Source organism: Myotis yumanensis, unplaced genomic scaffold, assembly GCF_028538775.1.
Source record: "Myotis yumanensis isolate MYYU_CA2020_CCGP unplaced genomic scaffold, mMyoYum1.0.hap1 SCAF_2, whole genome shotgun sequence".
Classification (NCBI taxonomy): Eukaryota; Metazoa; Chordata; class Mammalia; order Chiroptera; family Vespertilionidae; genus Myotis; species Myotis yumanensis.
The window spans coordinates 54,891,300-54,963,388 of NW_027223753.1; the positions used below are offsets into that span (position 1 = coordinate 54,891,300).

The following is a 72,089-nucleotide window of genomic DNA, read 5'->3' on the forward strand; positions in this document are numbered from 1 at the left end:
TCTCTTAGGAAGTCTTTTTAGATCTCATATTATATGCTCTTTAGAAAGTCCCAAGCAGTTCTAAATCCCTAGGTTGTGCACTATGTACCAAAGTCAAGTCACTTGAATTAAGACATGAATTACGACAGAAACCACTATGAGACTTCCTCATTATGGTCCCTAAGTGCTAATAAGCCCTTATCACTGTGACTGTTTGTTTGTTTGTTTTATTTGTTTGTTTAAATTTTTGTTTATTTGCACTTAGAATGTTTCCTACAATTTATGCTTTAGAAATTCATCAGGTTACCTAAGATTTGTTTATTGCATTATGTTTTAAAAACATCTCCGATACATTATCTCATTTGATCATCACAACGACACTCTGAATCAATCAAAGAAGGTATTATCTTCGTTTTCTTTATTTAAAAAAACACTGGCAAAGAACGGTCAGTAAGTAGCAGAGCTGAGTCTTTTAAGTTTAAGTTCAGAGTCTTTGTTTAAATATATTTTTAATGATTTCAGAGAGGAAGGGAGAGGGAGAGAGATATAAACATCAATGAGAGAAAATTATTGATCAGGTGCCTCCTGCATGGCCCCTACTGGGGATCAAGCCCACAACCCAGGCATGTGCCCTAACCAAGAATCGAACTGTGACCTCCTGGTTCATAGGTCAATGCTCAATCACTGAGCTACACCATTCGAGCCAAGCTCAGATTTAAAGAGAGAGAGAGAGAGAGAGAGAGAGAGAGAGAGAGAGAGAGAGACAGAATGCAGGGATCTCAAGCTAACATTCTTCATAAGTGTCTTAACACTGAAGTTTTTAAAACCAAATTAATTTGAATGTGCATAACTGAGGTATGTCACAGGCCTACCACTCTCTATTATATTTTATTGGGCCACTTCCCACATTTATATTACCACCTGGAAAGTTATTTTCATTGAGATCCCATCAAAAAGAACAGCAATTTATTTCTTCATTATTCCATTCATTTGTTCATTAAACACAATACACCCATTATTTGAGGCACTGGGAATCTCAAGCTCCATAAGATATGGTCACTGCCCTCAGAGCATTTTGGAGCTAGTGAGGAAGTCAGATAAACCTATCGGGACAACAGGGTAGCAGAGAGAAGAATGTACAAGTGTCAGCCAAATACTAAGGTCAAGTATTTAAATCAGAATGAGGGATCAAATCCTGGACGTATTTATTGTATGGCTATTATGTCTCCATTACCTTTCTCACTTTGGTTTTCAAATGACATCCCAGAGTGCAGCTTTGAAAGTTTACATTCTGACTTCTTATTGACATTCTGTAATATGGAATAACAACTATAGACTTAGCTTCAGGTCAACTTCAAATCATTACAAATTTGTGTTAAGAAAAAATTGGTAACTATGTTTTGTAGAAGAGCCTAAGGTCACAATTCTACCATAGATTAAAAATATTTTCAAATAGATCTTCAATACACAATGAAAAGATAGATAAGAAAGATACCTTATTTCTGATCAATAAAGATAATTATATCCTATATTAGAACTATATTAAAGCCACTTCAAACATTTTATTTAACACTATGTATACCATGAGTTATAAATAAACATGCTGTTTTTATATCAAATTCAGGAAAGGTCAAAAGCTACATAACCAAAATTTACCTAAAAGGAACATATCCAGTTTTTTATGTATCACCTAATACTCATTAAGCCTCTGGATCTAGAAAAATGGAATTATATATACATGTATTTTAATATATTTTTATTGATTTCTGAGAGGAAGGGAGAGGGAAAAGATAGAAACATCAATGATGAGAAAGAATCATTGATCGGCTGCTTCCTGCACACCCCCTACTGGGGATCAAGCCTGCAACCCAATGCTCAACCACTGAGCCACACAGGCCGGGTGGAATCATATTTTTTTTTACTATTTGTTGATTTGTTAAAAGGGTTCTTGCTCAACCACAACATGAAAACTGTTTGAATTTCACAAGTCTTGGAGTTTTTACCAAAAACCCTAATTCAGTCAAAGATTGTCATGTGGCATTTTTATATTCAAGTCTTTAAACTCTTACCTTCAATAATCAGTATGTATGGGGAAAAAGCTAATAGATGTGCTAATTGCTCCATGTTATACACCTTGACCCATTCTCAGTACATCATTTAGGATGCTCTGAATGAAGGTTGATGCTCATCATTTAGGTTGAACTGAAAAATCTACTTCAAGATAGTGAAACCATTGAGGTAATGTAGAGAACAGGTTAACACAGAGGCTCTGTTTCTCCCTCATTTTCTCAGCTTTGCTCTCCTCACTGCTCCATGTTCCGGTGTCTTCCTTGGGCATTTCCTTCATGGCCACAAGCTGGATACATTTGCTACATGCTTCCTAGGTTATAACTAGAGAAAATAGGGACTCCCCAACATTCTGAGAATAAATAATTTAAAAAAAACTCCCAAGAATCATTTTGATCAGACAATCTTGCCTCATTCATTCTTTCAGTTAATATTTATTGGTCACCTACATCAGGTACTATTCTTGGTTCTGGAAACACAGCCATAAACAAAACAGATTCCCTATCTTCATGGAGCTTAAGGACCTGTCATCATCCCCTAATCAATCAGAGCAAGGATGGATTTACCTCCTTTAGTTTGCCACTCCTGAAGTGACGGTTAGGATCAATCCTAATCAAAGCACAGTGTAAGGAATAGAATAGATATTGACAAGTGCAATATTTATCACTCTTGCCTATTAAAATTTTGGCATGGACATTGATAATCAATTAGATGAATTCATACATGATTCTATATGAGTTGAAATATATATATATATTAATTATAAGAAAATAATCCATACCTTGCAGAGAGTGAAAGTAATTCCTTGCCATTGTCAAATGGGTTTCAGATACCAGCCGTACATGATGACAAAATTTCTGTTCTGCCCAGCTGCTATTGAGATGTCAACCACCTTAAAAAAACATGCCATGCCAATGTTTTTACCACCATAATTAATACTAGAAAATACATTGGATAATTTTTTTTAAGACATCTTTTGGGAAAGTAAAATATCATCACACTCCAGATGAAGCCACAGTGTCCTTTCACCTCTTCCATGCCCACAGTCTTCACCCTTGACTTCAGTTCACTGCTCTGCCAATACCTAGTAAGGAGAACTGAATAGAGAGAACGACCATTCCAGCCCAAATTCCTTATGATTACCAGGAGGAAAAAAAAGTCATACTCATGATGGTGATAAGTCTTCTTGTAATAAAGTAGAATGTGTTGAGCTTATTAACAAATGACCTACTAGATCATGTTACCAGTTTCTAGCACTGCCTCATCTGCATCATTAGTGTGGTTTATTTAACACCAAACTCTAAGACTGAATTACTAAAAATAAGATGCCAGAGCTATAGCATTAGGAGAATCACATTCAGCTGTGCCTATGATATGACCTAACCTCCAGCTTGAATGAAAATGCTCAAGGCCAAGGCAGCATTTGAGCTTGGCTTTGAAGGTTGAAGTGGAAGAATCAGGAAGCCTATTTGGGAATTTCTCATTCTGTAAGACTTGGATTCATACCGTGGGCTGGAGTCAGAGTTAACTTCTCTTAAGATAATTTTGTCTAGCTTTGGAGAAGGAACTGCTCTGCTGGATAGAGACCAGAGTTAAGCCTCAACTTGTTTCAGCCAATGAACTATGACATGGAGGTACTCTTAAACAGGGAGACAACCTGAAGAATAATTTCCTTCTGAAGGACTGTCATAACTAAGATTTCAAAGCTGGTTTGAGAAAAACTCTTGGAACTCTGTAAACAGCGGTTTACCATTAAAAGCTAGAAAGATTTATTTTATTTATTTTATTCTTTTAAATATACTTTTATTGATTTCAGAAAGGAAGGGAGAGGGAGGGAGAGATAGAAACATCAATGATGAGAGAGGATCATTGATCAGCTGCCTCCTGCATGCTCCTGACTGGGGATCGAGCCCGTAACCTGGGCATATGCCCTTGACTGGAATCAAACCTGGGACCCTTCAGTCCCCAGGCCAGTGCTCTAGCCACTGAGCCAAACCAGCTAGTCCCTAGCTGCTAGGGCATATTTTTTTGAAATTATAACTTACTCTGAAGACCCTTATCTTCCCGCCCCCCCCCCCAAAAAAATGGAGAAACTGCAGGCTCAGAAATGTATGTGATTTCCCCAAAATCATCACACAAGTAAAAATCAAAGGCGCTGAAACTGAAATGTAGGTCAGCAGACTCTAACTGTAAGAGCTTTCACTTCGACATTCTGCCTTGCTACAAAGCAAGGGGTTAAGGAACAGGGGGAGTATCAAAAATGAAATGTGTGACAACAGCCAGTAGGAACCAATTGCATATAAACTGATCTGTGATTATGGTGAGGCAAAACGAGATGCAATATCCTCTAAAGGAACAAATAATACAGACTGACTCCCAAAACCATGATTAAACGAAGAAATTAAAATGCAATGTTTCCTCGAGGGTAAAAGGCATTCAATTAATCCAATCAAATGATTGCTCCTTTCTCTCCTGATAATTTTCATCAATGTATATAAAAGAAGAAAAGTATACTTTAACCTCTGAAAGCATTAGAAATAGTAATTAAATTTAACTTGGTTGTGATTCTGCATAGTGCTAGAGACATTTTACATCTACATTTTTTTAAACTCTAAATTCCCAACAAAACTTTCCATAAACAAAAACATTCAACTTTTTAAAAAGAGTCTGCTAAACAATCCTCAATTTGTTTGTATGAAAAATAAACTCAGCTGTGTCGTTTGGGGATGATTAATTCCCAAAGCTAACAAATATATGTTGGGAAATAGCAGATACTGACTTCAGTCACCCATTGTCTTAAATGATAGCCTTTGTAGAATCCTCCTCTCTTCCAATCACCTATAAAAGTTTTCAGTCATAAAAGTACTAGTATAAATTCAGGAGAGAGGCTGAAAGCCAGAGGAAAACATTAGTTTCAGATTTTAGAATTAAACAAACCTAAAAAAAAAATTTCCAGCTCTATTACAGTACCTCACCACTACTCTTTCAACAGATTCTACAACAGACCAAGGGAGTAATTCTGATTCAAGACTCAACGTAATTGAGGAGATATTTCAAAAACAGCATGTTAATGCTGTCCCCTTCCCACTACTGAAAAAGTACAGAAAGTGTAAGTTGTCTCAGAAGCCATATAGCCTTCTGGGGTAGTTCACTTTTGTTCCATACAAATGACAGCTTTTGAAATTTTAAAAACATATAGAAAGTATTGTGGTGAATTCATCTAGTACTTTATCGATTCAAAGCCCAAGAAGTAGAACAAAATCATTATAGAATTGCAGGGATGAGTTCATTGTATTTTTGCCAGGAATTGGGAATTTTCTGAGAGCAAGGACCACCCATGTCTTTTTCTTTTTTGTATCCTCGGCACCTGGAACATTGTAGGTGCTTGATGAATTGAACTCACAAAGACGCACATAGTCTTCTTTCAGTAATTATTGACACTCATGTTGAGACATTCTCCCTTTTTGACTGACATAACTGCAAAATGTTTTTTTAAGAAAATGCATCTAGTTAAGTAAGTATTCTTCTAATCCCAGATTTTACTTGAGTATAACTAAGAACTAGACATGTGTAGGAAAAGGCATTAGACCTTAAAGAAGCACATAGAAAATTGGTGCAGAACTCCAGATTGACTAAATCAGGTTTGTTATTTTATCCACCAAATAGTCTAAGCAGATTAATTGGAACCAGACCTGTGAAGATTCATCAAGTTTGGTTTCTTATAACATCAGTTATTAAAAGAGAAATTTATAGGTTACATTTCAGCACATCTAAGCTAACAGTGTGAGGAAAATGTAAATCTTGATAAATAATATTTTAGAGGTATATGTAGGCAGAAATGTTATGAGACTGGCTCCCTTTCTATAACCAGATTTATCTCACAGTAACAAGGTACTGAATTCCAACTGTCTTGAAAAAATAATCAGTTACCCACATTACCATGGATATGTTTTATTTAGAAATTAACACCAAAACAAAGATTTGTTTTCCCAAAGAGAAAGAGACTATACACCCCTAAGTAGTTATCTAATGGGAAGCACAGCTTTCGTCACAGCATCTGCAATAAAAGCAGTCTGCCTGTCCATGGAACAACTGAAAGAATGTGACAACCTGCTTTTGGCAGAACTCATTCAAAGGAAACTTCTTTGTCAATTGAAGAATACTGATTTCCAGGAATGAATGTCAGAAGGTTATTAACCCAAGTGTCAAGGTTTATATTTCTGGACTTTTAACTAAAATATTATGCAAAATTATTATTTGAAGGCTTTACACTAGGGCACACACATTGGATATAAACAAAATAGCTCAATAAATCAACAGGAGTGTTGTGTTTTAGAAAAGATATTTGAAAACATAGAGCCAGTACTCACTTTTCAAACCAATTCCAATCTGTAGTCATGCCACTATTAGATATATGCTTAGACATCAAATATAGATACTTGGAATTTTTTTTGAATTGTCGTAAACAGCTCTATTTCTAAAGAACTCAGAAGTAGGAAATATTGCCTGTTAGCTTTTGATAATATAGTGGGAAACCTTTATGAGTGGCCACAGGATTAAAAAAAAAAAAAAACTTCAGTTAGGCTCAATGATTAAATTCATCTGTATGTGTTACATTAAAAATATATTTGCTACAGTCACATCACAATGTTATTCTACTTTATTATTTTTATAACCAGTTTTTACACCCTTGGGAATAATGTCAAAAATATGAATTTCTAAATTTAATATATATAATGAAGAAATACATAAATCATCAGAACTATACATTAGCTCCCAATAGCCACATCCAACTTCTTGTGCTTGTGTGTGTATCTGGGGGGCGAGGGGGACGGGGAAGGTCTGTTTGTAACAGTTGTTTATTTGAGTAGTTATTTGATTTTAATTTAATTGTTTTGTTTCCAAATATTTTTCTTATTTAAACATATTTACTATTTTAATAATGTCCCTTCTATCCAACATTTAGCTAATCTGCTTGACCTGGGCCAATGTGTTTCTGATGTCTGTCAGCAACTATAAAAGTGTAATTTCATTAAAGTATATTCTATATGCTCAGTACTGAGAGAACATTATAAAATGAAAAAGTTTGGCTAAAGTTCAACTGGGCATCAAATAGCACTGGTAAGGATGTTCTTAAACAGATGGTGTAAAATCTTGCTAACACAATAGTGTGTGCTTAACACGGGAACAATATCAGAAGCATATGTGCTACAAATGACCGAAGTACCAAACAGAAACAATAAATTTGGGATCTACATTAAAAATTATGCCCTTACCAATTGAAGAAAAGAAAAAAAATAAACAAATAAACAAATGCACTTCCTTGTCAAATAAGAAATACCACTGATATTTTTCCAAATCAAGGTTGGCATCCAAATATTTTCCTTTTGGCTTTCTCGTACACATTGGTCTTAAAACTTTATAAGGCCAGAATTAAGAATATAATGTTATGCACATTAAAAAGAACTAATCATATAAAAGGAAAATAAGTCTTCGATTTAGACATGTATGCATCATTTGAAACTGAAAATATTCTCATTCAACAGCCCAGAAAAAATCTCTCTCTCTCTCTTTCTCTCTCTCTCTCTCTCTCTCACACACACACACACACTTTTAGAAGAGCTTTTAGAAGGGCTGTATACAAGTACCTGGCCCGTTATAAGGATTTGAACAAGCATTGCACAACAGTGTTCAAAGTACCGAGGCCCAAGGACTATGGCTGGCACAGAAACGAAGGCCAAGTCAAGAAACAGGGGCTCCTGGGGCGGCCCTGGCCGAGGCTGTAACCCAGCCTCCGATGGCAGTGGGGCCGGGTGCCCCTAGCTCCCAGCTCTGCGGGGCTGGCCTGCTGTGCGGACTCTGTGCCCAGGAAGGCGCCCTGGTCTGCAGTCTCCCGCGCCCGCAGCCTTCACCCCCTGCTCTGGCACCCCAGCCCGTCCACCCCACTAACAGCCCAGCCCAATCAGGCCTTGCCCGCGGCATGGTCTGTGGTCTGCCTGGGTGTGGGGGGTGCGCGCTGGGACTTCGGATAAGTTGAGCAAGAATCACCTACCTATGGCTGAGGGGGAGAAGGGCTGGGCCTTGGGTCTCCTTTGGGCGCGCACTTTCCCAGGACAGTAACGTTTTAAACTAAGCTCTGGAAGTAGATCTGATTCAAGAAGCCGAATATTTCGAATTTGAAACCCCAGCCTCCTCCCTCGCGTCGCCCACGGAACAGGGTGCGAGGAGGGTGGTGGTCAAACCCACCTGGGCCACAGCCTGACTCAGAGCCTGGCTGGGGGGCCGAGGGGTGGCGGGTATTGGGGCGCTGGGAGCTCCGGCCACCCTCCTCCCGCCTTCTCCGAGTTTGGGTCAGGGATATGGGGGTTTACACAGGGTCTCCCGCCTGTTTTGGGGCCACAGCACGTTTCCAGGGCGTTCGCCCTCGTCTCCCACTTGGTGCCCACACGTGGGCGCCTCCCAGGAGTGCACCCTGAGCGCCGGGTCTTTCCGGGGCTGCCGCGGGCGGGACCTACACCCACGGGGCTGAGAACCGGCCTGGAAGCCGCCTGGACCTCCAGGGCCGGCGCCCTCCGAGCCCGCCCAGGCCGCCCAGCGGGGAAGGGTCTCAGCCCCCACCTCCCGCCTCCGCCCAGGGCCTGGGGTTACCAAGGAAATGCAACAATATTTATAACCAGCGGGAGATGAGAAAGTGTTCGCCCAGCACGCGATCTACCTCCCTCCCCAGGCAGCTTCCCATCCCTCCAGCTCATCCTCCCCGGGCCTCCGGGAGTGGGTCTGACCCCTCCTTAACCGACAGCGAGGTCAGGTCCCTCAAGCCTTCCCTCCTCCACCCCTCTGCCACCCCCCCTCCACACACACACACACACACACACACACACACACACACACACACACACACTCCCGCCTCCTCCCTGAGCTCCAGAGAGTATTCTCACTTCTGGGACTTTGAGCGGGGAAGAGGAGGGCAGGGAGGAACATAGCCTGCAGCAGGGCTCACAAAATATCCTTTATATATAGCACAATCGTTAAGATCTTGGAATGGGTTTGCATGCAGACTCAGTCGCTACTAGGATGTGAGAACCGGGGCCTTGTCTGTGAGCTTTATGTTGCCCACCAAACAATAAATGGCATTTCTTATTAAAGGGTAGCTACATATATGTACACATTCTTTTGGCGGAATGGCAATGTAAAGAGTCGGGAATTATGACTCCGTTTACCAACTTTTTTTTCCCCACACCTACCTTTAAAAGACAACTTTACAGCCCAACTGGTGTGGCTCCGCTGGTTGAGTGTGGTTCCATGCATCAGGAGGTCTAGGATTGGATTCCTGGTCAGGGCAAATCCCTGGTCAGGGCAAGTGCCCAGGTCCTGGTTGCATGCTGGACCCCCACTGTGAGAGGCAGCCAATGGATGTTTCTCATTGATGTTTCTCTCCCTTCCCCTCTCTCTAAAATCAATAAAAACATATTTTAAAAAAAGAAAGAAAAATTTACATGGACTGATCCAAATAGTTTTTAATGTGAGAGGTTTCCCCCACAATATCACTAAAATTAATTATGGAAGCAGGGTAGAAGTATTCTGATAGGAGAGGGAGGAAGCAACCTTGAAAATACATTGTATGCCTTTAAAGCTTCACAAGAAACTGGTGCCTATGGTCCCTGGTGACTTTGAAACTAAAAACAATAATAAATGCAAACTATAAAATGCTGAGCCCAGTCAAGGGGTTATTCCTGAAAGATGATGCAATACTAAGGCACATTTTTTAAAAACCTTGAGTCACTCCAGAGGAAGGAGTGGCTATTAAAAGGAAATGGGTGGTATTAAACACCTTTAAAACTATTTTTGCCACCTTTGCATGCCTGCAGCAGCTGTGGCTGAGTTTGCAACCCTTCCCAGTGCATCTGCCAAGAGATCCAAGTCTTCAAGATAAAGCCTAGCACTTTCCCCTTTCCTGTCGGAGTAAATTCTACACCACAGGTGTGGTACAGCCATCCCAGATTGGGAGGCCTCTTCCAGCCCCTTTCTTGGACCCTCATCACAGAGTCCCACCGCTACTGTTCTGGATTGAGATCTGTTTCTGCTTGGGATGGACTGGGTCTGGGTAGAGACTGGGTGGATCCACCCAGGCACCCAGGACACAAGATTATGACCTGGTAAAAAGTGAGGATCTGTCAGGCTCCAGACTTGATCTACCACCTGTGAGTCTCCTCCCTATTCTTCTGCCCTTTTACAGACTAAGCAGTCATGAATCCCCTCTTCAGGCCAGTGAGGCCTGAAAGCAGCAACATCTAGCTCCCTGTGGCCTTGGCTCTCATCCTGACTGTCTCTCCTTCTTGCCCTGGGGCAGACCAAAACTTGTCAACTTATGCCTAGACAATAAACAGTATTTCCACGTGTGTAGTCAGAGGCTTACCCAGACTACTGGGGTCCAACACCTGACTACTCCAATTCTGGAAAGCCTCCCCCTTTATAACTGAGGTCTCTTGGACACCCAGAATGGCTTTCCAATTTAATTGCAAACACTGAGGTTGAAGACTCCTCCAGAGGGGAGTGAACCATTGCACCTGAGGATCCACAGGAGGTTACAAGTCCCTTGCCCTAGATGAAAAGTGGAGCCCGGGGGATTTCCACAATTTAACTTGTCACGATCTCTGTGCCCTTCCTTGGCATGCTCTTCTAGGGATTAAAAGATTGGGTTCCTGGCAAGAAGGTGCCAATGTACAAAAGCAGGAGCTAGAACGAACACAGAAAGGCACAAAACTCTCTCACAAAAACCCCGAAAGCACATCCTTCCATTCACAAAGCTATCCTCTATTGCTGGATGCCAGGCACTGAACTGGGTTCCAGGGAGTCAGAACAGCAGGGTGTTCATAAGCTGCAGCTGCGGGAAGATCTGTTGGGGCTGACTTTATTCACTTGATTGTGACAGATAAACTATTCTAAAGATTTTCTGTGGTATTAATAGAGGGGGGCAGGGAGATAACCTGTGCACAACTCCAGCCGGGCACCGTGGCTTCTTGGGACTCTAGGCAGGGACCCAAACTCAGTCGAAGCCAAAAGGGAAGCTCCAGGAATGAGTGCAGACCTTTGCACCCAAAGAGGTACTGGAGAGCAGTGCTCACTTGTTCAATCCAGGCTTTGATTCACTCGCTGATGATTGGTCAATGGATTCTGTAATTTGCAAAGAAAAGGAGAGAGATTTTATCACTGGTTTAAAGCCTTGCCTTCTTTTCCTTCTCCGTGGCTGCTTTATTTGACACGCCAAAGCATTCTACATGCTTTGAACTCCGAATAGCCAGAGTGGAGGTGGGAAGAGGGAGCTCTTTCCCTGGGGATAGCAGATGCCAGCAGCTGGGACTGAAGCCGGCGCGGGCCAGAGGCTGGCAGCTGGACCACCTGCGCCTGAGTGGAAACCCAGGCCAAAGGGGCTATGCAAAGAACCATCTTGAGTTGAGGTAAAGGAATCTCTTCATCGAAAGCATCCGTTTGTTTCTGAACTCACTGCGTGGTTAAAGGGCGGACCTTAAAATAAAGAGTCATATTCTGACCCAGCCTGGTCACATGGCCTTAGGGAAGTTACTGAAGCAGGGTTATGCACGTCAGCGCCAGTAGGATGTTTGACAAGTAATAAGCAAACAGCTGTGATTACTGCCACTTTCACAATATTCAGATGCACAAACTGACAGAAGTCAGGGTACCAAACATTAAAATGTGCCAGATTTACTCCCAAATACACCAGTGATGAGAGACAGTTGCTCATCTTGGGTGCTTGCGCCCAGATGCTAGGGTAGAGGTGGCTCCCCCTTCCACCCCCACCAGCAGCAGCCCTGAGAGCCTATCGTGTGTTAGAAATGGCCAACTGGAACCTCCTGGGCGGTGCTGAGGAGCACCAGCCTGTCCTCTTCAGGGATCCTGACCTCTCTAAGGCAACAGTGGAGGCACAGGAGAAGCTGAAGGAGATGGCATTCATGGAGACCTACTATCTGGATGCATAACACATGTCAACGTCATTAGTGTGAGTAGCTCCATTTTACGGATGAGATCTGAAGTGTTAAGTTGTTAAATACGTTGCTTGAAAATCCACTACAGGTTTGACTAACTTCAAATCCTGTCCTCTTACTGTTATAACACCTTTGACCTTGAGCTTCCCTGAAGGAAAGAAGGCAAGCAGGGAAGGGGGGGGGCGGGGGCGGCAGCTGAGAGGGGGAGGAAAGGAAAGGAAATGTTGCCACCAGGACCAGAACTAGGCTCCTGTAGCACAAATCCGCATAAGGAGTTATGTAACTGTTTTTGTTGATTGATTTTAGAGAGAGAGAGAGGCAGGCAGAGAGATGGAAAGAGAGAAACATGGGTGTGTTGTCCCATTTACTTATGCATTCGTTGGTGGAATCTTCTTGTATGTGTGTGCCCTGACCTGAGATCCAACCACAATCTTGGCCTATCCGGACCAGCGCTCAGCGCCAAAGTTATTTAACTTTTACAAAGTAACGTCTCAAGATGATTCGGCAGACAAAAAGCATCATTTTACGAGATACATCGGATAATCAACAGTTGGACTTGGTTCTACTGCAGGGGAGGAACGTGGACCCCGAGGTTGTGGGCGGGACAACTTGGGCTTCTGTGGGCGCCCTCACACTGGCTGCCAACCTGAGCTGGACGGTCCCTTCCCCAAACCTGGGTGACGCCTGCAGACAGGAGGCCCACACAGCCAGCTCCGTGCCACACCACCCTCCCCACTCCACCCGCGGAACACGGTCTGGCGCCCATGTCTTTGCGCTCAGATCAACCTTGGCTTTCTTGCCTCCCTGGCTGGGTTTTAGTCGACTCTTTGGGATCCCTGTGGAATACGGGGTTGAAGGAGGGGGAGCCTGTGGGGTTTGGGCTAACGCGCTCTTTCTAGATTAGTGAGCTCCAGGCTAAACCCACCCCTAAGGCCTAGGACGCCTAAGAAAACTCCGGGCAGGGGAGAAGGAGGTGAAAGAGCTGTTGGGGTTTTGTTTTCAGCTTTTCGGGTGTGTTCCCCCTCTCCCCCCTCCACCTAGTAGCTTGGTTTTTACAGAGTTGTGTGGGTAAAGATCTGTAGGAAAAGGTTCCAATCAGGCTTCCCCTGGTGCCATCGTGTGCTCACTCTGAAAGATAAAATGCCTATAAAATCAGCAGCTTCAAACCTCACGCGTGCTTAAGGCGAGATTGTCGGCTTGGAAATGTCACGAGTAAAGGGCGCAATGGACTTCCGCGCTTCGCGCAGTAGCATTTAGCCCAAGAGCGTCCCAGACTGCCCCCAGCCTAATTTCTGGCTGCGGAGCCCCCACAGGGCTCCTAATTCTCTATCACCCGTCCTGTCCCGAGAAACCCTTTGCTCTCTCCTTCCTCAAAGGGCCAGCGACTTTACTGCGTCTCTGGGGAGGAAAGGGGAGGAGGGGTGGAGGCGCGGGAAGGACTGCTGGGAGCTCCCGGCTGAAAAGAAACGAGGAGTCCGCTTGTATACCTTCTCCAGTGCAGAACTGGGCTTTCGGTTGTTGGGTTGTTGGGTCCCTGGAACCGCTGGAGACCATTGGCCCCAGTGGCGCGTCTCACTGCAGTTACCAAAACAAACGTCCGGAGGGCCGGGTCGGAGCAGGTACCCAAGTCCAGGTCTACGTGTCTGCGAGCCAGTGCGCTCCCGCTGTCCCTGCCCCGCACGCGGGCCTCGCCGGGAAGCCCGTCCAGCCCAGGCCTCGGTGCGCAGTGGGGGCGAGACAGTGAGTCCCAGACGGAAGCCCTCGCCACCTGTGTCTGGGCAACCTCCACTGGCGTGAATACAGCGCGCTTCCCTTTCCCTGGAAACTGGGGACTCAGGCTGAGAAAGAGCCTGGGACCGGTGAACCCCAAGGTGAGCGAGTGTCCAGCTCCTGGACCATCGAGGGGTGATGCGGCTGCTGAGTTGCGCAAGTTTGTGCAAAAAAAAAAAAAAAAAAACTTTGGAAGCTATCTCCTTCAGTCACTTCCCCGTCAATATTAATAATGGTTAGACGGGGTGGGCGAAGATCCAAGAATACCCTTTCCCAACTCTGAAGCAAGTGTGACCGCGGCAGTTTCAGAGCGCGCTGGGCTTCGGGTTTTTTTTTTTTTTTTTTTTTTTTTTTTACTTTCATGGGTAATGAAGGCGCCACAAGAATCAGCCAGAAGCTGCGCCTTCTTACCAGTGCAGAGGTCTCCCCAGCTCCACCCGCCCACAGTCCTCTGCCTGGCCCCTGGCTCATCCTGGGGCGGGGGAAGGGGGCGTTAGTGAGGGCCGACCACCCGAGAAAGCGAAGGACCCCAAAGGCTGGCGCTGGCCCTTCGCCTGCTGGCCCGGGAACCCTGGACACATCTCTCCCGTGACCACGTTTGCGTACAGGCCCGGGTCTGATCTCCAGGCGCGTCCTCCGATGCTGCTGGGAGGACTGGGAGCGGGTCAGGAAGGAAATTCCGGAGGCCGCTGGAGTACCTTGGAAACTCCAGGTTTAGTTCTCTCAAACCTGTGGTTACTCGCCGCAAGGAGCTCGGAGGCAAGGGGTTCAAGAGTCAAGTTGGTGGGGACTTTCCCTAGGTAAAGTAATAATTTGCTAATTCGGATCTATTGCTTTTAAATATCGAGTTGCAGAGACCTCTGTCAATGCAGGCTTAATTTCACCCCACTGATGAAGGGTGTTTATAAACGGCTCCCGCGGTGCCAGCCGAGTGTGAAAACATCAGTTTTATGCCTTTTGATAAGAATTACCGAGGTGGAAGGCTTAGGAGGCGCTTACAAATTTCGCAGCTGCTCGCAGCCCAATTAGGTGGCTCTCGGAGGTGAGTGGAAGCTGTGGGGGTCAGGGCGGGGTTCCTGCTCTCCAGCCCCGGACCTCCAATCAAGGCCTGGGCTCTACGCAACCTAGACCCCTTTCCGACCCCCTCGGGGCTTTCGGGAGACACACCCAGTGCCTCCCATCTGGCCTGGGAGCCTCGCAGTCCGGGACAGGAGGCACTCCCAACCCTGTCTGGCTTTCTTTGCAAAGAGCTCTGCCGTCCAAAGGTGTTGGTAATCCCGCCCAGGTGTGACTGGCGATTTCCGACTTTCACTTAAGGGAGAGGTGGACATCTAGAAATGTCCAGTTAGTATGTGAAAGTCGCCACAAAGAGGCAGATTCCTCTCACCCCTTTAGACGCTTAAGATGATGTTTTTTGGCCTCTCCTCGTTCGACCAATATTGTTCTCAGTTGGGAGTTTGGGCTGAAAACCCTCACTGCGGAGACAAAAAGAGTCCTGACTTTTAGCACAAGTGCCCAACGTGGGAAGAGAGACTCTGCAAAGCAGCAGTGGAACTTTTCCTTGGTCCCAGCCAGGGGAGGAGGAGCCTGGGTAAGAGGAAGGACACTGGCTCCGAGACCCCGGCCACCGAGCAGGAGAAACCCCGCTCTGTGCTCGCCCCTGGCAAGTGGCCTGGTGGACGCTGGGCCCAGAACCCACACGGGACGCTCAGCCTTGACATTCAAAGCAAATACCTGCACACCCCTCCTCCCCGACTCCTCACCAGACCCCCACCGAAGGCTGACACAGCGCCTGGGAAGCATAAATAGACTCACCCGGCCGGAGGCCTGCGGCATGGCAGGGCTGGATGCGCGCAGTTACCCGGCGGAGAGGCCCGCGTCCCGCCCGGCGCCGGGAGTGAGGTGGTCGCCGGACCAGCTTTTAGGTCTTCTGTCTATGTCTGACGACCCTTCATCCTCCCCAAGCCCAGAAGCCTCTAAAATATGAATCATTTCCTCCACTTATGCACTGATAGGAGCTCTCGGATCGAGATTAGTATTTTGAAAACCTGATTGAGAGCCGCCTGATTAGGCGAGGGTGGGTGGAAAGACCGCATACACGCCCGCGCCCCCGCCCCACTTCCCAAAACAGCTCCCGCGCTCTCCGCATCTCCAACTGACCGCGATTCATTCTCCCCGAAAGTAGCCACACAGCACCCCAGATTCATGTGGCAGACCCCAACCAATAAAAAACGGCAACCAAGTCTCCTCGGAGCTGGGTCTTTATTTTTCATTCCACTTTCCATCCTGCTCCACACGCGGCCTGACAAAGCCCACGTTCTGCACACCCTTCATTCCGAAGAGTCATCTCGTGACCGATGTTATCTTATGGCAATGGCAATGCATTATGTGGATTTTTCAAAAATACTGAGTTTTGCACGTGCAGGCTAGCTTTTTGAGAAGTCGGTCCACCTCAAGCTTTCAATTCTGTAAGAGGGCACAGATTAAGCATAGCGTCCCCCTCCTCTTCCCCAGTATATTTAAGCAAGATTTTCCAGAGAGGACCCGCGGGGGAGGGGGGCGCTAATATTAACCAGGAAGAGCTGAGCGAAAAAGAAAACAATGGTGATAGGAAAATGCTCTAGGGACCCTAGTTTTTATGGGAGAAAAATGTAATTGAGGACAAAGTAGATTTGCTGTCTTTGCTCGGTCCCAGACTGTTAGACCGGGAAAGGAGATAAGAATATATATCTTCGTCTAATTGAAGCGACATCACATACTTTTGTTAAAGGCCTTTAGAAAGCAGACTCCAAGTATTTTATTACTTATGGTTCAGAAGTTTGTTTTGTTTCTTAAAAAGGGGGGTAGGGGGAATAAAAATTATTGTTTTAAAAGTTTCTTACCAAATTCCCCTTCATACACGAAGTAACAAAGTAAAAATTTACACTGGAAAGAAGCTATTTAAACAGACACACCCGCCAATCCTCATCAAAATTAAGGTCTTCTGAAGACCATCCCCTCTCTCCCCAAACCCGCAGCCACACTTTGAGGCTGAATCTGGCCGCTTTGCGGGCTTCAATGTTGTCTAGGACGAGATGAAAGCTCAAGACTATGAGCAACATACTTTTGCCTTTCTCATCGCCTCGATTTCAAATCTAGTTGCAGCTCTTAAGCTGTTGTGCTGCTCAACTGTTCCTTCTTTATCTCAACGAGAAAACTTTTCGCAAAGGGAGCGCCTCCCGCTAGAGCCGCCAGTCCCAGGCTGCCGGGAGGCGGCTGCGGCCCTGGGCTGGCCCGGGAGGTGCGCATTTCAGGAGAATGACTAACCCTCCGCGTCTCCCAGACCCGCTTCCCCTTCGGCGCGCGGCGGCAAGAGATGTAACCTGAATCTTTGTTTAGGTTTTGGTTGGGAAGCGAGAATTAAAAAGCCACGGCAAAAGCGGAGAGCAGATTTTTTTTTTTTAAGTCCAAAGTTAACAGGGCCATTCCCAATGATTTTTTTTTTTCCCCTTTAATGCTAACTCTGGACTAGGTTGGCTTGTCCTGATAAAGATCTTAACATGGAGAGAAGGCGGGTTTTCCTGCAGGAGGTGAGGCTCTTCCTCCAGGAAAAGACTTTCCCCCACACACACCCCCTTCCCTCCCTTTATGTAAGGTTCCACCCTCTGCAAAACAAACTTTCCCCCCCTTTTCTTTTCCTGGAGGGACAGACCTCAGCGAAGTTGGGGGGGAGAAAAAAAATCTTAAGAGGAGTCCGTCTACCCGAGCACGGGTAGGGCCAGGGCGGCCTCTGCGGAGGACGACAGGCTGGTAGCTTCTCCCTCCTCGGGGTGTCAGCTTTTATTAGCGCCCGGGGGCGGGGGAGGGGGGATCGGCGGACGCGGACAGCCTCTGACCCTCGGAGCTGGTATGAGATAAGCAGCCCTGGCGGTGCCATGTACTGGAAAAGCGATCAGAGGTTTGTGTGTAAACTAGAAGAAAAGGACGTGCCTGAGCTAGCAGCTCCCCCCGAGAAGGTGAGCGAGGCGACGCCGGGCCCGACCCGCGGAATCGCCGTTTCCTTGAAACGCGAGCTGTTGGGGCTTCTCGACGAGGTTCAGAAATTACCTGTGACGGCCTCATCTTCAGACCTGACAATTTTTTTTTTTTTTGGTTACGTAGTAGCGTTAGTCAGTAATCATTGCCTCCCCTCCCCGCAAGCTCACTTAACCTGAAGCATGGACTTGGAGGCTGTGATTTGGGAGAGGAAGCCTCGAGCCTAGGGCGCTCTCGGGTACAGATGTGAGTCGTGTTTTTGTTCTGTTTGCCGAGGTGATCGTGGCGGTCGGGGAGAGAGAATCGGGGGGTCCGGAAGGCTGTCGGGGGGTCGGGGGGGACCCAACAGCGGCGCCCCGCCGCCCGCGGACGCTCGCGGGCCCATCCGCGCTGGCGGGCCCACCGCGAAAACAGACAGAGACGCGGCTCCCGGAAGGCCTCGGGGACCCCAGGGCGCCCGGGAGTGCTGTTTTGCTTAAAATTCCCAAAGAAGCAAACCCCCGAGTACGCGAGTCGGTGGCACCGTTGGTCTAGGAAATGCGGGGAACCGACAGGCTCTCACCTCGCCCTGGAGGCGGGACCCTGGGGTGTCTCCCACTTCAAATTTGAAAACCAACTGGAGCCGGTTGGAGCGCCGACTTCTCTTTGCTGCGCGACACGGGCGGGGACACCGGCGGGGGACACCGGCGAACACGGGGCTTTTCTGCTTCAGCTCCCTTTGTGTCTGCGAGGACGCGGCCGCGCGGGTCCCGTGTGGGGAGCGCAGGGCCGGGGTGCCCAGGGCGGCAGCACCCCGCCCGGTGCTGGCAGAGGGAGGGCGGCAGGGAGGCGAAGAGTCCGACATGCGGAGCTGCGGGCCGCTGGCCTTCGCACTCCACTCCGCCACCCCACCCGGCAGCACGCTCGAGTTTTCGAAAAAGCCGGCAGAAAACGCCCTTTAAGGCTGCGTTTTCGTTGAAGAACAAAACTCTAGCAAACGCTCGGAAACATTTGCGTCATGAGCGTTGTTACTTTAAAACGTGTTGACCGAGGTTGGGTGAGTTTTTTTTTTTTTTTAATGGCACAAATTAAATTCAGCTGGATATTTTCCATTATTCGATACGCTTTCTGCGCTGGTTAAAAATAATCCTTTAGTAGCTCAAATGTTGACTTACTGAGCAATAAGTGGCAATTTACACCTGAAAGAAACGAGTGTAAATCACTCGCAGCTCTAATTGCTGCAAGTTTACGAAAGAGCTGCTGGCTCGGTCGAATCTGAAGCATTTTCATTCAAATTGTCATCGGAACAAGCACCAGGCTTCTTAAATCCCGCTGTAATTAGCCTTCAAGTGTCCTATTAAACCTCTTCACCTTTCGGGCTATCCAATTCAAAAAGCCCCCTTTAAAAAAAACATGTCTTGCTCTTTTAATTGAGGTTATTAAAGAAATCAAGTTTCTTCCCCCATCCCCTTTTCTTCTCTCCCACCCTGCCTCTCCGCTCTGTGCACCCCACTTAGCCCGGGGAGCCCAGCCCCGCCGTGATTGACGTCTAGAGAGAACGTGCTTTGTGCCGGGATGATGGTTATTAACTTGTTACCCCCGGCAGGGGGGCGGGGAGCCGGCGCGCCCGGGTGAGAGCTGGGGAGCCTGCGCCCGGAGAGCTCCGCCGCGCGCCCGGCGAGCCCTCGGCGCTCGGGTGGCCGCCTCGCCTCGCCACGCGCCGGGGCTGCGCCGCCGCCGTCCGCGGAGCCGGCCCGGGAGCCCTGACGGCTGCACGCACGGCCGGCGCGCGGGGCCTTCATTAGCCCGCCCCGCGCGCGAGGCTCGGCGCCGGGCGTGCGGGCTCTGAACTTCTCCTCTGTTTCTCCCCACTCCCGCCCCGCAGCGCCAGGGGCTCATGTCGGAAGAGTGCGGGCGGACTGCAGCCCTGGCGGCCGGGAGGACTCGCAAAGGCGCCGGGGAAGAGGGCCTGGTGAGTGGGGAGGGAGGGGCGCAGGTGCTGGCCGACCTGGCCGAGGCGGGGAGGCGGCCCGGGGAGAAGGGCCGCTGTCCCGCGCTCCTGCCCGGGCCCCCCTGGCCCGCGGGGAGCGGGTGGAGGGAGGGTCCGGGGCGGGGCGCGAAGGAAAGCTGAGCCGGCGTGGCGAGCTGGGCAGGGTGGTGGGGCGCCCTGGGTCCTGGAGGTCAGGGGTCGCAGCCCCAGTGGGTGGTGGCTGGGGCTTGGACTCTGGACGGGGGGTGAGGGCAGAGAAGTGAGACCTCACGAACTGGGCAGAAAGTGGGGGGTGGGGGCTGCTGGAGAAAGGGGGGAGGCGGCGGGGGAGCCCCAGGGATCCGTGGGATAAGGAGGGGAGAGGGAGGAGGGGTCTAGAACCGCCTGCGACCGCGCCTCGCGGCTTCCTGCAGGTGAGCCCCGAGGGAGCGGGGGACGAGGACTCGTGCTCCTCCTCGGCCCCGCTGTCCCCGTCGTCCTCGCCCCGGTCCATGGCCTCGGGCTCCGTCTGTCCCCCTGGCAAGTGTGTGTGCAACAGCTGCGGCCTGGAGATCGTGGACAAGTACCTTCTCAAGGTAGGGCGGAGCCGCCAGGCCCCGGGAGCGGGTACCCTGGGAACCCTGGGAAAAGGGAAACGTTTATTTGTTCCCTCTTTTCCATTCGCATTCTCCCCTGAGGTGGTAGGCTTTCAAAGCAAAACAGACCAATCTAGGGCACTCCCGCGGTGGGAAAGAGTTGGGGAAGAAGTCTTAGAATCTCCCAAGTTGTTGCAAATGAGCTCCTGTGTGACTGTCTCTGTCTAGAGGTGCCGGCACCTCGATACTTCGGGTGTGTGTACCGGAGTCAGCCGCCAACCAACAGAAATGGAGAAACCCTTCTACCCTTTCTGAAACAGGGTCTGCCTGGCGGTTTATAATGAGCCCCGGGTTCCCTAGGTCCCTCGCCCGGGTAACATCCCCACACCGGGCTGCTTCTGAGAGTTCTAGGTCGGAACATGTTGGCTGATTCCACTTTGCAGTGTCTACTTTGGTGAGAACCATTGTAAATTGCCCTAAAGGCTCTTTTCTGGACAGATTTTTTTTTAACATATAGTCTTCTGTTTGTTTACTGTTACCTGAAACCATTTCAGTACCTCACTCCTGTCATTAAGATTTAATACTTAAAGGCCACCCAATGCTTTAAAAAAATGTTATCTTCAGTGTGTAGGGGAGGAAATGGAAATGGATGCCAAGTTAGGAAGAAAAAGAAAGAAGCCTGGGATGAAGTGCTTCAAATGGTTTGAGAGTAGACTGTCTGTCTTAATTTGTTTTACTTCTCTGAAAATACTGTGGGGGAGTTTTGGAGTATAAATTCTGGCAGGCATGGTTACTCATGTCATTGCCTGCAGGATCATGGTCCCACGTGTCTTAAGAAATGCTATGGGTTTTCAACTTCAATCGCTCTTTAAAACCACTATTTAAACTAATGGTCTCTCCTACACTGAATTAGTAGCAAACCAGTTCACTTTCTATTCTGTCTCCACCAAACCCTCACCCCCAGCTTTTCAAAAGATAATATTAATTACGAAGAGTCTGAGTTCAAAAAGCAAGTTAGTGGGGTTCTTTAAATTTCTACCTCAATCAGAACTGCTTCATCTGTAAAGTGGAAATGATACCCTATAGATACAACCCGCATAAAGCACCAAAAGAAGTTTTGTGCTTCTTTGAAAAGTGACTTGAGTTTGTTTTTATCAGTGGTTAATTCTTAAAGCTGAAAAATTAACATGGCTTTCTCTTTAAACCTGCATTCTTAAGATCTCCCTTTCAATGTTTCTAGACATGGAGCCTTTTTGGATATTTAAAAAAGCATCTTTTGGATCAAAAAGGAGCTTATTTTCAATGAGCCCTCTCAATAATTAGTATAATGTTTAAGAATGTTTCTAAAGGGATCTATAAAGGCTTTAACACTTCATAGTAGAGAGGATCAAGAAAAACCTATTACAAAGTGACTCTTAACACACCCTCTGAAATAGTTTCTAGTGTTCATCTTATATATGTTGAAATATGTGTATATATTATTATATATTTGCATTACATGAAATATCTAAGTTACCTAAGCTTTCCTTTGTAATAGGACTGGAGTCCTCCCAATGAAGTCTTATATGTACAGTCTTATTTTCCTTCTTGTACATATTAGTATATTAGCTCTAACAAAAGTTTAATACTTTATGATTATATAAAAACCCTGAATTCTTTTTTACCCCATTTTGAGTCCTTATCCAGACATATTTGAATTAAAATCACTGGTTAAAAAATAATTATTATTGGATGTAGTAGAGTATTTGAGGATGTAAATTGTTTAATATAGAAAAACACTATATCATGAGGCAAATAAAATGGAGTTAGCACAAAAAAGTATAAGAGGAAGTAGATGCACCTATTGCCCCATCTCATACTTCAGTGCCCTGTTGTTTGGGTGGTTTTCTGGCTTGGTCTTATATTCATATACTAGTACATGTACAGATTGGATCTATACCAGCCTTCAGGGAAGGCTCTCTTCACCTTACTTTCCTCTGGGGGTGGGGAAAGGGAAGATGAAAGAGGTTGTTTTTGTTGTTGTTTTTTAAAGTAAACTTTGAGGAAAGTGGAAAATCAGGCACTGGGTCTAGCTTTAGGGAATTGGAGGGTTGTCATAACTCTGCCCTAAAGCCTGAATCTACCTTTGTTTTCTGTTTGTTTTTTTTAAAAGGTTGGATAAGATAAAAATGCAGAAGAAGGCCCTAAACAGTGGAATATGAAAGGAAGTCCATACTTCTAATCTTTAATTGGGCCCCTTTTAGGAAAAAATAGGAGGGAAATATATCTTTATTTCCAGGGCGGTATTCACCATTGTTAATATTTTTTATTGCTTCTTTGCTGTTTTCCAGTATAGTGACTATATACATCTTTTATAACAAAACCTAAGACTTTAAAAATTTTATCCAAATGATACTCTCATTAATGCTTTGGAAAGAAACACATAACTAATTAAAAGCCAGTGAAACTTTTTTTTTCAGCTTCAAAGTACCGTTTATATTTCATGAACAGTAGTGCTAATCTGATAGAATTTGGACAGATCATCTTTATTATGAAATAGTGTAGCAAAATGTATATTTCATATTTTCCCAAATTACCTAATTCCTATTTTAAGCATTAGATCCATTTGTAGAGTGTAACTTTTGTTTTTTCATCACTGCTGTTCTTTTACATTAAACTTAATTAAGCATAAACCTAGTCATTGTGTCCATTTCACAAGAGCAAACTTTAGGAGACTGCATTAAGGCAAGTTCAATCCAATGCTCATTTTTATTCTCCAAGGTTAAAGTTGTGCTTATAGAGTGATGGCAACAGTTTAAGGTGAGGGGTAGTTACAATTTGTTCCCTGAACTGGTAATATTTCACCTTCCTACTTAGAAAATATAAAGGGCTGTGATTTATTAAGTCACCATTTTATGCCTCATTTCTGGAAGTATAAATGGCAAACAATGCTTGGGTGCCTTTTTAAAACCACTTATAATTAGCTTTATTTTTTTTCTCCAGTAGTCAAATCATTAAGTAGGGTTTGCAATATTTTACTCCTTGACTCTCTTATTTAATGTTAAATGGGAGCCAGGGCTTCTGCTATATCAACATTTAAATCTACCTTAGCATTTCTGTTTTGTAAGCAAAATGGATTCCCTGACTTCTTTGTAAGGGTAAGTATTTATCTTAAGGAAACTTCTTGTTCACTGTCTTCCTCTCTCATTTTAACCAATGCACACTGTATAATAATTTGGCCAAAAAAGTAGATTGAGAAGGTATGTGGTTTGGTTTCTTTGGCTAACAAGTTTCATGGTGGAAGAATTTGGTAAAAGAAAAAATAAATCAGTAAGTAAAACTTTAAAGTGTTCAGGAATTTTCCCTGTGTTCATAGAAGTTCCATTAAAAAAAAAAAAAACAAAACCAAAAAACACCTGAAGTCTTTAAAGGAATTAAAAAAAACACACACACCTTTTTAACAAAAAATGAAGAATATGTTATTGTGATTTTCTGGTTGGGTCTAAGGGAATATATCTACACACATATTTGTGTAAATCACACCTTTTCAATGGAAACATTCAGAGTGTGCATTAAAACATGAAGGGACCAGCTTTTTAAATTTTGCCTAATACACAAAACCTATGACTATCCTCTTAAGTATTAGAATGAGTTCTCATCCTGCCCCTTTTTCCTTCACAGGTGAATGACCTGTGCTGGCATGTTCGGTGTCTCTCCTGCAGTGTCTGCAGAACCTCCTTAGGAAGGCATACCAGTTGTTATATTAAAGACAAGGACATTTTCTGCAAACTTGATTATTTCAGGTACACTGTGATTTTTTCTTTTTGTAGTAAGTAGATATTCTAAAAAAATTATTATGCAAAGAGAATTTTGTAAATAGACTTTCTTGTCCAATGTTATTTATTGAAGCCCAGTTTTTCTTATGTAATAGATTTCAAAATGAGAATGCTTTATATCTTTGAGGTATCATTTGTATTACAACAAATAAATAAGCATGTTTAGATGTTTTAGGACTTCAGTATACAAAAATGATTTTTAGATCATTATTCCCACTTTGGTAAATGAAATTTTTAGGTATTAAGAACTTCTTTGCTGTGCATAGATACAAAATATGAAATATAAGATGACTTATCGTGAGAAAGCCCCTGGTTTGGGAGAGTGGTAAGTGAAATAATTATGGGGGGCAAATCCAGGTTTGGTTTAAGCTTTTACCCGTTTACTGTAGGATGACCCCTAGTTATACACCTATAAAATGCCAGCAGTTTTGAGACTGTGATAAACCAAATTAATCAGAATTGACTGTTCCAGTATCAGAAATGTACCAAATCTAAATATTCTGCCTAAAAATCCTGTTTCTTTTGTCTGTTCTTTGACCTTTATTTTGTGAGATTATATTTGCCTGAGTTATTAAATGTAACATTTTCTCTGTGTCATTTCTTTGTAATTATTTAAATGGACAGTTTCTTCCAGGATATAACTCAGTTCTTAATGGATAAATGTCTAGAAATTCTTAAGCATGACTTTAAAAAATTACCATATTTTTAAATTTGCATTTCCAAATGAAGAAGAATGTTCATTGTGAAATTGGGAAGTTAATAGTATATAATAAAGTTTGTAATACAAATTATGTTGTTTATACCCAATTTCAAAAACTGATTTCAGAGAATTTAGTAATTGATTTGAATAATTTGGTAGGTAATTGAAAGCACTTCATAAAATCCAGAGTCCTTTATTTTATAAAGGCACAGAATTTTATAATTACCAAAAATTTATATTTCTCATCAGGTATGCTTTCCATTTCCTCAAAAAAAAAATAGTAGCAATTTTCCTGGTCTTTCACTTAGGATATGCTAATCTTAATGTTTTATGGTAATATAAAGTCTTTTGAAAGATTTAGTTTCAGAGGCTTACTGAAGGTCTAGTTCTTTGGGATGTTTTTATGCTTCATATTTTATATTCTGAAATGTGTCTTTAGGATTCAGTTTTTCAGGTTAATTTTTTAAAAATGGCAATACCTCCAAAGATATATTAATGAATAGACAACAGACATATATACTTATCTCGGACATGGATATGCCAAGCCATGACTACGATTGTGAAAGGAGACGTGGCAAAGAGTCACTTGGACTAAGGGAAAAAATAAATATTTAAATCTGGCATTTTGTTAAGATTAATCTGCATTTAATGTTCAGATGTGTCTCTGGAAGTTTTAGGTTATATTTCCCATCTTCCCGTGATTAGCAATGTGATAGTTTATTCACCAAAGGAAGTATTTTCTGACTTTTCCTTCCTTTCATTCTTCCCAGGGTGAACAATTTCTGTTTCCCTCATTCTTTTATAGTATCAATTTCAAATATTACAATGTTTTAACTTAAAAATGGTATTTAAAGTATTTTCTAATGATCTCAACTTGGTTTTAAGAGATCAATATTTATATCTTCAATGGTGTGCTTTTGTATTTTTAGGTTTCAATCTGGAGTGTGTGTGTGTGTGTGTGTGTGTGTGTGTGTGGTATCTTGGGTCTCTTAAAATGCACTGATATTTGTTACAAGAGAGATATTGAAACTTATATTTTATTTATTTTAAAAGAAAAAATCCAATCTTCCTTTAAGGTAATAATGAGAAGTTTTTGTTTTACATATAGGTTTGAATTATGACCATATCTCATCTTGATTGCTTACCATACTGACTTAGAAAAATAATCGATTCCTGTTTTATTTTGAAAAGATTTAAATGCTTTGCTTAATCCAATGAGTAACGTAACACACTAGTTTAATCTCAAACTGATGAATATGTCACCGAGCATTAAAATCTTCACCTCCCGCCCTTCTGTTTATGTAGAAGGTATGGAACTCGCTGCTCTCGCTGTGGGAGGCACATCCATTCTACTGACTGGGTCCGGAGGGCCAAGGGCAATGTCTATCACTTGGCGTGCTTTGCCTGCTTTTCTTGCAAAAGGCAACTTTCCACGGGAGAGGAGTTTGCTTTGGTGGAAGAGAAAGTCCTGTGCAGAGTGCATTATGACTGCATGCTGGATAATTTAAAAAGAGAAGTGGAAAATGGTAAATATATACTTAAAATACTTTTGAGTCTTTTGGAACAGTGAATACAGGAATAAAAACAGTTTTTCCTCCAGATCCCTTTAATGCATTATTTTGTGCAGTGTAATTGTGGTAAAACTCATTAAGCACTTTACTGTTCGTGGCGGTCTCCATCTGTTTATTTCCCGGGAAGGCCATGCCATGTGTATTAGCGTTGTGCCGTATTCTCAGTCTAAGGACTTGAGTTTAGATGCTGATTTGCTTTTTGTAACTTGTCGTTTCCCTGTCTTTGCCTTCCTAAGGATGAGCTTTAGATGGGCACTTCTAACGTTTTGCCCTTGTGACCAAGTGTTCAAGCCTACATACGGATTACTGTTTTCACAGTCTATTTCTAGTGTGTTTCAAAACTTAAGGGGTTTGGCAATCTAGACGTTTAGTTTTACTCCAGGCCAACGGATGTAAGAAACCTCTTATTGCATGACTGCTGAGCCCACCTGAGTTACCAACATGTGCGGTGTGTTTTTTAAATGTAGGCAACGGGATTAGTGTGGAAGGCGCCCTCCTCACAGAGCAAGACGTTAATCATCCAAAACCAGCAAAAAGGGCTCGGACCAGCTTTACGGCGGATCAGCTCCAGGTAGACGTGACAATGAATTTATGATTTTTGAAGCCCTTCCAAAAAACAACTTTATGCTGTCTAAAATCATGTTTATGTTTTCGAAAAGGTTAGCTTATGCTTTGTGTGGGAAAAACTTGGTGAATGCATGAAATATACATTTGGCCCTAAAGTATTTATCAATGTTCATTCAAGCTTTGTTTTTCTGGGATCTGTTGGCATTGGCATCAAAGTGGAAGCAAAATGTTAGCCTGTCCTGACTTCCTGATAAAATCAGTTTAACCCAGGCATTTACATTACTACATATAATTGCAATAGCAAACAAAATATTTGGGGATTCAACAGAAAGAGTCATACAATATGTGTGTGAGTCTATGGGACACGGATGTGTTCATCTTTTTAACAAACCGCAGTGAGTCTTTTAATGGACAAGATTATACGTTTTCTGAGTAGGATGATGATGTCCCCTGAAAAGGGAGGGATTATTTTCAGCTTAGTTGCCCTCAGTATAATTGTCATAGATTTGGTTTATGAAAATTTTCAAGAAAACTATTAAGTAATTATTGCTTACTTTATATTTAAGTCTACACATATAATGACTCTTTCTGGCATTTTTTAAGATAAAAAATTATGTTTTCTAAAAAATTAATGTGGCTGAGGTATTTCATGTTAAAGTAAAGTAGCATTTATTGAGCACCTACTATGTATTGCTGGATGTTTTATACATTGTATCCATCTTAGCTCAAACTTTAAAGGGTATTTATATAATGTTAACAAATAAGTGAAGGTAATTTTTGAAAAGTCACATATAATATTTTAAGACTTTCCAGTATTTAAGATGAATACAAGTGTTTCAAGAAGATAATTTTTATTTTGAGAATGATTAACAAAGAAACCTTGCTGTGGCACAGATATTCCAAGGCAACTTAATGATATTGGAAAGCAATCTGGCATTAAAATCTAAAGCCATTCTGAAAAACTTTCAGATTGTTTTGGACTTCTTAACTTAGGCATAGAATACATGGTCAATAAGTAATAAATGGAAGATAAAACAAATGAAAGAAATATCTCTGCTTGAACCTTGCTTTACTGGACACCTCATTGGATTGCAATGTAGATCACAAAAAGCCCTAACTTAGGAGACATGAGTACCTGTGGGTGATATTTCCTGGCAGCAGAATACCCAGTAGCTAAAAGGTGTGTGAGAAAATGGAATCTCTAGTAAAAAATATATTCTGTTTTTAAAGTCAGCCATTCCCATAAGGGCTGGCTATCATTTTAATTATAAAACTGATAACTCTAATATCATATACAATTTATTATTAACATTACAATTGTGAAAATTTGAAACCACTGTAGGTAATCTCATATAGGAAGATAAATACTGATTAAATAAAAAGGGAATGATATTTGTGGAGAACTTTGTGCTCCCAGTCCTATGAGAGGCATTTCTCTGCATTTTCTTTCAAGTCCTTCATGTAGATAGCCTCATCCAAGAGGTGCAGGAACTTTCCTCAGGGCAGATTGCCAAGGGAATGGCAGAGAAGAGATTTGGACCCTGCTCCCCAAACCTCTGGTCTTTTCATTTTGCTTGGCCTCCGAGGAGACTATGAATCTGTGCCTAACAAAACTCAATTTAATGGCAGCAGCAGCTAGAACAGAAGAGTGCGATTCCAAATCTTGTAGATGGCCTTATGGTTTTAATTGCAAATGTACACAAACTATTTAATCAAGCATTATTATATGAAAATGTGTGGTGGCCCTGGTCAGGTGGCTCGGTTGGTTGGAGCGGCATCCCGTACACCAAAAAGTTTACAGGTTCGATTCCCGGTCAGGGCACATCAAGAGACAAACAATCAATGTTTCTCTCTCACATCAATGTTTTTCTCTCTCTCCCCCCACCCTACCTCTCTCCATATAAAATCCATAAACATCCTCAGGTGAAGATATTTTTAAAAATGTACTGTGAACCATGTTTTTAAAAATCTGTATCAGAATAATAAGTTTTGAAAAATGAAAGCAGAAATGATATGCTTTCAAAACATGCTCTCATTTATTCAATCTCTACTAGTATTTACCTATTCCAGGAATGACTGAAAAAAATGAGGCTCCATCCTGTCCTCAAGTGGTTCTTTATAATTTAGGAATCTGGAATAGCTATAGATTTTTTTAAAAAACTTGAATTATTATATTCTGTCAGAACCTCTAATAAATCAGGTGATGTAACCTTATTATCAAATTGTCCTACCTTTCAGTAAAATAACAAAGCATGATAGGTAATCCGTAGTTCAAGATAATACATGAAGTAGTAGAGTTAAACAGAGTAGAATTAAAATGGGAGGAATAAACAAGAAAAATTTCCAAAATTCTTTAGAAACTTATGGGAGAAAAAAGTCATTTCACACTTACAAAATAAAATAAAAAATATTTCAAATATTGTTTTATTTGTAGGAATATTTAAAACGTTTCAGCCACTATTATGGTTTGCCTGTAGTAGTTAGATGCACTTGCTCAATGATCATTAATGCTAAACGTGCCAAGGTTAGCACCTACTTTAATCTACTTTCAGATCCAGTTGGTCTGCTGCTACTTTGCAGAATCCTGACATTTCTGGTAGAATTTCTGGCCTTAAAATGATGAGTGTCTTACAGGCTTATGCCTTGACCATGTTAAAAGTAGGGTGGGTTTGGGCATCATTAGTGACTGGAGAATAATAAAACTAATTCAAATTCAAAGGGTTGTGTGTGTTTTTTTCTGAGGCTAAACACTGATAAGTACATCTTACTTTTCCTTTAGCATAATCCAATCCTAAACCATCAGTGTTGATTTAAGTTTTGCTTTATTCCTTGATGAGAAATTGCTTTATTTAATGTAATTTGGTTCTATGATTAAACTTGTGAATTTGAAATGCATTTGTGAAAAGCATGCTGTTTTTGTTCTATAAATTATCAATAGTGGCTTTGAAAGCAAATGCTTTTCTCCTTCAAAATTAAAAAAACAAAAAACACAAAGATAATTTGCTCATTCTTTTTTCTCTTTGAAATTTACATACTCAGCCTCCTATAAACACCACTGCATTTGCATATGAAATAACACATTTGAAGTAGAAAAGGAAGAATGAAGTGAACTGAGTGAAATTATGAACTTTTAGTCTGATTCTACCCATTTTTAAACCAAAAACATAGGTACTGTTTACAGTGAATATGTGGACAGAGTTGGACAGGAAGCCAGGAATATCTTTTTCTGGAAGAGTCACTAATCAGAGAGAAGTTAACTGGAAAAAAAAAATTATATAATTTGTAAACCTCTTAAGATTTCCGAGAACAACATTGGTGAACCACACTATCTTCAGATTTTCCTCCCACAATCAAGGTTCATTCTGTCACAAACACAAGCACAAACACTATTGACAGGAAGGGGAATTTGAATAATAAGACATCCCCTTTGCCCTCAGAAAACTCACTTTCTGCTAGGGAAAACTAAATTTGCCAATGACTTATTTAGCTATCCTTTGAGATGGGCACTGGCAAAAGATAGTAAATATTATATGAGGGTCATAGTGGAGAATGTAATTCATATGGCCTGCTGCAATGGTGTCCAGGCCAGCAGAGCTTAACGTCTTTAGTTAGGTTGGTCACCCACCCTCATCCCATGCCCATGGACATGCACAATCATGTTGCATGCCAGACTCCCTCTCTTCTTTCTAATATAACATCAATGTTGAGAGAGAACCATTGATTGGCTGCCTCCTGCACAGCCCCTACTAGGGATCAAGCCCACCACCCAGGCATGCACCCTTACCAGGAATCCAACCGTGACCTCCTGATTCATAGGTTGACATTCAACCACTGAGCCACACCGGCCAGGTTATAATTCTTTATATTTTACTAAAGGCCTGGTGCATGAAATTCACGCACTCGGCGTGGGGGGGGGGGGGGGGGGGGCGGGGAGGGGTGTCCCCTCAGCCCGGCCTGTGTCCTCTTGCAGTCCTGGAGCCCTCAGAAGATGTCCAACTCCTGCAGAAGTAGGAGTCCAGCCATGAACCAGGCTTCTGGCTGAGAGGCACTCCCCCTGTGGGAGTGCACTGACCACCAGGGGGCAGTTTCTGCCTTGAGTGACTGATCCCTGGTGGTCAGTGCGCATCATAGCGACCAGTCATTCCACTGTTCGGTTGATTTGTATATGAGCCTTTTATTATATAGGATAATACTTCCCTGGATTGATTGACGTTTAACTAATAAAAATGTCCCATTTGATTCCCATGGTTAATCTTTTCTGAAAAAATATCTGAAAGCTCTTAATTTATGCTTTTATTCTGGTACTCCCCCCTTCCACAGCATTCTCTCTATATCTCTTTCTTTCTCTCTTAACTTTTATAAGATTTTATTTGAGTCAAACTGTGATAACATATGCCAGGAAGCAAGATTTCAAATGCTTTCCACACCTCTCTCAACCTTTTGTTGGTAGTTATGGGCATGTCTGAATCTCTGCCCTGGAAAGTTGAGATCAGGAGCAGTTTTTTCATGTTCTGCTATCTTACAGCACTTAGCACAGTGGTTCCAAGCCAAAGATTCACATCAGAATCACCTGGGTACTTTTTTAATGTATAGATGTTTAGATCCTGAGGAATTCTTATTCAGTGCTGATGGGTGTCTCTTTTTAAGATTCCAGATACATCTTTGCTTAGAGCAGCGGTTCTCAACCTGTGGGTCGCGACTCCTTTGGCAGTCGAAGGACCCTTTCACAGGGTTTGCCTAAGACCATCCTGCATATCAGATATTTACATTACGATTCATAACAGTAGCAACATTACAGTTATAAAGTAGCAACGAAAATAGTTTTATGGTTGGGTCACACATGAGGAACTGTATTTAAAGGGCCAGAAGGTTGAGAACCACTGGCTTAGAGCAAGTGCTTAAAACAATGATAAAATGGTTGCAATTAAGTGGAATACATTTGTTGTGCTGTGTACTATTTGCAGACTAATAAAAATTGTAGTAGGGGCCTTGAACCTATTTAGCTCAGTAGAGGTTGAAGATAATTGTATATGATTTTTGTATTTTTAAAAGTTTTATAATGCTAACACTTTTTTTAAATCCTCACCTGAGGATATGTTTATTGATTGAGAGAGAGAGAGAGAGAAAGAGAGAGAGAGAGAAAGAGAGAGAGAGAGAAACATCATTTGGTTGCCTCCTGTACATGCCCCAACCGGGGATTGAACCCACGACCCAGCCATGTGCCCTGACAAAGAACCGAACCCACAACCTTTTTGGTGTTTGGGATGATGCTCCAACCAACCAAGCCATCTGGCCAGGGCTCTAATGCTGACACTTTTTAACAGAACAGAAAAAAAGTAAATAGACTTAACACTGCTTATGCTTGTGGGTTAAAGTATGGAAAGAAGAAAAAGGTGAGCTTATTTTTAAAGCATAGTTGAGAAACAAGTTTTCATGTTGAAATTGATTATTTTTTAAAGATCTTAACATAGCAACTTATGTGTAAATTTACAAAATGTGCACTCTTTTCATTTATACATACATTCCCATATTGACTTTCAAGTAATAAAATATAAGTACCCCATTTTCTTGTGCATGTCTTCTCTCCTATCACCAAAATGCAGAAGATTGGTTCTTTTTAGCTACTTACGACTTATATATTTTTAGGTGATGCAGGCACAGTTTGCTCAGGACAACAACCCAGATGCCCAGACCCTCCAGAAACTGGCAGAAAGGACAGGCTTGAGCAGACGGGTGATACAGGTGATTGTTTTAAACATTAATCAAGAGATACTGAAATTTCTATTCTAGGTCTTTATGAGTGTGCATTGCTTTGTGAAAACTTGCCAAAGCATTAGTTTCTCATTTCAGGTCACTTCACACTCTAAATCATTTTTTTTTTAACTTGATAATTAGCCTGCTTGGGCTGGGCTATCATTTGTTAAGTGACTCCTTGTACAAGTTGCTTCATTCATTGCTCACAGCAACCCTAAGGTCCTCAGGCTAAAAAAGACAACCGAGGTTCCAAGCTAGATCTGGTTCTAAGGTCAGTGTTTTTTCTACTTTTCTAAGACCGTGTATGTGAGTGAGTGTGCATGTGTGTAGAGGGTGTTGATGGCCTCTGTTTAAGATCCAGGTAGAGGGAGTGATGTGAACAAAGTTAGGGAAGGATGAGCTAGACCAAACTTGTCAGAATGTAAGATTTACGTTTGCAAATTGTGGGAGAAGAAATTGGTGGCGTCGATCTTGGAGAGGTATGTAAATGCAGAGTTCTTTTCTTCTCAGGAGAAAGCCATGATACGTGATTTTAGGAAGAAAAGGTTGTTGACAGCACGTGGGATGAATTAGGGTTGGGAGAGGCTAGATAGAAATAAGCAGATTAATTGGGATGTCCAGGAAAGGAGTAATTTTTAAAAAAAGAAGATTAATGGGTGAGGTGGCCTAGAATTCATCAAGAAACGTTTTATTGACTGTCCACTGATGGCAAGTACTGGATGCTGGAGACACAAGAAAAGTACCAGACACTGTAATGGGGAAGCAGAAGTCAAAGGTGACTCTTAGATTTGAAGTCAAAATATTCATGGGAATGGAGCTATTAACAGGAATATTCAGGTCAAAAGAAAGCTAGTTTGGTAATATGGAGGGAGATGAATTCCCTTTTCCCTCTGCTATTTCTGCAGTGATGGTGCCATTGGGCATGTAAACAGGTATTTTTTTGAGGATGAACAGAACTCAAGCAAAAACATCTAATGCTCTGAGATTGGGTAAAGACCCTTTAGAAAGAATTATAGACAGTAAAAAGTGAAGAATGGATTTTAGGGAGAGAGCAGGGCAAGAGGTGCTGTTTGAGTGGAACATCGTAACAGCCAGAAGAAATGAGTAGAAACATTATGGAGGCCAAAGGAGTGAGGTGGGTTCAAGATGGAGGTGGTCATCTGTGCCAAGTTCTTAAAGAGAGATCAGGGGAATGGAAAATAATTTTAAATAACATTCAAAGTTCAAAACGTTTGAGAAATTAATGCAAGCAGAAGCAGGTCTCTGCAAGGGAATGCAGGAAAAGGTAGATTTCACTCATGATGTAGAGCTTTCTCAGTAGGAGAGTCTATCCAAATTGCATGGGCTACCATTGGAGGAAGTGATTTCCTGTGGCTGGAAGGGAAGCTTCCTTCATCGAGGTCCTTCAGACACAATTGGCTGGGGCTTCTGTCTATTATGAGACTATATATTCTGCAGCAGCTGCCAGATTCATGACTACTATGTTTTTTATTATTTTGAAGTTGAAAGCAAAGTAAAATGGAGGGTTTTCTGAGTCCTTTTCTAATTATTTGAAGAAGACCTCAGATAGATATCTCTCATATAATTTTTAGGTATTTCAGTCACCAGTATTATGAGCAAGTATATATTGTTGGATAGTGGCTTTTAATATGTGAGGATTAGGGTGAGAGTGGGGTGTAGGGAAGGGTATGAGGGGGGAAATGATGATGGAACCATTTTTGAGAGGGTGGTGAACACACAATACAGTGTATAGATGATGTGTTGGAGAATTGGACATCTGAAATCTGTATAATTTTGTTAACTAGTGTCACCCAATAAATTCAATAAAAAGGAAAAAGATATGTGAGGATTGTATTTAAATATTTTTGACAAGATAGCAAAGGAAGGTGTACCAGCATACAAATATATACATATGGAGTCTACAAAAGTAGGTTAACAATTGTTCTTATGGAAATAATACAATAATGAATAAGTAATAATACAAGAATAAACTGTTTCCTATATTCACAACTGTAAACCTACTTTTGCCCCACACTATATTATTTGTATACTAGGGGCCCAGTGCACAAAATTTGTGCAGCCGGCGGCGCCCGGCAGGATACTCCCTTCCTTCCCCTTGCCAGCCCCACCCCCTAGTTGAACTCCCAGTTGAGGGGACAATTTGCATACTACACTTTTATTATATAGGATATACCTGTGTGTGTATAATTTAAATATATAGTCCTTCACAGTATTTTTGAAGAGTTAATTACTGTGATCTCAAACAGTGATCATGATCTGTTTGCCCAGCCTACTTCCTAGCACTGGACACACTTTAGAAAAGTTAATGAAAAGAGTTTTAATGACTAGGTCTTGATTCTAATATGAAAATTAGGTTGTATGCAAAGATTAGCTAGAAACAGTGGTCTGATACATGGAGACAGTCTCACCTTTACTAGCTAAAGTCTACTTAGAGAGACATTAGTAACAGACCAGACTGTCATTGTACTAAGATGATAGAAGAAAGATGGATGATTTTATTTTGAACTCTGTATCTAAGTATATTCACTGTTCACATACCCTTTCAGATAGGTGAATTATGAGTTGTGTACCTTTAGAAAAATAGTAAAACTGTTCTATTTCTTTCAGTATGTTTACTGGGAATATCTTTTCATACTAAGAACTACATCAATTTTATTGCTGCACATATTGAGCATAGAATAATTTAGTTTACTTCCAATTTTTTTATTATCATTTGAATGCTTCAATGAACAATATTGTATACATACTTTGCACACTTGTTCAATAGTTTTGATAGGATACATTTATAGAAGTAGGCTTATTGAGTCAAAAGATAAAACATTTTTAGGGCCTTTAACTGATAGCACAAAAATCAATTCCAGAAAAAACATACCAATTTATTCTGTCAGTAGTTACTTATGAAAGTTGCTCTTCCCCAACTATGTGAATCCTTATGGCTATCCTTCTTTAATGTCCTTTCCAATTTGATAGTCAGAAAATCTCATTGTCTTTATTTGAATTTTTCCATTATCAATGAACTTTAACATAAAGTTGTTATTTTAGCCCACTTTTCTACTGGATTGTTTCCTTTCTCGCCATCTTACTTTTATTGATTTCTATTTATCATGTTAAACTTTCATAGTTCATCCATCAATTTTTCTTATTTATTGGGGTGAAATTGGTTAATAAAATTATGTAGATTTCAGGTATACAATTCTACACTATATCATCTATGTATTGTATTGTGTGCTTACCACCTAATCATCAATTTTCTTTTCATTTTTCCACCACATAGAATTTCTTATATTTTTATGTATTCAAACCTCTCAATATTTATTTTCTTATAGCTTTGGCCATTTTTATGTTTCTCCACTGAGAGATATATCAATATTGGCTTTTGTTTCCTTAAGCATTATGATTTCAGTTACACCTATAATTTATCTGGAATTGATTTGGTTACATTGTGAGGAAGGGATTTTTCTATTTTTTTCTCCTAAATGATTACTCAGCTTTCTTAAATCAGTATCATGCCATGCTTTCCAAATAATTTAAAATTCCATGTTTTTCATGCATTATTTTTATATTTGACTCTTTGAGCTTCCAAAGAGATTAGTTTTATGCATTAGCCTTTTCTTTTGCAGAGTGTCTACATGACCTACTTCTAGCTTATGTAGTTTACAATATAGAATTCAAAAACTATTAAAACAATAACTCAGAAGAAAATGTAACTCTTGTTAGAGGTTTGCAAAACAGAAGGAATAACTTTTAAGTCAGTGAGGAGTGTCAGAAGGACTTGTACTTGAATTCCGAAGCTGGTAACCCTCACGTCAGAAGTTATTTTCTGAAGTCTGGTATCATCAGCTATATTTTGCTGTGCAAATTACATGACACTTTGTGTTTACAAATCTCTCTCTGCTGACTACCTGTTGATGATCTTTCCAAGGAGCTATTTGATTAAGCATTAAGGTAGCTATTTTGTTCTTTATGTCATGCCTTCTTCGTATCTATTTCCAAAGTCTGATATTTTTTTAAACAGTTGAGTAGGTCCCATCCAATATTTAATCTATTGGAGACGTAAGAGACTTTGAAGAAACCCAGGGAACCACAGTGCCATGTATATTAGGTTACATGTGCCCTCTGGGTGCATGTCTTCTGGGTGCTGTCCTGGAAAAGGCAGGTGGCAGCAGTTCCCGTTTACACGTTGGAGAATGTGTGAGTGTATCTTCGTGGCTGGGTGATGGCAGCAGTGGCACCCATTGTTCCGGAGCCTGTGGAGAGAACTGTGAGTGGAGACTTTGGATGTGGTCTCTGCATTGGTATCTAAGGGTCTAACACTCCAGAAGATGGGGGAGAAGGCTGTGACTTCCCCCTCCTTTTCTTCGACACATGTCTAAGTCTCGTTCCTGAAACATTCCTCGGGTACTCCTTTCAGCCACCTGCTCAGGGCTGCACAACCCATTATGTCATTCATTTTTATTTCTTTAGCATTAAACCTTTGAGTTTATACTTTACCAGCCCTCTATTTTGAGTCCCAAGGGCAGGGTGTGTCTTAGAAATAGCCAACTTCTTTTTTTTTTATAGACACTATTCTTTTTAAAAAAAATATTTTTATTTTAGAGAGGAAGGGACAGGGAGAGAGAGATAGAAACATCAGTGATGAGAAAGAATCATTGATCAGCTGCCTCCGGCATGTCCCCCATTGGGGATTGAGCCCACAACCTGGGCATATGCCCTGACCGGGAATCAAACCATGACTTCCTGGTTCATACGTCGATGCTTAACCACTGAGCCACAGCAGCTGGGCAAGCCAACTTTTTCAGATAAATCTTTTCCCAGCTTCCTTCTTTTCCATGTTATTTAGCTCCGATTCCCTTTGGTCAGCCCTGGGCAGAGATGTATGTCCCTGACCTTTCCCCAGCCTTTGTCTCAAATCCTAAATTTTCTTTTCTTAGTTTTCTTAATTTTTTTCCCTTACGCTTTCTTTCTCCTCATGACAGAATCTTTGGCGTGATGGCACATAAATGCTATGATATTTTAATAAAGTAACCCTCTGTAGTCCAAGTTTTATCTAATGGCAGGGAGTTCAGTCATAGGCAGTTTATTGCTGGAAGCATTCGGGGCAATCTAATCTTACTTACCTGACCTGCTTGCCCTGAATTTGCTTTCTTTATTTCTGGGCAGGAGTGACAAGAGGATGGTTAGCTCTTTACATTTTGTGAACTGTTTCACCAGTGGACTTGTTTGTATTTTATTCTACTTAAGTATTACTAGTTTTTTTCTTATTGTAAGCCTGACCTTAACATGCTTCTTAGGGGATAGCCTATGTATTCAGTAGGAGAAATTGAAGCCAGCAGGTTAAAATGTGCCTGGAATCACTGAATCAAGGGGTTTGTAGAAAGCTTTAAGTTCTCAGTAGGGATTTTAGGCATTTGAGAAAAGATTTGAAATAAGTCCAGCAGGTGTCTAAGAATACATTTAGTAGTGTTGTTGTTGGGTTTTGTGTGGTGGGTTTTTGTTTTGTTTTGTTTTGTTTTGTTTTGTTTTGTTTTGTTTTTGTTTTGAAGTTCTATTTGAAAGGCTTTTTCTGTTTTTCTTTTTGTCCCAAATGCCAGGAGTAAAACCCAGGAAACTTCGTCTGGAATTCTTTGAGTCCCATGCCTCTTTTTATTTTGGAAAGCACTTAGTTTAGTATAGAATTGGCTTTTAAGTAAATCTTCAAATAGTTATTGAGTAAAGAAAATGACCATTGATGTTTGCACAAAGGTGTTTCTCTTCTGTCTACAGAACTTTCTAAAACTTATTTAGATTTATGCTGTGCTTGTATGGGAGAGCCACTGAGATGGCATCCCTTTCTAAACGGAGTTGTGATGTTCTCAGAAGCTGATGTGACAGAACTACATTGCTTTTCTCCCTCAGGTGTGGTTTCAGAATTGTAGAGCACGCCACAAGAAACATGTCAGTCCCAACCACTCCTCCTCTGCCCCAGTCACATCTGTCCCACCCTCCAGGCTGTCTCCACCCATGTTAGAAGAAATGGCGTATTCTGCCTACGTGCCCCAAGATGGGACGATGTTAACTGCGCTGCATAGTTATATGGATGGTAGGTATCCAAACATTTAACAGCTGTCTCCTAAGGAGTCGATATCTGACAACTTCTAATATTAGATTATTGATGAGATTCACATTTTGAAATATTACCTCAGTAATAGCTAAAAAATATTGTGTGTGTGTGTGTGTGTGTTGGTGGGGGGAGGGGCGTGTAGTAGAGAGCAAAACTACCCAAACATTCTTATTTCTGTGACTATATTTTAAGGGACAAATTTAACACTCACTTTTCAGCTAAAATACAAATATTGATAATGACTCTTAGTGCTTGATTTCTATTTAGGAAACATTTTTGTTTGGTTTTTCACCTGACAAATATTTAAATAATTTATTTTCATATGGGTCAGAGAAAGTATTCACAGTCGGATTTTTAGATTGGAGTTTACTTAGTTTATTAAAGAAACTTTTTTTATTGGAATAAAACATACATAAGAAAAGTGCACACACAGTAAGTATACAACTTGATAAGTTAGTAAAATGAGCATATCCATGTAAATACTACCCAGATGTAGCAGTGCACGATTAACACCCCGAAAGCCTCTCTTCTGTACCCTCCTAAAGTAACATTACCTTGACTTCTAAACTCATGTTTTAGTTTTGCCTCTTTGTGAGCTTTATATAAATTGAACCGTGCAGGATGTATTCTTGTGTGTCGTCCTTCTTTCAGTTGCATTGGTTATGAGTCTCATCTGTGTTGTTGCCAGAACCAGTGATTTGTTTGTTTTCATTGTTATATAGAATTCTACTGTAGGACTATATGACAGTTTATCCACTCTATGGCTGATAGACATTTGTGCTGTTTCCAATTTGGGCTTTTATAAATATGCTGCTATGGACTTTATTATACATGCCTTTTGGTACATGTTAATTCACACCTCTATTTGGTATGTACCTGGGAATGGAACATAGGGTCATAAGCTATACGTGTATTCAAATTTAGTTAATTCTGCCTAACAGTTCCCGTAGTGGTTGGAGCAGTTTACACTTGGGCCAGCAGCATATGAGAGTTCAAGGCACTCCACATCCTCACTAACACTTCATATGGTGTGACTTCTTAATCTTAGTCTATTTGGTGGTTGTGCAGTGCTATCTCATTATTTTAATTTGCTTTTTCTTAGTGACTGATGAGATTGAACATTTTTTTTTCCATTGGGCATCTATATATATTTTCCTGTGAAGAACCTATTTATATCATTTGCCTATTGATCTATTAGCTTGTCTTTTTACCTTGATTTATTTTTATTCTTGCTATATTCTGCATACAAAGTTTTTTTTTTTTAATGATTATATGTGTTGCAAATACCTCCTCCTGTTTAGTGGCTTGCCTTTTTCTACTCTATTGAGGTATGTTCGGTTGAGCACAGTTCCTAATATTAATGTAGTTCGTTTCATCAGTTTTTTCCTCCATGGGCCATGCTTTTCTGGTGACTTATTCAAGAACTTGTGCTTACTCAAAGATAATGATGATATTCCACCAGCATTGTCTTCTAGAAACTTTATTTTATTTTGACATTTAGATTCTCAGTCCATCTGGAATTGAATTTTGTATGTGGTGTGAGATTGGGAGCAAAGCTTATTGTTATATTGATGAAAAATACTAATTTCCCAGCTGCTTTGTAGCAGCACATTTGATATAAATTAAGTGTCCATATAATGTATGTGTCAGTTTTATTGGTGTACTTATTTTTATATTAGTACCTAATTGTTTCACTTATGCTAGGCTTATCATTCATGATATGCAACTGAACAAGTCTTCCTATTTCATTGTTATTCAAGTTTGTGTTGCATATTCTTGACCCTTTGCATTTCCATAAGTTTTTCCAGCTTATCAATTTCTACCTGCCCCCTGCCCCCTGCAAAAAAAAAAAAAGGAAAGAAGTTCATATTTTGAAACAATCCATCATAGGAAACTACCACCTTGGTAATATTGTCTTTCATATCATGAACTTAGTTTGTCAATTTATTTAGGTCATCTTCAAGTGCTCTCTTATATTCTAGACTTTACTGTTTAGTAATCTTATACATCTTTTGTTAGGTTTATTCCTAAGTATTTGTTTTGATGCAGTTATAACAGGTATTTCCTCTGTATGTAGAAATCTAGGTTGGCAGATATCTCTTTTTCAGCACGATGATGATATGATAACATTGTTTTCTGGCTTCCATTGTCTCTCTTGTGTAGAATATGGATGGTTAATTAACTTGATACTTACTGTTGAAGTCAACTGTTTGTCTTATTAATGTTCCTTTGAAAGTAAATGTCTTTTTTCTCAGCATTTTTCTCTCTGGTTTTCAGTTTTATTAATATGTGCCTAGATATGCTACTTGAATATGTCATTCGAGTATTTCATTATGAAAAAGTCTCAGCTTTTGTCTCTTCAAATATTGTTTTAGCCCTTATGAAAAAATTTTATATTTTCCAGCCTTTTGATCTTCCATGCTTCAATCTGGTTATTTCCTTCTATTTCCCAGTTCACTAATTCACACTCTATCTAATATATAAAACTCATCCATTGAGTTCTTAATTTTAGTTATTGTAACTTCAGTTTTAGAATCTCCGTTTCATTGTTTTATACAGTTCCAACTTCTATGCTGAAATAATCTATTTTGTCATTTTGTTCCATAATAACCCTATTGTTATATTAACTTTAGTTATATTAACGTCCATGTCTGATAACTCCAATATCAGGATTTTTGTGGGTCTGTTCTATTATTGTTGTTTATTCCTCTTTGTTTTCAACCAAGCCATGTCTTCTTTTTCTGTAAGCCAAAGCCATGTCTTCTTATTTGTCTTGCTATTTTTTTTTATTGCACTTCAGATGTTGGGTATGAAAAACTAGAAATAATTTGAGGCTCTGGGTAATATCTTCCACCAGAGAGTATTTAGTTTCGCCTTTGGCAGGGAGGTAGGCTAGGGGAAGAGCAACCTAATCCAATCCGGCATCAGTCCTCAGAAGGGATGGTGTGTTTCTGGGTTGCTACAAGTTGGATTTAGCTTGTTGAGATCCACAACAAAACCTGTGTTTTGTTTTATTTTGTTTCTGCTGTTTTTAACTAGGGCTTCTCTTCAGTGGACCCTGATCTTTCACATTTGTTTTCCACTATCCAGTCTAAGTCTAACTCCTGAATACTCCACTAAACTTCTCAGACACGTATTTTCAAATTGTCACTAACTTGGGGAAAAATAGTCTCATTTTATTTCTCTCCTCTGGGAGTTGACTGCCTTGGTCTCTTTAATATGCCTTAAGACACGTTTTAAAGAATGTTGTCTAGCTTCCTAGTTGCTCTCAGAGGGAGATTGTGTTTGAAGCAATGCAGCCATTGCTGAGAGTAAAATCTTCATTTTAAGTTTCAGTTAAATAAAAAATCAGAGCCTATATCATTGTAATCATTTACTTACACTAGCATTAAAATTGGGTGTGTTGACTTGAAAGACTTGTGTTGACTGAGTCAAATGTATTTTGATGTATGTTTAGGGAAGAGGCAGTTAGACATTCATAAATGAGAATTTGGTTGGGGGGTCGGGGGAGTCATCCTATAAACACACTTTCAATATAAAATCTGACAACATCTCTGCTGACAAAGCTCATGAGTCTTTCTAGCTGAAGGGTAAAGTGCAGTGAATGGGGTATGGATGGAGGACAGTAAAGTGGCAAAATCTTGTTGCCCAAAATAAAGATTTGGGGGTAAACCCATCCTAGATTCTCATTTAATAATATACTCATGATGCTGAATAAGGTAATGCTTCTGCTGAGGTCAGTGGAATGAGTGTAGCTTGGTGCCCTCAGCTGTAATGAGTAATGAAAGCACATTGCCTTGGCTTGTTTTTGTTTGTTTTAAATCAGTTTTATTCATCCTACAAAACTGATCCACAAATTTCTTTCTATTTTGTAGCTCATTCACCAACAACCCTTGGACTCCAGCCCTTGTTACCCCATTCAATGACACAACTGCCAATAAGTCATACCTAATTTCTTTTTCAGGGATAGAAATGATTAAGGATATAAACTTGTCATTTATTATGTATAAAATACCATTGAAAAGATTAATGTTAATTTTTTATTTAACACCTAAAGCATTTCCAACATCACTTTGCTGCCCAGGTATGTATCTACAGTTGGCCTGCAAGACACTTTTATTGATTTTTTTTCTTTTTCTTTTTTTTTTTTTTGTAAAACTTATGTTTACAAGAAGAAAACAAGTCAAAACTTTTTTTTGTATTGTCTGGAAATAGTTCACTCTAGTGTGTATCTGTTAATTTATTTGTCATCAAAAGAGCACTTTGCCTAAAAGAAAGGACTGACAAGTGTGCAAAATGTTTACAATCCTTTGTGAAATTGTAGTTTATCATTAGTTTGTATCTGTAAGTTATTGTTATAAATATTACCTGTATTTTTTTTTGGTACATACAACTTTATACTTTGAGGCTTGTATCTGTGAATTTGCAACTGAAATTTCCTTTGCCACCATTTTCAGAATGAACTGAATAAAGCTTCTGTTGTAGCATGCCACGCAGACACGTTCTTGTGTTTGTGGTTGATGAATTACGGCTGTAAATAACACTATGGTTTAATAAGCCCACCATTCTAAGTTTATTAAACATTTTCCATTATTGTGAAAGTTCCAACCAATTTGTCCTTTTTGTGTGCGTTTTCCACAGTAAGTTGACCCTAATGTCTTTCAGATATAACAACTTTTATTTTAACAGTTCATATTGTTTTGAGCTGCATTGTGAGTACATTTAAATAGGCAGCTTATTTGTTGATGATTACACTTACTCAACAAAAGAACACATGAAAACATCTAATTTGGCAGATGGTCTCTTTTGGACTCGCTGGTAAAATTAATGTGGAAGAAAAGGCAGAGCGCTTTTCAAAACGGTCTTCTGGGGCATCCCCGTCAGAAATGAGAAATGCGCCATAAGGATGTATGTCTTCGGGGCTGATAAAGGAGGCCTAGAAGGCTTTGGAGTTTCTGAGCAACGTTTCTCGGGCAGAAACTCTACTTTTTCTTCCTGTGAACACTCTAGCGGTTATGTGTCTGAGCTGAAACCTGAACCTCAGGACTTTATCCTAGGTAGCAGTGGACGTTTGTCTTGGAATTACAGAAGTAAGTAGTGCCGCTCTCACGCATTTTTGGATTTAAAGAACTTAATCAGTACCCACTTCTTCTCTTTCATATACCAGTCAGGACAAATAAAAAGTTAACGAGAAAAAAAATCTTAAGTATCATAAGTTTTTAAGTCTTTATTTAACTTAGCAGATTTACATCTGGTTGAGGACTGGAAGTAATAATGGAGCATTTGTAATTCTATTCTGGTAATCATAAATGCAACCAGAATGCGACCCTGTGGAGGTAACTTACTATCTGCCTCAACCCGGAAGCAACAAACCTACACTTCACCAAGGGAGAAGGCAGGAAAAGAAGTGTTTTGTTTTGTTTTAAACTGCTACACCAGTTCGAATCCATTTGGCCAAAAACAAAGAGCATAGTCAATAGTCACTGTATCTAATCTTGTGAAATTGATGCTAATCTCCTTGGGTTTTAGTCTACCTGTCCCAGGCATGAAGTGGTGAGGTCAGCTTTACCTTTACCAGATGTCAAGGAAAGCGCTTGTAGTCCAGCCAAGCTCTGCGCTGTGAGCAGCTCATAGCATTTCCCAGCTGGATCTGATTGGCATCATTTAGCTCCGGAGGCGCTTGATTGCGAATGTTAGTTCCTCTCTCTTTTGTCTTTTTTTTCTGTGCTCACCACCCTCTGACTGTTCAGAGAGTTTTTACAAACCACATCACTACCCTTTTCACTCCCAAAGATGAATGCCCAAAGTTGAGGTAAATCTTCCATAACAGAGAGGTTCAAAGCTGTCAAAATGCATGAGATTTTTTTACCCTGCATCTAAAGTCATTAATATTAATAATGAGATATGTATGAAAGTACTAAAAAAATTATATGTGAAGCAAACATATGGTTGTATTTTCATTCTTATTGGTGGCAGTCACAGGTCCTCATTTTATAACTTTAAATTAGGAAAGAATTGAAGTATGTTCATATTAGTAATACTCAATGTACTAGTAAGCATGCAGGCAACGGTATTTATTTGCTTAAAATTGGGGGTGCTCAAGCACCTTTTGTGAGGATTGGAGGTAGACTTTTGCTGGACTAGCAAAGACCTGGGTAACAAGTAGTTATCTCTTAGGCCAGTGGTCGGCAGACTGCGGCCCCTTGAGTGTGGCTCTTCCACAAAATACCACGTGCGGGCGCGCACGTACAGTGTGATTGAAACTTTGTGGCCACACTCAAGGGGCCAAAGAGCCACATGTGGCTCACAAGCTGCAGTTTGCCGACCACTGTCTTAGGCATTCAGAGATTCATGAGCTGAAAGATGGTAAAAATAACGTTTTAACTATGCAAATCAATTGAATCACCAATTTAGAGATTGAAACTGAAGTTACACTAAATCAGTACCTATAAGTGATTCTTGTTAGTAGGTGGCATTAACATTTAGCAGTAATTTTACATTATGCAAATATCATTCTTCAAAGTCCACAGTACTTTTTCATAAGTACATCTGTTTTGAATATCTCGTAATAAACTTTGTTAGAATCATAGTTCATGCTTTTAAAAATTGTTACAGGCATTTGAAAGCTGATAGCAGTAGTATTTCTTGACTTGTAAATGAGGAATGTAATTACTGTAGTGGCATTATGAGACTAGAGAGGATCTTGGGACTTTGTTAGGGCATGGGGGACTTCACCTGTTAGTTCAAGAGATACTTCTATTTTATTATTTAGAACAGGAGTCATTTGAATTGCAATTCACTAAGTACCAAAAGTATGTTAATTAGCTCAGGAAAAATTCTCAATGACCCCCACCCCAGCAGATAAAGGAATTGAAATGAACACTATTTGATTTTTGCTCTTTTGAACTACAATTAAATTTTTGGAAAGAGAAATAGATTTGAATTCAAAACAAGTTCATGTACACTACATCTGTTTGAATTCAATAACAGTAAATACTATTTTATAATCTGTGTTTCCCTTTTAATATAAGAAACATTTTTTCAAGTCAAACATTCAGCTACAACATTTTAATTGATATATGGCACTACATTGCTAGGATGAAACAATTTATTAGAATATACGTTATTTCTATTTTTTTATTATAATAAACATAATCTAACATCATGAGTACTTTTAATATGCCCTCTTTAAGTGCCTTAGATGTATTTGTTAAATATTCACAGCCACCTCATGAAACAGGTTCTATTATGATCAACGTTATTTTACAAACGTGGAAATTAAAAAGTAATATGTGCAGTATCTCAGAAGCAACAAAGCCAGAATTTGAATATCTTAGCTCAGTGATCCAGATACCACATTCTTTTTTTTTTTTTAATATATTTTATTGATCCTTCACAGAGAAGAAGGGAGAGGGACAGAGAGCCAGAAACATCGACGAGAGAGAAACATCGATCAGCTGCCTCCTGCACACCCCCCAGTGGGGATGCGCCCGCAACCAAGGTACATGCCCTTGACCAGAATCGAACCTGGGACCCTTGAGTCCGCAGGCCGACGCTCTATCCACTGAGCCAAACCGGTTCGGCGATACCACATTCTTAACTTCTTAATTTCTGTACTTTAAGCACTTTCTATTTTAAGTAATACTATGGTGAGCATCTTCATAGCTACTTTTTTTATTCACATCCTACTTCCCACATAGAAATTCTTAGAAGTGGAATGGATGTGCGCGCATAGTTTTAAGATTCCTGAAAGTCATGAATTGCCCCCAGAATGCTGCACTAATGTACAGCTCCACCTGCAGTGTTTGAGGTGTTTCCCAGAGCACTTGTCTATCCTGTCTACCAAAGGAATTAGTAATATCTTAGTTGTTTTTCCAATTTGATGGCCAAAAAGATAACATGTGTTTTTTTTTAAATCTTTCTTTTTTAAAAAATTTACCATGTTAACCTTTTTTTAAAAAATTATTATTTTTGTTAATCCTCACCTGAGTATATTTTCCCATTGATTTTTAGGGAGAGCGGAAGAGAGAGGAAAAGACAGAGAGAAATATCGAAGTGAGAGAAACACATCGATTGGTTGCCTCCTGCATGCACCCCGACCAGGGCCTGGGCCAGGGAGGAGCCTGCAACCAAGGGTATGTGCCCTTGGCTGGAATTGCACCTGGGACCCTTTGGGTCTGCAGGCCAACACTCTATCCACTAAGCAAACTGACTAGGGCAAAAAGATAACTTTTAAAGCCTGGTATTTCATTTACTACTTGACATGAGATTTTAATTTACATTTAAGAGAAGTAGTTTCTTGTAAGAGGGGTAAAGAAACACAAGCTGCCACTTTTGCCATCTTTCTTCCTGTAGCTATTCTGCATACATGGCTCAGTGAACATTCTTTAGGATTTGTTTAGCTGAGGCCTTATTCACACTTGATATCAGATATTTTACTTCTGGGCCCAGCACTCTTGATACCATCATATTTTATTAGCTTTGTTGATGATTATACAGGAACCTTTATTTATATGGCCTTTCACCCATTTCAAACATTTTTCTAGACATCATCGTGTCCCCATTCAACATATAGGGAGACTGAAATTTAAGAAATTTTGATTAACAAAACTAGGCCTTTGGTTTTCATATAAAACAGTTTTCCAGAGCACCAGATTATTTTTATAAATCTGTGTAAACTCAGGAGAATAAATTCGTAAGTGTTTCCCAATTGCTTGGATTTTATAAGCAGCTCTAAGAAAGAGATTTCCACAGACTCAGGGGATGTAGGAAACACCCTCTGCCTTTCTAAATTGTGTCAACATGTACAGTACTTACCAAGAATCTGTGCTTGGTGGGGGCTGAGGGCAGAGCTTAGGTGTGGACTGTGTATGTGTGTGTGTCGGGGGGGATATCACAGGGAGAAAAAAGGCTGTTAAGAAATAAAAGAAGATGCCCTAGCCGATCTGGCTCAGTCGATAGAGCCTTGCCCTGCAGACTGAAGGGTCCCAGGTTCAATTCTGGTCAAGGGCACATGCCCAGGTTGCTGGCTTGATCCCCAGTAGGGGGCGTGTAGGAGGCAGCTGATCAACGATTCTCTCATCATTGATGTTTCTATCTCTTCCTCATTCTTCCTCTCTGAAATAAATAAAAATATACATAAAAGAAAAAAAGAAATAAGAGATGAGCCCCTGGCTGGGTAGCTCAGTTGTTTAGAGCATCACCCCAATACACCAAGATTTCAGGTTCAATCTCTGATCAGGACACATAAAAGGAGCAACCAATCCTATATAATGAAGAGCTAATATGCAAATAGTCATCACACCCTCACGCCTTCATGCCATAACGGCTCAGACACTCAACACTGGGGAGAGATGAATGGGGACCAGCCAGGCACAAATGAGCTCATGAGAGAGGAATGGGGACCAGCCAGGCTGCAGCCTGGGAGAGGGACAAGCTGCCCGCCCTGAGATCCCGGGTGCCAGCGGCTGCACCTGCACCTGCAGCCCAGGAGAGGGACAAGCCACCCGTCCTGTGGTCCCAGGCGCCAGTGGCTGGGGCTGCGGCCCAGGAGAGGGACAATCCACCCACCCCAAGGTCCTGGACACCTGCAGCTAAGGCTCGGGTGAATCTGCCCACCCATGATCCCCTGCAGCTGCAGCCGGCCTGGATCCTGGGTGCCTGCAGCTGGCCAGAGGGAAGGAAGTCCAGGTCCTGGGTGCCTGAGACTGGCCGGAGGAGGGAATCCTGGGTCCTGGGTGCGGGGTGAGGCAGAAGCAGTTAGGGGCGATCAGGCCAGCAGGGGAGCAGTTAAAGGCGATCGGGCAGGTGAGCGGTTAAGAGCCAGCGATCCCGGATTGGGAGAGGCAGTCAGACATCCCCTAAGGGGTCCTGGATTGGAGAGGGTGCAGGCTGGGCTGAGGGACCCTCCCGCTCCCATGCATGAATTTCAAGCACCAGGCCTCTAGTGAATTCATAAATAAGTGGAATAACAAATCGATGTGTCTTTCCCTCTCACTCAAATTAATAAATTCAAAATTAAAAAAGTGGAAATAATAGATTGTGAGTCCTTGCTTGCTTTCCATTCCATTCTACAGTATAATATGGTAAACACTCTATTGATTGAATGAGGTTGATAGGAAAATAATTAGAATAATGCTCATGCTTGAGCGTAACTTCAAAATTCCAAAAGAGCTCTCTTTATCAAAATATTATTCCTTCCTTTCTTCCTTTAGCAAATATTTTTTATATACCTATGGCATTTTACTTAGCATGAGATTCAGGACACTTGAATTTTAGCACATTCTCTGACACCAATAAATTATATAACAAGGACACTGAGTCTTTCTGAATGCCATCTTTCTTATCATTAAAAGGAATATTTTTTAATGAAGCTACAGTGAGATGATGGAAGGAAAATACAAGGTAAAACATAATCTACTAATTTAGGAGGACAGTGGCAGGAAATCAGGCAAACTAAGGCTAGGCTGTTGAGCACCAGAAGTCTGGCAAGCACTACCCTACCCCAAGCTACCCGGGGAGGACAGTTCTCTATCCATTTCTTTAAAGTCAGAGGTTAAAGCAACTATGCTGGTAAGGAGTTCCATGTTCTCAGATGAAGTTCTTTTCTTATCCCAATCTCAAAATAATAATAAATAAATAAACAAACAAACAAACAAACAAACAAACAAATCTATCTATATAAAAGCCTAAGCAGCCGAAACCAGTTTGGCTCAGTGGATAGAGCGTCGGCCTGCGGACTGAAAGGTCCCAGGTTCGATTCTGGTCAAGGGCATGTACCTTGGTCGTGGGCACATCCCCAGTAGTGGGTGTGCAGGAGGCAGCTGATCAATGTTTCTAACTCTCTATCTCTCTCCCTTCCTCTCTGTAAAAAAATCAAAAAAAAAAAAAAAGCCTAAGCAACCAGAGCTACCTGAATGACTGGTTGCTATGATGCGCACTGACCACCAGGGGGCAGACATTCAACGTAGGAGCTGCCCCCTGGTGGTCAGTATGCTCCCACAGCCAACCTGCCCTGTCTGGCCAACCTCCCATGTTACCTTCCCCCAGCTGGCAGGCCCCGATTGCCTGATGGGGGCCCGCCCCCAGGCTGGGACAGGTAACCAGGGGTTGGTGGCAGCAGACATGGCCCCTTTCCCAGGGGGGCTGAGGGCCGGCTCTCGAGGCCAGCGGCCAACCTCCCATACCTGTCCCTCCCAACAGCTGGCAGGCCCTGATCAGCCCACACTGCCCACCTGCCTCAGTGGTGAGGGAAGGATGGGGGGAGGTGGGGAACCGTGTGGTGGCAGGGCGCCGACAATGGCGGCGTTGGTGTCCAGTATCCGTTCTTTCCATGCCTGGCCATGAGACCATTGCCTCCTCTCCGGCCCAGCCCTGATCAGCCTGGCCCTGATTGGCCCTGATCGCCGGCCAGGCCTAGGGACCCCACCCATGCACAAATTTTGTGCACTGGGCCTCTAGTAAATAAATAAAAGGAAAACATACTTGCTGTCTCCCTACTTCCTTCTTTTATCTTAAAGAGTTGTTCTTAGAGATGTCACCTTCTGTAATTTGGGTGTAGACAATCTCTATATAATTTAGTTTGCAGATGTGATTTGAATGTTTGCAAAAGCATTTTTATTTTTATTTTTTTGGAACCCAAAGGAATTATGCTACTATATTTGAAAAAGGAAACTGTTGTTATAAAATTGGTTTCAAAATATTTACTTCCCAGAACCAGGGTAAAGTCTCTGGAGAACCAATACAAGTTATTAGCTCATTTCTTTCCGATGCACTACAATAAGTCTGTTACTTTGCCAGTATGGTTCTGAACCACAGGATTTCGTCTTCGGTTGAAACTCCTCCAAGCAAGATCATGTGCAATGCTCCTAGTTTATCGTTCATTTTCTGGAATATGGCCTGGTGTAGTTCACGACCATGGTTAAAGCAAGTCTCAGGAGTCCTGGGGGGTAAAGCTAGGCCCTCAGCAGGGGGTAAAGCTAGGCCCTCAGCAGGGCCTGGAACCTGCAGAAGATCAGTACTAGAAGGTGAGAGAAGGATCAGGAAAATTCTAACAAAGACATGGATCCCACCTTCTGACAGGCTTGTACTCATGTTAGGATAGAAGAGAGATGGTGGTGAAGTGGATGCAGCCAGAGTCTGCAGGGAATTCATGGGCTCTGAGGAGTGTTCTGAGCTCACATAGGGCTCGAGACAAGGTGCCAGGCACCAAAAAGGGCAGAGTCAGGTGCTGGTGAGTTGGCTCTGGAGCAAACAGGCCAGAGGCAGAGTTGCTGTCTCTCTGTGTCATGTGCCTGCTGGAGGGCTCCTCTGGGAGCAGACTTCTGGCCTCTGTGAAGCATGACTTGGTTCTGATCTGTCATAGGCATGTGTGGACACTGTATGGCCGCACCCAGGGCTACAGAAGCCACGACACAGACAAAACCAAGACAAGGAGAAGCACTGCAAAGCCTTTGAAGTCATATAGTCTGAAGTCCTGGTTTGCCACACCCCACCAGGTGACTGTGCACAAACTATTGAACTATTCTGTGCCTCAGTTTTGTCATACACAAAATGGAATGATAATAGCACTGTTCTCAAATGGTTATTGTGAAGATGCAGTACAATAATGCCTATTAAGTGCTTAGTAAGGTGCCTGGCACATAATAAATCCTGAATATTATCTATTAATTATTGTTCTATGGAAAACTAACTCTTACCACCAAAGTGAAAAATGCCGCTGGCTTTCACGTAGCTTTCCTCCTCCCTTCTTCATCTCTCTTTCCCTGGCTAATTACTACTCATCTTCTAGGACCCAGCTCAGGCACCATCTCCTCCAGGAAGCTTCCCGCCTGTCTCCCACTTCTCACCCTATCCCTATGTGGCTCAGTTGCAGCCTCTGTGTTCCCAGCATTTCCTCAGAGGATATCTCCCTGCTTCCCTCATTTTATTATAATTATTATTTCTCAAGTTTGTCTCAAGACTAGACTTTGAGAAACATCAGAATAAGGGCAATCCACCTGAGGGTGTCTAGAACACAGCAGAGGGCATTGACAGAGCAGGCTCTGACCAAGGGGTGGCTACATCCTGCCAACTTGAATTCAGACCCCGGCGGGCAGCCTTTCCCCTGCTGGCTCCTCAGCCTGGGCTACACCATGGCCATGCAAGGTCTCTGACTCTGATGGACCTGTTTCTTGTTCTCTTCAACTAAGCAACACGGACAGTTGGACCATTATCGAGTAATTCAGGCAAGAGAAGCAGCCAAGGCACATGTTGTTATCTGAGTTACCCAAGTTGGCTGACTCCCCAGCCTGCAGTTACTGGGTAATTGCTCAATCTTTCACTTGGCTTTTGCTGTGAAAATGTGGCCGCAGAGTCTTTTCTGTTGAGTGGCTCCTCCCATCGTCTCCCTAATAAAGCTTAAAACATAAAATCTACCTTTCACCATGTCCATGGTAGCTGTTCCAGCCTGTCAGCTCACCTCGTTCATTAGTATTCCAAGTGGGCCGAAATGTTTGGATGGGGGTAGTTGGCAATTGTTTTCTCTGTTTTTTATGTGTTCTGAATAATCTGCTGTCAACTCTTCTCTTTCTTAATATGAGAGGAGAAGAGGCCACGGACATACAGGATACACACATGCACAGACACGCATATGTACAACCAACTCAGTCATAAGTTTTACATACAAGATATCCCTTTCCCAGTAACCTGTTGCCATGGCTCATTATACTTAAGGAAAGATCACAGGGTTTGGTGGCAGATAATTAGAACCTTGTTCCAACCCCAGCCTAGTCCAGTCTTATTACCTATGTGACTTGGGGCATATCACTTACCAATTCATTACACGCTGTTTGTTTTACCCTTGAAATGTCTTGAGAATCCACCTACTTCCCCACATCTTTACCACTAACATCTCATCTGGACTATTAAAATAGCTCCCTGGTACACAACTGTTTTCCTGGCTTCCACCCCTTCTCTCCTAAAATACATTCACACAGCTCTATTTAAAATGTAGGATAGCCTTGGCCCAGTAGCTCAGTTAGTTAGAGCATTGTCCCAATACGCCAAGGTTGTGGGTTTGATCCCTGATCAGGGCACAAGCGAGAATCAACCAATGAATGCATAAATAAGTGGAACAACAAATCGATGTTTCTCTTTCTCTCCCTTCCTCTCTCTGAAATCAATTAAAACAAAACGAACAAGCAAAAAAAAAACCCAAAACCTAGAATAGCACTTCTCTGCTCAAAACTCTCCAGTGGTTTCCTTTCACATTCAGAAGAAAATCCAACACCCTTCATGGCCTTGAAGGGCACTTATCATCAAGTGGCTACCCCCACCTCATTACTTTTGACCTGATCTTCTGCCTTTACCCCCACTCATTCACTTACTTGCTCACTTGCTTCCAACCTCACTGGCCTCCTGGTCTACAGGAGAGTGAATGAGATAAAATAGCACTTAGAGATCTAGAACAAGACACATTGAGCCTGTCACTTTCTGTGTGACGGCAGGAAAGTTGTTTAATCTCATAGAGCCTGTTTTCTCTTCTGTAAGTGAGTACACCACTACCTACATTCAAGGTTACCATGAGGGTTAAATGAGATGGGAAATATAAAGCAGTTAGTCCAGGATCTGGAATACTCTTGGCCCTAAATCAAGAAGAGGTAGCTACTGGAGTGAGGAGTGAGGTGAGGAGGAGGTGGAAGGGGAAGCAGGTGGTCTGAACTGAGAAAGCAGCGTTGGAGTATTCCCTAAAACCCTAACACAGAGTCACACTCTGCCTCACAACCAGGGCTTCAATTTCCAGCCCAATTTCTGCCAAAGTTCAGTCCAAGCTGTTTCTTTTGATGTTCTTAGCAGAAGTATTTATACTCCTAGCTATCGCTTAGCCATCTCCACGCACCGTTAATCTCCCCTGCACCGCCACCCTCCCAGCCCTCAGCTCTACTGCTCTGGTCTCAAGGAGGCCAATCCCCAAGAATTTATTCCTCCGAAGCCTGATTGATCTTGATTGCCTCTCATGGCCCCTGTCCAAGTTCTCAGCTGTGGGCTCCATTTAATAAAGGCTCCACTAATACTGAGGGGGAGCGCTCAGTCTTTGCCAGTGAAATTGGCTCACTTATTTTTCAGGCTTCACGGTGCTTTCCTGGTTTCAGTGCTAAATGAACACTGGTAGCCGGACAGCCCTGCCAACTCCATTGTTTGCTTTTTCAGCAGATAGCCCAGGGCTACATGTCTCCGTGGCCAAAGAAGTGGCCAGTGTTTGCGGTTCAGGCTCTCACCTTTGTACTAACATGAATCCATACTAGCCCAGGTCTTATGCCAGCAGAGTAATTTTGCTTTGTTCAATGGTAAGTTTAAGACTTCCGTGCTCCTGGGTTAAGAGATTATTTTGGACTACTGAGTCTCAGAAGAAATAGGTTTTAGACCAGGAATCTTCTATAGTACTTGGAATTTTATTAAGCTAAATGAGCAGATAGTGTAAAATGGTGTTTAATAGGCCAGGGAATTGGGTAAGTGCTGTCCATTGGGCCTAAATAATAGTACAGAATTAGTTGGCCAAAAAGTCAAGGGAAACTAAGAAGATAGCTTCCCTGTGAACTATATTTGTATTTCATTTTATTTTTTTATTTGTTGTTGACAGATTACAGATGTCCCCCATTTCCCCTCACTCTTAGACCCCCTCCACCTAGCCCCTGCCCCTCGCCGCCTGTAAACTGTCTTGACTGGCTTTTTAAACTTCCCCAAACTGACCAGACTGTCTAATCCAGGGGTGGGCAAACTTTTTGACTCGAGGGCCACAATGGGTTCTTAAACTGGACCGGAGGGCCAGAACAAAAGCATGGATGGAGTGTTTGTGTGAACTAATATAAATTCAAAGTAAACATCATTACATAAAAGGGTACGGTCTTTTTTTTTTTTTTAGTTTTATTCATTTCAAATGGGCCGGATCCGGCCAGAGGGCCGTAGTTTGCCCACGGCTGGTAATCTCTCAGAGGCTGTGTGGACCTCAGGGCTCAGAAACTGCAGTGAGTGCTTTAAAATCAGTGAAATGTGTGACCCATCTATTTCTTTACAAACCAATGACTCAAAAAAGTAATATGTTTTAGCAAGTGCTCTAATTCAAAAGGTCTATAACTTTAAGATACTCAAGAGTCATCTGGAGACTGAGGAGATGTTAGAAATTTCGATTCCCAGAGATCCTGATTTGCCACATCTGGGATGAGGACCAGAAATCTGTCTCTTATAAGTATAGTGAGGGATTCTGCAGCAAATGGTCAGAAGTGACACTTTTGAGAAACTCTGGGACGGTAGGAGGAAGCTTAGACAGTAGTTTCATGATGAATGATTTCCCCTCTGCAGGCGCTAATTCAGTAGTGTTTGCCCTCATTGAGCTACTGTTAGTTTATCAGGATCATTTGTTAGCTGGGGTCTTAAAGTACATTATGTTTGCTGCTCACAATAATTCCACTGGGTAAGTTATGATCATTCCCACTTTATAGAACATACAATGGAGGTTCAGGGTGGCCCAAAAAGCTTCCTAGTTAGCTGGAATTTGAACTCATATTTTAGACTTTTATTTTTTATTTTTATTTTTTATTTTTGGTGCCCGTGACCAGAATCAAACCTGGGACCTTTCAGTCCACAGGCCAACGCTCTATCCACTGAGCCAAACCAGTCAGGGCAGTTTTTTTTTTTAACTTTATGTGTTATACAGTGAAGGTTGAGAAAGGGTGAGACAGGTGGCCTGGGAGCAAACCAACGAAGGCACACTCAGAGCTAAACTAGCCCTGAGTGTTCAAAACATTATAACAAACATTTGGGTCTATTTTGTTTACACCAAAAATTCCTTTTGCTGTTTTTTATTTAATTCCATGAAAATCTTTGACCAAGATGCTATTTGGCGCTACAGAGTTGCCAAAATGTGAGTCAGCCCTCTGGATGAGTGTGCTTGGTACCCCACACCCACATATTTTCAAATATTCAGACATGTTGGCTAGTCACAGAGACACTGGCATGAGCCTAGGTTTCTAATTTTTAGGTAGGAAATCTGAGTCATCAAGAGAAGGGGCCAATTTATTTTATTTCTTTTGGAGGGAGATATATCCCCTCCACCTGGTATTCTAACCTGCCTGGATGTAACCACTGCTTCCAAAGAGGTAAGGGCCCAATATACGTTGTGTTGTCGGAGGTCATTGCTGTATGAGAATCCCTTTCCCAAGGAGATAAAGGGTGTCAGTGTTAACAGATGTGACCTCTGCGCCTCAAAAAAAAAAAATATTGCCCAGACCAGAGCCATAACATTAATGCTTTGCTTTTCTTTTTAAGTTGTGCTGTGCTTTTAAGATGGCGAAGCTTGGTGTGAGCTGGAAGACAGCTCTAGGGAAAGACTGCAGTCTCATCAGCTTTCAATTGACGTCTTACCAGATTTCCCTTCCCTTCTTCTTTCCTCCCAAGAAAGAATGATAGGCAGGGTGACAAAGGCCATCTTAGAGACTGACTGGCTAAGAGAGAAGGAGCATGGTGAGCCTGAGGCTTTGCTGAAGGACCAAATAGAGTGGCTTCGGCTCCTCCATTGAATGTTGAGCCAGCATCTTGGCAGAAGGATTGGTGTTTGTGTAGAGATCCTGCACCAGGCACTTCAGGGATGCTTTGGTCGAACAATAGCAAAGAGATTTGTACAGCTGCTTGTCTCATCCCAGGACTTTGCAAAACTTCCCCCATCTTTCACCTGTTGAAGCACAAGAATTCCTCTCTGGTAACAATACTTTAATTCCATCATTATATCCTTATCCATTGAGTAGAGTTTTACAGTCTAATTTTATGACCGTATAGCACACAAAGACTGCATGGCACAGCTATTGCACTGCTTTGTAGAGACATGTGGGGCCATTACATTCTCCTGAGACCTTCAGTCACACTTGAGAATGTAATGCATAAATTATTTTACCCTTGACAGTCCGGGCCTAATAACCATTGCTCAAGCAGGAGATTTCAAGGGACTAGGGATCATTTGATTGTAGCCTCCATTGAACTTGTCCATCCAAATCCTTTTAAAGCTTCCTTTGAAAAAACATAACTTCTAGCCATGGTGAAATGAGAAGAGACTGGCTGGATAGAGAAGCTTATCTCTCTGCCAGTGTAAGATCCCCCCCCCCACCCCCACCCCCTCCATAACCTCATCATATTTTCCATAACGTGGGGTATGAAATACACCATTTCCCTTGCCAGGGTATTCTGAGGCTCGACAGGAATTTGGTTGACATATTTTCCTGGGCATCTGCTTGAGTCCCCCTGCCTTAAATATTTTAAAATCTCTCTTCTTTGAGTCATGCTCACAGACTACGTGCTGGGGAGAAAGCTGGAACAATCTTTAGAGATCATCTCATCCAATACCCTCATTTCACTCTCTGGATCCAAGTTTCCCTCCCTTCCATCTTCTCCTTAGAAATGAAAACAAAAATAATCCAGTTTGGGCCCCTCGCCCGAATCTCCGAGGAACACCCTGGGCTCTGCCAAATGACTTGCTTGCCAGCGACGTCTCTATGGCACCGCCGAGTGCTCCCAAGTCTTCATGACACTACCTGCTTGTACCTTAAAAAAACGTCAGCTGGGAACCTGAACCTCAGACTCTGACTTCCGGCCTCTGTGTCTGTTCAGCTCAGTCTCTTTCTTTTAAAGAAAGAACTCCATCGTTAAGACCTGATTGTGACAGTGCTCAGCCTTTCCTGGGAACCTTTTGGGAGCCCCTGCTTCTCTAGGAAAACAACCAAGGCAATGGCACTGCCTGACATGCAGTGAACACTTATTATGTGGCAGCCACTATGTGGAGCGCTTACATCTGTTAACTTTCTTTAATCCTCCTCACATCCCATGAGTTAGTTATTACCATTCCTATTTCATATTTGAGGAGACTGAGTGTAGATCACAAAGCTTCTAAGTGGCAGAGCCAGGATTTAAGTCCAGACAGTTTAGCTCCAGACATATGTATATTCTTTAAAAAAAAAAAAAAAAAAAAATATATATATATATATATATATATATATATATTTTATTGCTTTTAGAGAAAGAGGAAGGGAGTGGGAGAGAGAGAGATAGAAACATTGATGAGAGAGAATCATTGATCAGCTGCCTCCTGCATGCCCCTTACTGGGGATTGAACCTGCAACCCAGGCATGTGCCATGATAGGGAACCAAACTGGAGACCTCTTGGTGCATGGATGATGCTCAACCAACTGAGCCACACTGGACCAACCATATGTATACTCTTTTTTTTAAAAAAAAAAATATATATTTTATTGATTTTTTTACAGAGAGGAAGGATAGAGATAGAGAGTTAGAAACATCGATGAGAGAGAAACATCGATCAGCCGCCTCCTGCACACTCCCCACTGGGGATGTGCCCGCAACCAATATACATGCCCTTTGACCGGAATCGAACCTGGGACCCTCCAGTCTGCAGGCCGACGCTCTATCCACTGAGCCAAACCGGTTACGGCATATGTACACTCTTAATTGTTATGCTCTCCTGTCTCTAAAAAACTAACGTGTAAACAAGAAATCAGCTTATGTTACCAACTCAGGTAATAAAAAAAAAGGACAAAGGATCTGCTCTTTTAAATATTGTAGTGAAATAACCATGAGACCTCATCCTAACCACAAGTTTGTCCTTCTTGCTTCCTATCATGCTAGCTTCTAGAATCTCAATTACACTTCCTCGGTCCAGAGGTCTTTATTAGCATGGCCCTAAACGAGGGAACGCTTTTTGTCTGTTGAAGATTACCATTCTTTTGGCCGCTGTGCCTTGTGGTTTCACTGAAACATTGGCAGCCTAATGACTTGATCTGAACCCCACCAAGCAGCCTGGCAGTCCTGTCCTCAGAAGAAGGGTGATGGCATCAGGCCCCTGCTCCTGGCTGCTGGAGCTGGGGGTCCTCCAGGTATAGAGGAGAAGAGAATGACTCTCTTCTGATCTCCACCCTGGTGTATTCAGCTCTCTACTTCCATAAACTCAAGGTCTCAATTGTTTATAGGCTGGTTCTATAACTTCTCTGTTTTACACCCGTGCACACACATATACATACATGCACACTACAGCCATTTCCCCCAAGACACATCTGCAAGGGCCTGGGGCCTAGAACCAGCCCCTTCCCCTAGGTCTGCACCCTAGCCTTGAAATCTCAGCCTCAATATCCACCCTACTTCCTGTTTCAGGACAAATGACATCTCCTCATGAGAAATCATCCCACCCCCTCCCTAACTCAAGGTAGGGCATGATAAAGTGCTACAGTGCATGAGTACCAACAATGATTGCTACATCATGGTAGGCACTAGACTTACAGGATTCAAAGCAATACTACCAGATAAGTATTTAACAGATGAGAAAATGGAGATATACAAAATTTCAGTAACTCACCCAAGTTCCTCAAGTGAGCAAATGGCTAACCCACAAGGAGCTAATTTTTCACTGTAATTGGAATCGGAAGCTGCTGATTAGCTGTGATAGCAACTCTGAACGCCTAGGATCAGGGTGAACCTGCCAAGACTGGTCTCTTGCTTAGAGTGGGCAAATGAGTGGATGGTCATCAGACAAGTCGTTTTTACTGGTGCCCTACAACCCCTGTCCTAAGTAAGCCTTTTACTTAGCAGCATGACCCTATTTCAATGAAATCTTATGTAACTCCGTTTGAGGCCAAGGTGTAGGAGCCAGAGCACCACTTGAGACATCCCTCCTGACTCCACCAACAGCCCCTGAGGCACGGTCACAAAATTGCAAAACAAGGTCAAAGTAAAGTTTGGAAACAGCTAACTGACTCCAGTCCCCAACTGAGCATGATAAATAGTGAACTATTTATCTGAAATAGTGTCCTATTTATCTGAAAAAGTCCTCTCTTGGGTAATACGGTGTTCACATGAAACTCTTCCTATTTCAGTTTCTGTTCACAGTAAATGCCAAATTCCAAAAGAAATTGTGAGACAGACTGCTATGGCTAAGAAATTGTCAGAAGACTTGTCTGCAACAGATAAGGTATAAAGGGGCCAAGTTTTGGGAGATTAGAAAGGATCTTGTGGGGGGGAAAGGGGGATTAGCAAGTTCCTTCCCTACCATGATCTCAATTCAAGGGAAAGTGACTTCCATGGGTTCACTTGCAGAGCTGGCCACCTGCTTCCTCTGGTTGGCAGACACAGGGAGCCCAGGGAGGAGGAAGAGAGAGGCTTGGCCCGCTGCTGTGCGAGTGGTGCAGAGGAGGGATGCTGCATTGGGAAGGACCTGCACTTCCGGATTGTGTGTGTGTAAAAAGCCAGCACACTGGGGTGTGTTTTTTAAAGATCTTGTTTTATGGGTGTCCACAAGGCACTGAGGCCTCAGTCAAAGCGAAGCTGGAGGAAGATTCCTAGGGGCAGAGGGAAAAGGAGAAACTGTCAGACTAGATTGCAGTCACCCAGATGGAAGGAACTGTGGACATACGACCACGTGGCAAAGCAGCCCAGTACAGCCTTTCCTGTCCCCTATCTCTCCTCCATTCCTCTGCTTCTACCTGGAAGGGTCAGAAATCTCTGTGATGGAGCTGGAGGAAGAGAAGCCCCAATCCGGGAAAGGCAATGACCCTTTCAAATTCCCTGACATTTTTATTTATTTTATTTGTTTATTACTCTAAGTAGCTGTAGAACTTTCTTTTACATAAAACAGCAGAAAAGTCATGGGCTTATCCAAATTTTTATTCAGGGTAGGGTAAGACTTATCAAAGAACAGATTTAAAGACACCGTGTGAAATGAAAGTCAACTTTCATTTATGTCTATACCCACACACTCTGTTTATCTAACATACTGTTTTTTTACTATGATGAACTAGAGGCCCGGTGCACGGATTCGTGCACCAGTGGGGTCCCTCCACCTGGCCTGCAGGGATCAGTGGCCTCTGCGCTACAGCCTGGCCTTACCCACCAGCTCATCGGGCTCCAGATTGCTGTCCACGTTGATCAAGTAGTGCTCGAAGAGGCAAGCAGCAGGGGAGGAGTCCGAGCCCGGGCTGGGCGCCACACCGCTCCCGCTCATCCCTGCCCCGCTGTGCCTGCCACCCCACTCAGGCATGCAGGGGGAGTGTCCAGGGGAGAGGATTGTGCTGGTGCAGCTGCGCTCGCCAGCCATCAGCCCTAGCATCTGGCACCTGACTGTCAGCTGAGCAAACTCCTGCTATGGGAGCGCACTGACCACCAGGGGGCAGTTCTTGCATTGAGCGTCTGCCCCTGGTGGTCAGTGCACATCACAGCTACCCGCCAGTCATCTGGTTGTCCGGTTGTCCGGTCATCCGGTCATCCGGTCACTTAGGCCTTTATATATATAGATTATATACTCCATGACTTCTTCCTATGGAGTCTAATCCAACCTTCAAGTATTCACAGATCAAGACTTTCTATATGACAGTTCTTGAAACATTTGGCAGAAGCTTGTCCTATCTCCCCTGAACTTGTGGTCATGCTCATTTCTATGCACCATGGCTTCACAATTGCATCTCCCCTGGGTTCCCGCCCCTGCCACTGCTGCCCTTGGTCTTGCCTCTCATCCATATGGAGCCCAAGACTGTGTCCAACACTCCATCTGTGGAGACTCTGTTCTCTTTGGTGACTGCAAGGAGCATTCTTAATGTTCTTCAATGGTAAAATGACCTACCTCTGAGCACATGAGGACTTCTGAGCATGGCTTTCTCTTCCCTCAATCATCAAGGTTGGGTTCCTAACCTCCATTATAAAAACACCTGCTAAGATCTGGGTACCAGTGACTGTGGCCACAGCCTTCAACTTTCAGTCCCACTACCAGACAGTTTTACCAATCCCCTTCTCAACACACTCTGTGGACATTGTTTGCTTTTAACCTTTTTTTTTCCTCCTTCAAAGAGGATTTTATATTCCCCTCTACTTATTTTGCATTGACTTTGGCATGTATCAGTGCTAACCATTCTTGACGTTTTGGCCTGTTCTTTAGAAAAACCCTTCTACAACATTTCAACAGGAACTACCCCCTAGAAATGGTATCAGATAGCATCTACCATTGTAGACAGCACCATTGCTATTTCCCAAGATATCTTTATGGGAAACAGCTGGCTCCTGCCTGCACCATCTGACAGATAAATGGCGTTATCAAAACATAAGCAGCCTGCTTATTTCTTGGGATGAAGGAGAAACAAAACACCAGTGAGTAAACAGAAAATTACGATACTTTCCTTTCTCTTGTTTTCTTGTATTTAATCAAACCATTTTCTAAAGAGAAAGTTTACCACAAAAATGGGGTTGATTTGAATACAAGTTATTAGATCAGCCAAACATCATCATAAATATAATTCAAATCTTAACGTGAAGAGAATGGGACTAGCAGCCCATCCTCGTGATTTCAGTACAAGTGGCACGTGTGGCTCGTGTGCACAACGTAGTGTATGGATTGGGTGTCAAAAGGCAAGTTTTCAGTGTCAAGGCCATTGTCCCCCAACCTTCCAAAGATTTTCAAATTTCACTGGAATTTGTAAATGGTATCAAGTTGGTATAGTAGTTTTAGCTGCTCAAATATATTCATGGAAGTTTCATTTAGTGCCAGATTCCAGAATGGAACAAAATGCAAGTTAAAGTCTTTTTAGTTACCAAAGCTTGTTTTTTCCTCCCTCTGTTACTAAGCACTGCCCTGAGCAGCCTACTTTCTCCACTGAAGGATCTGCCCAGAGGCCCCATTTACCCATTGTTGCTGAGATTATTTCTATATGAGGCACTCTCAAAATGAAAGTTTATTAAAGCCTTGAAGAATAAATTATAATTTCCTCTGAGTGTATCTGCAGTAGGGATTCCTAATTTTAATTGGGCAGTCCCTTCAGCTGTGGACACTGGATAATCTCAAGAGGTTTCTCAAAATTCTCCTCCAAAAACCCAAAGAAGAATTAAAATAAAAAACTGTCATTTGGACCTCCTCTCTCCCCACCTCCTTCTACCAAATAAATTGCAGTTAAACAAGTAATAGCAAATAGAAAAATCTAAAGTCAAACTCATCATTCTCTCTCTACAAAGTAGCTCTTCTTCCCCAATTTTTTTGTTTTATTTCCTTTTGTTAATCCTCACCAGAGGATACTCTTTCCGTTGACTTTTAGAGAGAGAGGAAAGGATGGAGGGAGGAGAGAGAGAGAGAGAGAGAGAGAGAGAGAGAGAAACATTGATGTGAGAGAGATAATTCAATTGGTTGCTTTCCCCATGTACCCCACTGAGGCTGGGATCAAACCTGTAACCAAGATATGTGCCCTTGACTGAGAATCCAATCTGAGACCCTTCTGTGCATGGGCCACTGCTCCAACCATTGAGAAACACTGGCTGGGCTCAATTTTTAATTTAGGTTCATTGGACCAGTGTGCCTAAAACCAGAGGTACACAGTAATTGCTTCTTTGTTTGGATTAGATAACCTAATATTTGCAACATTATTGTATTTTAAAATTTATTAGTGTTTGTATTTATTATCTAGGCCTCACAACATCCCTTTGGAGTCTGTATGCTGAGAAGAGAGAGATGTTAACATTTAAGGACATGGAGTTGCTTACTGGAAAATCTGAAGTCAGGAATCATTACCTTGAATTCATTTGTTCTCTTTCCCAGATTCCACTAATCCTATATAATAAAAAGCTAATATGCAGATGGTTGTCATGGCCTTGCACTCTCCTGCCCTAGTGCTGGGCCAGGGGACCTGCAGCCGCACCCTCTGCCCTGGCGCTGGGGCTGGGGGACCTGAGGCTGCGCCCCCCACCCAGCAGGGCTTGACAGGGGATCTGAGGCTGCACCCCCTGCCCTGTGGGGCTTGACGGGGGTGGGGCCGGCCGGGTCTGGGTCTCGTGCAATTTCAAGGCACATGAGGGTAGGCGGGGACTTGACTATGGGTACCGTGGCACACCCTAGACTCTGATAGGAGGGAGATTTTCATATACATTTTACTAATGTTCTTTCATCTCTGACACTTCTGTTATAGAGAAAGGGCAAATAACAATATTAAAATATTTTCTCTAATTAATTCCCTTTTAATGTGCACAAATTTCGTGCACTGGGCCACTAGTATTATATATGTGTATATACCTAAATATTTATATTTATATTGCAACATATTAACTGAAATAAGAAAACTCAAGAAATAAAAACATATTTCTAATTATGTTGATACCATATTTAGTAGTCCTTTGCTGGAACTAAAATCTTATCAGAGCAATATCAAATGTTAGTAGTGTCATAAAAATAATGGAAAAAAATACATTAACTGACTTGATTTAAAATGTGTTCTATTGATCAAGAAAAAATAATATACCTTCTCTAAAATTGACGATATATATCATTGTGTTTCTCCCTCACCATATTATAAGCTCTATGAAGGCAAAGACGAAAGCAATTGTGTTCATCATTGTACTCCCAGTACCTTGCTATGCCCATTAACTGAATGAGTATGAATACTGACTATTTAATCAACTGCTCAGTCATAGTTATTATTCATTTTTCATTTATAAAGAGGTGGGTTCTCTGCTAGGCCTCTATCAAAACAAGAATGAATAAGACATGGTCCTTCCTCAAGGAGTTCACAGCCCAACGAGGAAGATCAGCTAATAAACAGATGTTTGTGACACACAGCAGTCCATGATCTTGGAGGTGTTTGAGCTGAACACACCTGAGAGAATGTCTGAATCCTCCCTGGGGAATCAGAAGCTTTTCAGGGAACAATTCCTTTTTGCTGGGTCTTGAAGCCCGACAGGCCAGAGAGAGAAACTGTGAAGTATACAAAGACTCCTCAATAAAGAAATCTGAGAAAAGAGTCTTTTCTCTCAGGAACTTTAAATGTCATTATCTAAATGGACTCTTTGGGCTTTTGTTTTGTTTTGACATTTAGAATCATACACATTATTCTCCATTAATCACATTTATTTCCTCCCTGTATTTTTGGCTTCAAATACAAAGCTGCAGACAGATTGTTCCCCTTAGCCACATTCTCACGTGATGATCACTTTTTCCCAAATCTGAAAATTGTGATTTGAAGTGATAGTCCGCCTTGACCGCATTTGGGTCCCTCTGCTTATTTTGTTTTCATGACGCTATTTTCTATGTTGTGAGATGTAAATATCATTTATCAACCAGTATCATTTATTTATCTTGTCCTAAATAAATAACTGCTCAAATGAAGAAATAAAATCAAGATTCTTTAAAACAAGCCATCATTTATCCTAGTCTGAAGGGAGAAAAGAAATGTAAAAATACACTTGGTAGAATCAATTGTAGTAGACCGTGAACATATCGGTCTTATTCATTTATATCTTTATATTCAAGAACTGGAAGTTCCTCTTAGAGATAAACAAAACGTTGCTATGTTGAAAATGTCTTAATGAATAACATAATCCTCTTTGGGGAAAAAGAAGCCACCAAGTCTTGTGCTAATAATAGTCCTATTATGTTGCATGAGTATTAACATGTTTACTTAATATTTTGTTCAAAGAGAGTTAAAAAAAGAAAAGAACTGATTATTATGATGCTTCCATGACTGTATATAATTGTTAAAATTCATAGAATCATACATTTAAAAGGTTGATTTTATTGTATGTAAATTAAAAAAATAAAATGATATACTTTTTTTTTCCCAAAGAAAAGAAGTAAGAGAGTGAGGAAAGGGTGGGGGGGACTTTCAGTTTTATCATTTGGAAAAAATCAACTCGGAGCCCTTCCCCCTGACACTGCCCTGGACTCCTTTCCAGAAGGCAAACACTAGGTACATTTCAAGCAGAAAAATTAAAACCAATTACCCACACAGCCAGGCCAAGAATGAAGAGCAGAAAACCTGGGATTTGACAAGAAGGAAAGAGATCCAAGACAGGAAATTGACTTGGTCAGGCGTGTGGAAAATCAAGGCAACCCAACAAGTCAGTAATGGAGGTCCCCATACGACAGCCTCTGCCTGCACCCCGCCCTCCCGGCTCTCTCCAGCTGGGAGGATTTACTTCAGAGGAGCTGTGCCAGCGGCTTCCAAGGGAAGCACAGTCGGAGCACGTTTTGCCCAGCGAAGCTGCGGAGGAGGTGCAGGTGGCACGCTGGAAGCATCATCCCTGGGAAGAGAGAGGGAGGCAGCCACAGCCAGTGGCCCTGTGCTCTATCGAGGGCAACTCCACTCCACGGCACGGATATTGCAGCCCCAACGCTGCACAAGGGGAAACCCAGATAAGATGGCTTCATTCTCTGGAAATAATAGAAGCAGTGTCCTTTCTTGTCTCCTTCTACGGAAACCCATTGAGAGGCAAACACATCAAGATGCTCATTAGAAATGACCTAAAGATAATGGAACTGAAAAGCGTTAAAAAGGATAGGGAAGTGGATTAACATCATTGGATAGAAGCCAGAGTTAGATCAACAAACTGCACAAGGATTAGCCCAAGAGGTTAGAGACTAATGCGTAACCCCCAGCCAAGCATTTCTGTTAGCCCACCGGTGTGTGCAGGGTTAGAACTGATTCTCAAAGAAAATGCTGTACTTTTACATGAAAAGGATAAAAATATGTATATCCAATCTTCCAAGACAAAAATAAAAAAAATTGCTGCATATTTGAATCCTATCTACCACTTACTAGTGGTGGTGTGTGTGTGTGTGTGTGTGTGTGTGTGTGTTATATTTTTGTATTTGTGTCTCAGTTTCACCATCTGCAAAATGAGGGAGAATGTTAGCGCCTATTTCATACAGTTCTTGTATTAAGTGATAATATCTATAAGGCATTTTAAACACTGCCTGGCACATAGTGCCATATAAATGCTAATTAACATAGTTGTCATATAAGAAACACTCCAGATTAGAGTTGGTCTGTCTCGGTAAACCTGACCAAGATCTGTGAGCTTTGTAGACGCTTATTTATAAAATTCCTGGAGTTCTCTTGCTGAGCCATTTATTAAGACCTCCATTGATTCTTTTGAGATTTGTAGTCATATCTTTTTTGAACCCAATTCCACGATTGCTAGTTCCCTAGACCAGTGGTCGGCAAACTGCGGCTCGCAAGCCACATGCAGCTCTTTGGCCCCTTGAGTGTGGCTCTTCCACAAAATACTGACTTCTGCGCATGAGCCATGAAGTTTTAATCACACTGTAGGTGCGTGCCCGCACGTGGTATTTTGTGGGAGAGCCACACTCAAGGGGCCAAAGAACCGCATGTGGCTTGCGAGCCGCAGTTTGCCAACCACTGCCCTAGACCCTTATCATCAGAATAACAATGAAGTGGAATCAATCCTGGGCTGGCTGTCAGGTCACCTGGCATCCAGTGATTTCTCCGAGTCACCTGTCAAAGTCACTTTCCTTTCCTGAGCATAGGATTGTTCCCATCACAGGAGAGGGACTGGACTAGGTTAACTTCTCTTCTTTCTTTGAGTTATATTTTCTTTTTTGATTGCAACATTTTTGGTGATTTTTCACATTTTTCCTTTGAATATCTTTGTTAACTGAGAAGAAGTGAAAGAGGACGTTGCTTGTGATCTGACACGCTTCTCCAATGCCTCCTGGGCGTCTATGCCTGGGCACTCCCTGCAGGCCTCCTCACCTCTACATGAGAAAGCAGATGTTCATCTTTCCTGTCATCCACGCACCTCACCCCCTTTCCCCTGAGATGCCCGAGAATGACCCCACCCTTCTCCTGGTCCCCAGGCAAAGCTTCAGATGCCCCTCATGTTCATTGCCTCTCCACATCCCTCTCCCCCATCTCCTCCCTCTTATCCTTGGGCAGCCACCTGTGCTCAGGCTCTTGGAGGTTCTCCTTGGACCAGTGCTCCTTACATGTTGATGTGTGCGTGGGTCACCTGGGGATCCTGTTCAACTGTGGACTCTGATGCTGAGGGTCTGTGACAGCCAGAGGTTCCATGTTTCTAACAAGCTCCCAGGCGGTGACAAAACTGCAGGTCCCCCACCGCACTCTCGGGAGAAAGGCACGTTGTCGGCCAGGGAGAGCCCCAGATCCAGATGTTTTTGTTCTAATCCAATTTTCAGGTTAGTGTTGCTAAGCTTTGATCTTGTCCTTCCCTGCTAAAATATTATGGCTTACATAATTCAATAGTAAATAAAATCTCTTCACAACAAAACCTCAACCCATGTTTCTGCCTGCACTCTGACAACCCCTAGCCTACACTTAATCTAATTTATCTAACCAGCCTGCGTGTAAACTAACTAGTTGCTCTGGGGATGCGTTTTTCACTTTCTGCCTCCGTGCCCCGCTAGGCCTGAGAGGCCATCTTCCTCTTGTTGTTTCTGCTACTCGAAATCGTATAACGCCTTCAAGACCTGACACCAGCGCCACTCCGTCCACACATTTTTGTTCTCCTGAAATGTATCATCTCCTTTAAATGTCCACGGTGCTTTGTTTACTTTCTTCATGACGATCCTCATTCTGCTTTGTAATTTTATATATTCATGCATCTGCCACCTCTCCCACCAGACACAGGGCCCCTTGAGGGGATGCTTCAGAGCAGGAAAAACCTGATCAGAGCAAATGAACAGACGCATGCCATTGCTCGTTACCCACACTCATACAGGCTGAAAATAAGAAACAAACTCACAGAAGGTTTAGGTAGCTTCATGCAGCCACTATTGAGGGTGACTAGGATTTAGGGACCATATCTCCCACTTTTCATTCATTAACCCTGGATTTCTGAGAACTGCCCCAATGTAAGACCCTATGCTGAGGGCTGTGTCAGGACCCAAAGAATAAGGCCAGTTTCTTTAAAAATATATTTTTATTGATTTCAGAAAGGAAGGGAGAGGGAGAGAGAGAAACATTAATGATGAGAGAGAATCACCGATCAGCTGCCTCCTGTATGCCCCCCACTGGGGATTGAACCTGCATCCTGCACATGTGCCCTGACTGGGAATCGAACCCTGACCTCCTGATTCATAGGTTGATGCCCAACCACTGAGCAATACCGGCCAGGCCAGGCCTGTATCTTAAATGTCCTAGCCATCCGGTGGGAGGGACAGTGAGGACTACCACTTGGGACTTCCACCATGAGGCGCTGGGGCCCCTGCCTGAGGATCCTGGGCAGGAGGAGCAGTGAGTCTGGTCCGTGACATAATTATTATCTTCAGAAAGCCTATGGCTCAGGAGATAGCATATTACCAAGAAAACACCATGAGGATTTGTCTAGAAATATGCTTTCAACATAATTCCGCCTCTGCATTTGATAGCCTCCCTTTTCAGCATTTATGGCTACCACCTGTTCTTTCATCATTCACTCCACTGTCTCCGTCTGAGGCTGACACACACACACTTCGCAGTGACTCAGAGGAAAACAGGGAGTTTCTCTCATGAACCTAATCCCCTTTATTCATCCCTGAGTGATTCTCTTGAGAGTGAAGTCTCCTGGACACAGCAGTTGCCTGTGAGGAGGAAGATTAGTGGTCCTCAAGCTTCTTAATGACGCCAAGGGAAGACGACTTCGTTCATGACTTCTGCCTCTCCTGAGAAATTACATTGTTAAAAAAGGCCTAAATGCGTGATTCCCAAACATTGCTCCTTACAACCTGACAACTGAGAGAGTTTTAGAGCTTGAAGGTAGTTTAGAGATAGACAAGTTCATTGCCTCACGTTTTCCTCCGTGAGGGAATTGAGGCCCATGGTCACACATTAGCTTAGTGCAGTGATGGCGAACCTTTTGAGCTCAGCGTGTCAGCATTTTGAAAAACCCTAACTTAAGTCTGGTGCCGTGTCACATATAGAAATTTTTTGATATTTGCAACCATAGTAAAACAAAGACATATTTTTGATATTTATTTTATATATTTAAATGCCATTTAACAAAGAAAAATCAACCAAAAGAATCAGTTCACGTGTCAGAGGTTCACCATCACTGGCTTAGTGACAGAGTGAGGCCTTAAACGTAAGTCTTCTGAGACTAGGGCTATGTGCTAAGTAGGAGGAAAAATGATATGGGTAGATACATAGGTAGATAGATGGTAGAGACAGAGTGGCTAAGTGGGAGGAAGAAAATGATATAACTAAACTTTCTTACTAAATACCTATCTATCTAATCCATCTCTCTACATGTGTATCTTCTCCCTGTCAGGTGCTGTGTGTTCAGAAGCTTTATCACGTTAAGTCTTGACGACATTATCCCAATTCGAAGAGACGGAGAGGTCTGAGTTGCAGAGAGGTGAAGTGCACCACATCCCCAAGCGCTTGCTCAAGGGAAGGCTTGACCTGGTGGCCAATAGCAGAGGGCCTTGCCAGCTGGTGTAAGAGAGGAGCAAAAGGAAACAGTCTTTATCCTTCGATGAAAAGGACATCCCTATCCCACCTTCTGGGTGACTGTCTCTCTCTTCTTCCCTCGGAATCTTAGTGCTCAGTCCTTGTGGCCTCCACGCCAAGAGGCTTCCCAGCCTTCCAGCTTCCTGGGTCACTGCCTCTGAGATGTACCCACTCGGGGGCTCCCATTGTCTTCCTGTCTCAAACGCTTGTTATGCTGTATAGCAGGTCCTTGAAAAACGTCAGGTCCTCCAATGCAGTTCCATTATAACACTGATGAGCTGCGGTAGGAACTTAACTCTTGTTTACATCAATTAACCTCCGGTAAAATTGGTTTCGTTAGATGGCACTTAAACTTGCAGAACCTATTGAAGACTGTGAGGACTTACTGTTTTCAAGCTGCAACTCGTCTCCCCAGCTATAGTCACTCATTGCCTACTAGCACAAACCAATGTTTAAAATATGGGACTCACTTTTCTCCCACTCCCCTTCCCTTTTAGAATTTCCAATTCTTTATATCTTTCTTCCATATCTTACGTTTACCTTCAATATCCTTCCAAAGACAATGTAAACCCTACCTTCCCCCATCTGATTCACTTGTCAAAGAAGCATTTAATGAGCACCTACTATACGACAGGCCCAGATAGAGTAGAGCAGTGATGGCGAACCTATGACACCTCTGACACACAAACTCATTTTTTTGGTTGATTTTTCTTTGTTAAATGGCATTTAAATATATAAAATAAATAACAAAAATATACATCTTTGTTTTACTATGGTTGCAAATATCAAAAAATTTCTATATGTGACATGGCACCAGAGTTAAGTTAGGGTTTTTCAAAATGCTGACATACCGAGCTCAAAAGGTTCACCATCACTGGAGTAGAGAATAAGACAGAGTCTGTGCCCTCATGGGGCTCACACTTAGCGGGGACTGTAAGTAACCAAGCACTTGTAATGACCGCTTTGAAAGGAAAGCAAAGGCCAGGGAGAATTTAATACACTTTCAAATCTCCCACATTGCCTCCTATTAAAAAATACCTTAGTCACTATCAGGTTGAATTTTTTTCAAATCTGAGAGGTCTGATGGCAGGCTTTGTTCACATGCATTTGCTTCTGGGCCCCGTATCAGTGCCAGTACTCTGGGGTTTTGTGGACTAGGACACCTCTTAGGCAGCTGATCATCAAGTGGTCAGTCCCAGGTGGGAAAAATTCTTGGAGCAGTTCTGCCTGGATAGAAGCACAGCTTGGGTCAAGCAGCTGCTTCTTTTGGGGCTGACTGGGTGGTACTGGCAGGAACTGCAATTCTCTGGAGCTTGAATGAAATACACATGGCACACTTCAACGTGCATCCAGCTAAGAACTGGCTGGGGAACAAGTGACAGCCAAATAGCTTGCATGGCCTTAGTTGTGAATCTTCCTTTGAAGGTGGCCTTCGTACAGCTCTTCCCTCCAAATCATCATGCTATGCACCTAGTGAGGGTGTGCCAGTGGTTTGGGAATATACAACAGAACATTTGAGATCAGCTCTTATTTCTGTTTTTAATATGAAGGGAATTTTGGTGTCTGGGTAAGCTTCTTATAAAGAGAAAAATGACTATACTTAGTGTTTCTGGGATAGTAGCAATAGATGGGAGTTACTCAGGCCCTCTCCTGTGTGCTGGACACACAACATCCACCATCCTCACACACACGCCTTTGCACATCTCCACTCAGGCAGCCCACACATCGCAGGAGCAGGACTCCAAGGCAATGGAGGCCCATCCAGGCTGCCCCCTGCCTGTGGGTTACGTTCTGCTTTCAAGTCCCGTTAAGTCCCATTTGAGAGTGACTATTTTATAATGGCCCGCACTTGGGAAAACCAGTTCCAGAGCAATCAACATGCCCAAAATTAACGTAGGCAAAACAACAAGGACAGTTGTGCAAGGAGCATATAGTAAAA

At 42.3% G+C, this 72,089-nt stretch overlaps 1 protein-coding gene across 2 annotated transcripts; it reads left to right on the top strand.

The window, feature by feature from the left end:
• Nucleotides 1–17,687: 17,687 nt before the first annotated feature.
• Nucleotides 17,688–43,402, top strand: LHX8 (LIM homeobox 8). Of its 2 annotated transcripts, none has more exons than XM_070403380.1 (9): nucleotides 17,688–17,815; nucleotides 19,699–19,785; nucleotides 20,217–20,378; nucleotides 24,039–24,160; nucleotides 26,199–26,419; nucleotides 26,932–27,035; nucleotides 32,678–32,773; nucleotides 38,702–38,885; nucleotides 42,782–43,402. In XM_070403380.1, the coding sequence occupies exons 1-9, from the start codon at nucleotides 17,735–17,737 to the stop codon at nucleotides 42,856–42,858; spliced, it is 1,134 nt and encodes a 377-aa protein (XP_070259481.1). In that variant the 5' UTR covers nucleotides 17,688–17,734; the 3' UTR covers nucleotides 42,859–43,402. The 2 variants fall into 2 exon arrangements, with proteins under 2 accessions (XP_070259481.1, XP_070259482.1); XM_070403381.1 differs by lacking the exon at nucleotides 17,688–17,815 and adding an exon at nucleotides 18,016–18,080.
• The last annotated feature ends 28,687 nt before the right edge of the window (nucleotides 43,403–72,089 follow it).

Excerpts from the sequence above, each read along its gene's own strand:
- LHX8 (XM_070403380.1), top strand. The coding sequence starts at position 17,735 with ATGTACTGGAAAAGCGATCAGAGGTTTGTGTGTAAACTAGAAGAAAAG. Across the intron at positions 19,786-20,216 it reads GCGCCGGGGAAGAGGGCCTG|GTGAGCCCCGAGGGAGCGGG; the intron begins GTGAGTGGGGAG and ends GGCTTCCTGCAG. Across the intron at positions 26,420-26,931 it reads AAAAAGAGAAGTGGAAAATG|GCAACGGGATTAGTGTGGAA; the intron begins GTAAATATATAC and ends TTTTAAATGTAG.